The sequence below is a fragment of the Populus alba genome, chromosome 9 (genome assembly GCF_005239225.2).
Source record: "Populus alba chromosome 9, ASM523922v2, whole genome shotgun sequence".
Lineage (NCBI taxonomy): Eukaryota > Viridiplantae > Streptophyta > Magnoliopsida > Malpighiales > Salicaceae > Populus > Populus alba.
Window position 1 is genome coordinate 1,485,041 of NC_133292.1, and position 72,089 is coordinate 1,557,129.

General features: G+C 31.6%; 4 protein-coding genes and 1 long non-coding RNA gene across 7 annotated transcripts; 1 reads left to right on the plus strand and 4 right to left on the minus strand.

Annotated features, from left to right (window-relative positions):
- Positions 1 to 6,995: 6,995 nt before the first annotated feature.
- LOC118034787 (uncharacterized) lies at positions 6,996 to 10,105 on the plus strand. The gene is made up of 4 exons (XM_035040193.2): positions 6,996 to 7,132; positions 8,581 to 8,789; positions 9,403 to 9,551; positions 9,679 to 10,105. Exons 1-4 carry the CDS (start codon positions 7,087 to 7,089, stop codon positions 9,764 to 9,766), a joined length of 492 nt encoding a protein of 163 aa, XP_034896084.1. The 5' UTR covers positions 6,996 to 7,086; the 3' UTR covers positions 9,767 to 10,105.
- A 1,520-nt stretch (positions 10,106 to 11,625) lies between these two features.
- LOC118034786 (high-affinity nitrate transporter 2.1-like) lies at positions 11,626 to 13,767 on the minus strand. The gene is made up of 3 exons (XM_035040191.2): positions 12,846 to 13,767; positions 12,621 to 12,736; positions 11,626 to 12,528 (listed from the first exon to the last, which is right to left on the minus strand). Exons 1-3 carry the CDS (start codon positions 13,653 to 13,655, stop codon positions 11,862 to 11,864), a joined length of 1,593 nt encoding a protein of 530 aa, XP_034896082.1. The 5' UTR covers positions 13,656 to 13,767; the 3' UTR covers positions 11,626 to 11,861.
- Positions 13,768 to 20,368: 6,601 nt separating this feature from the next.
- Positions 20,369 to 22,486, minus strand: LOC118034785 (high-affinity nitrate transporter 2.1-like). Its single transcript, XM_035040190.2, has 3 exons — positions 21,560 to 22,486; positions 21,338 to 21,453; positions 20,369 to 21,245 (listed from the first exon to the last, which is right to left on the minus strand). Exons 1-3 carry the CDS (start codon positions 22,367 to 22,369, stop codon positions 20,579 to 20,581), a joined length of 1,593 nt encoding a protein of 530 aa, XP_034896081.1. The 5' UTR covers positions 22,370 to 22,486; the 3' UTR covers positions 20,369 to 20,578.
- A 4,649-nt stretch (positions 22,487 to 27,135) lies between these two features.
- Positions 27,136 to 28,993, minus strand: LOC118034783 (SNF1-related protein kinase regulatory subunit beta-3). Of its 2 annotated transcripts, none has more exons than XM_035040188.2 (3): positions 28,782 to 28,993; positions 27,846 to 27,938; positions 27,136 to 27,774 (listed from the first exon to the last, which is right to left on the minus strand). In XM_035040188.2, the coding sequence occupies exons 2-3, from the start codon at positions 27,870 to 27,872 to the stop codon at positions 27,448 to 27,450; spliced, it is 354 nt and encodes a 117-aa protein (XP_034896079.1). In that variant the 5' UTR covers positions 27,873 to 27,938; positions 28,782 to 28,993; the 3' UTR covers positions 27,136 to 27,447. The 2 variants fall into 2 exon arrangements, with proteins under 2 accessions (XP_034896079.1, XP_073267381.1); XM_073411280.1 differs by lacking the exon at positions 28,782 to 28,993 and adding an exon at positions 28,014 to 28,196.
- Positions 28,994 to 55,298: 26,305 nt separating this feature from the next.
- On the minus strand, positions 55,299 to 58,836 carry LOC118034782 (uncharacterized). Of its 2 annotated transcripts, XR_004685077.2 has the most exons (3): positions 58,328 to 58,836; positions 57,889 to 58,193; positions 55,299 to 57,776 (listed from the first exon to the last, which is right to left on the minus strand). It is a non-coding gene; the product is annotated as an uncharacterized lncRNA (long non-coding RNA). The 2 variants fall into 2 exon arrangements; XR_004685076.2 differs by having other exon boundaries at positions 57,889 to 58,836.
- Between the last annotated feature and the right edge of the window lie 13,253 nt (positions 58,837 to 72,089).

Below are 72,089 nucleotides of genomic sequence, written 5' to 3' on the forward strand. Positions count from 1 at the left end.
TGGACTTCAGTAGCATGACTGCATCGGCATCTTCGCTTTATCTTCTTTCTTTTTGGGTTTCTGTTTTGTCCTTTTGTTGTTCTCTATTAACTTACTTTTTTGTTTTTCTAAGATTTGATGGTAATGATGTTTGATATTGCCAATGCAATTCAGCACTCGTAAAGGCAGAAGTTTTGCTTGAAATAAAGGGTGTCCCACTCATCCGTCGTTCACGCCTTGAATGATTGTTAGATTATTAATGAGTTAAAAGATACATATAGTAAAAATCATCTTTATTTGATAAAAGGTGATCTGCTCATCTAAGATATCATGAATTTAAATTTTATTATTTTTATTTATTTAATAAAAATTAAGTACAAAATAATATATATATTTAAGGGAGTGTTTTAGAGAATAATATAGATCATATCTTGAAACCTCACTTAACAACTTAAACTTTTAGATTGAATTGGTATTTTGACATGGTATCAGAGTATGGTTGACAAGTGGTCACGATTTTGAATCTTACTCTCTCTATTTATTTGATAAAAAAATTAAGCACAAGGTAATGTGGGTATCTGTAAGTTTTAAACCCAAAGGACTTTCATTTAAGGAGGTATATTAGAGTATAAATCATAATTTGAAACCTCACTTAATAATTTAAATTTTTGGATTGAATTGGTTCTTTAACACAATGGATCATTCTAACCATATAAAAGGAATATGTGAAGCAATTAGGGGTAATCATTTTCGGTTCGATTCGATTTTTATATATAAAAAAGTAATTAAACAGAATTAAAAAAAAAAACCAAAACCGAACCGAAACCGGTTCAAACCGACTAGTTTTGGTTCCGGTTTGGTTTTTTAGGACAAAAACTGGTTCAAATTAGTTTGGCTCGGTTTTTTTGGTTCGGCTCGATTTTGACTCGATTTTGCTCGGTGTTTTTCTTGTTTTTTTATCGGTTTAGGTTCGATTTGGTTTTTTTGGTTTTGGGCTTATAAAACCAAAACCGAACTGAATTGATCATTTTTTTCAAAATTTTAATCAGTTTTTTTCACGATTTAATTTTTTTTCGATTTAATAGGCTTTTCAATTTTTTTTGCTTACCCCTATAAGCAATTAATAATTCAATAAACAAAAGAGTTACTGACAAAACAAAGGTCCAAAGCCTTTTCTATTTGCTTTTGGACTTAAAAAAAAAAATCCTCATAAACTTAAAAATTTATCTTACCATTTGAACATTAACCAAAGAACTTGATTTGTTATACGATAAATCTTCTTCTTCAAAAACTGAATTAGCCTTGGTGTTGTCAGATATCTCCTCATCATTCCACAGTGCAAAAGGTTCCTCTCCATGAATTGCATAATCACCAATTTGCAATTCATCTTCAGACAACTTCAGTGGAACAATTAGCCCAACCAAACATCATGCATAAAAGGCAGACATAATTTAGGCACCGTGAAAAATCCCGCGAAGCCTCCTAGGCTTGCATTCGCAATGGTGTGCTAGTGAAGTATGCCCATGGGTTTGTCAACTAAGGGTTTTTCAAAGAAACAAGTGTCAAGAAGTAGCCACGTAAGCAAATTAGTGGCTGTGTACACGTAGGTGCGTACAGTACGGACATGAAAACAAGGGCTAATGTGGCTTTTTATAGTTATACTTTAGCCAATTAAAAGAAAAAAAATTCCTATTTCAATTAATTACCCACATTGGTTTATTTTTCTTTTTCAATGTTGTAATACAACAAGGAAGGTAAGGAAATTAACAAAGGATGGAGGCACGCAAAATGAGATAAGCCATGAGAAAAAGAAACCAATATCTTTCATCAGGTGTAACTCATTAAAAAAATTTCAACATGATATCTTCTATTAAAAAAAAAAAAAATGTACTGGCTCAAAACATAATAATTATTTATAGTTTTGACATGCAATTCACGTTTGTATAGGCAGGATAGAAAAACAATGCCTATGATACACATATTTTTCTTGAGACTATTGACAATAAAAATATAAAATTTCCTAAACCACCAGAAGATAGTTGTACAGTAGAACTTATTATATAATTATAAGTATAATAGTTTGTGAAATTCTTATTAATCATTTGACAAATTTGAATGTTGTTTGTAATTACAAGTAAGCACTATATGGTTGATTCGGGATATCCCAATAAGTATGGGTTTTTATGTCTATATAAAGATGAGAGATATCACTTATAAGAATTTAGACGTCTTGGACAACTAAGAAATTAGCAAGAAATTTTTAATCATGCACATTCATCACTACATAATATGATAGAACGTTCTTTTGAAGTATGGAAACAAAAGTAAAGGATTTTACAAAACATTTCTACTTATCAATACAAAATGCAAGTTGAAATTGAAGTGGCATCAATAACATTATATAATTACATTAGAAGGAGATCACATAATGGTGTTGCATTTATGAAATTTGATCACAATTCCAATTTTATTCCTGATGAGATTTTACCTGATGTTATTGCTCACTCAGGAAGCCATGGAAACTATAATTAAGGTATGATGAATTTTCGTATGTGATGGAATTGTAGATAGTTTAATGGAACATTAAAAAATATTTTATATAAAGTATTGTTTATTTCATGATGAATAACAATAGTTAAATCTATAATATTTCAATTAAAAACCATTAATATTAACATATGTTTATTTTAATTATTTTATAACTTCAATTTGAAAAGCTTGTTTGTTGAGATTATGGTAACGGTAACGATTTGAAGTACTGCTTTTTACTAAAAAAATACATCAAAATGAGATTTTTTTTATTTTTTAAAATTATTTTTGATATCAGTATACGAAAACAATCTAAAAACATATAAAAAAAAATTATTTTTAGGAAAAAAAGAAAAAAAATTCAAAATTCTTAGAAATTACCAAACATATGAAACTGTTTTTTGTTTAATTTCAATTTCAACCACAGTTTTAACTAAACAATTAAAAAACCAAATTCAACCTTAATTAAAAATACCTTTTATAAAATAATATTTTTCAAATTATAACTATAAAAGTTACCATAATTTGCAGCCATGCTCTTGGGTCATTTCAATCCTCGAATAAGGTCTTATACTATCTCTAAAGCGGAGGAGATAAGGGACATAAAAGTGGGGTATTTCTAGAATTATTTTCACAGCTTGAGATGAGATTGGCAGTGCTCCTATAGCTGGTTAATTTATGATTATCGGATCCATTGAATTATTTAAAAGATAGAGAAGAGGAAGAGAAGAGAAGGAGTATGGTAGCGATGGAAATAAACAAGGGTAATTTTTCGATAGAATAATGAATTACTGGGCTCTCCCTCTTATTGGTCTGTTGATATGTTATGTGAGAAAGAGAGGGAGGGTTTGGAGTTGTTTAGTTAGGTTAAAGAATGGTGGTTATCTAAACCTTGTCCAAACAAGGGTTTTTTTTGGAGCTTTCAAGTTTTATTAATTTCTTCTTAATATAAAATAATAAAACGATTAATAAAAAATCAATAATATGTTTTGGATACAGCTAACACCTCTCCTCCTGCCGTGGTCTCCGAAAAACTATGATGAGCAGTTTCCTAAGGTTGGAAAATGTTTGAGTTGATAAAAACCGAGTCCCTACAGTTTAATAAAAATAACATGTCAGTGATTATGGTTTCAAACTTTATATATTTAATCCCTGTAACTGTGAATCTATTTATAATTGAATCCCTCCATCAATTACATGTTTTTCTATTTTTATTTTAATAAACAAAACAAAAGAGATATGCGTGATTAAGATGGAAAAATCTGACAAAAAAGCTGTTATTTTCGAGGGAAAAAACCCATCAAATTGAGAATGGCGCCCAATGGTAATCAACGGAGTAATTAGTTGTTTTAGACTAGTAAATTATATTGGATAAAACACAAGAACAAAGTTATAATTAACTCAAGAACATTTTATTACAGGCCTGATCAAGTGTGATTATTCTATCATATTTGGCAGCACACACTACTAGCACAAACTAGTATGCATCCGAAATTTAGCTAGGTGTAGCTAGGAGATGTGAAATAAAGTATTGGAATATCATCTCTTTCTTCCAATAAATTCATCACTGGAACATACACGCAAGTAACAAACGTACAACATATCTCTCCAAGATTCATCATGGGCATATATTTATGCCTGTCCTTCCTGATCCATAGCTTAATTATCAATAATAAGCATACAGCCATGTTTAAACTTACTTACATGCATATATATAGCTGCAATTAACTATATCTTAAAACATCTTCTTCATCAGTTGCACCGCGTACGCAATCAAAGCTTCCCGTTCACCTTAGAGCATGAGATAAGAGGCAGATTGTTGACAAATCTGCTTGGAGCCGATGAATGCCTATAACCTTTCGGCAAGCAACCTTTGACATCAGGCTCAGTACCGAAGAAGGGTCGCCTGTGATTGAAAAGAGGCTTCCTTTCTACATATTCTTCACCCTGCGAATCCAAAGGAGGCATCATGGTGCTCGGAACACTAGAGGGGATGGCACGGCCAGCCACAGTGATGCCTAGAGAATTAGATGACAACAGGAAATAGGTGAACAAAAGGTAAAACATGGTAGTGCTCATGATTTTTAAGGTTTTATTTGTGGACTTGGTGGAGAGGTTTCCAAGGGGTTTTATGGGAGACAGAAGTGAAGAGTGGGAACTGGGAAGGGCCCTAAATAGGCTCGTGAGTTGCTGAAGAAAGCAGATACGACACAGCTCATCGCTAGCAAGTATATGACATTACTTTGAGGGTGTGGAGGAGGTGGATTACCGAGGTTGACGCAGCTCCTTTCTTTCACTGTCGAAGAGGTGGGGATGCCCGTGAGTCTTTATTTTATTTTATTGCATGGGTATGCTTCGTAATCTCCTATATCTAACTTCCAAATATTTTTGTCGATCATATTCATCTGGGAAATTAACTGTTGATCATGCGAGCAATAAATCTTACAACTTAATTAAATAGGTGAGTTGTCTATACATACAAGAAACATCTATAAAAAAAACTATTTCTAAGCCAAATATTCTTGTGTAAATTTATTTTTTTCCCGCTAATTCAAACCAGATTGGTGAAACTCCCTTATGGCAATCATTTATGATCTGGTGGGTTCTTCTCACCGGTGAAATCTCAGGGGCCAGTAGTCATTAAGGAGAATAGTTAATGACCGTCGACCTTGGGTCTTAAATGTGGCTTAATGTATGCACGTGTGGATACATCTTAAGTACACAATGTTGGATTCTAGGGCTTCCAAAATGGATTATTGCCCACCTATGCACAAAGCTTTCCTTAGATATAAGCCACCAACTTCTTTGGTGTGATATTTACAAGAGTTGAATTCAAACCACGTGATTCTCATAATTGCTTCTCCAAACTCATCTAATTTCATGAATTTGTAAAATCACCATTTTATTAAGCATGCCCTAATTAGAGCAGTAATTAATAAATTAACTCCAAGTAATCAAGTTCCTGATTTGGGGTAATAACATGATTATAGACATAAAGATAGCCTCCATTTAATAGATGGCTCCTTTTTGTTGACTATACAATCCTGAATGATATTGACAAGCACTTTATTAGGAAAAATTGCAATTAAATTTAATTTTGAAACATTAATCTCAAGGAAAACCGAGGATAATATGGATATCCCATTAAAATGCCAAGACAAGAGATAGATTTCATTTTACCTTTCGGATATATTATCAATAATTGAAAGAAAAAAAGCTCAATTTCTTGACATTCAGATTTCGGACAAAATAAATACTGCTGGAGTCTATACTGTCGAGTAATGAATCATCACAAGTCAACCTTCAATCCCATTTTGCCTTGTGCTCCAGGCGGCGTCTTCTGATTGGCCACATGGCCTATACCAGGAATAAAATGGGTTTCTGCCACGTTGCATGGCCTCCAAAAAAAAAAAAAAAAAAGAAAACCCTCCCTGAAACAAACCTTTTATTAATGCAGGTATTAATCTGTTTAAAGGCGGCCTGGTGAGGGGTTTCAACGACCAATTCTAGCTGAGTTGTGTAATATTGAATTAACATTGCAGACATGAACAAGTTGAAGGAGTCTTGATTTGATGTGCTCGTTGCTCTTTTTAATTAAGATATCTTAACTACTAACATTAATTATCACATTCAAAAAGAGATAGAAAATTAAGAACCTTAACTAATAATTAAGTACTGTATTTTGTTTGGTAAAAGTAGTAGCCTGTTTTAAGCTTTCTTATTAATTATGGGACTTGTGAGATCATTTATTACTCAATGCCTGTATTAATAGTTAGATTGATATGCTTTACCACACATTAAATAAGAGTTTATTGCATGTTGGTTAAATATGAATGTTTTTTTTTGTTTCAAAAATATTTTTTAAAAATAATTCATTATTATATTCCCGATAATACACGAGAGCTCATATATAATTGACAAGGTTTGGATAAATACAGTTCATCAAGTGTTTATTAATTCCATTGCATCAGTAATTCTCTAAGCTATTGATATATAACAGCACAACTCTTTTAAGGACATTTAATGTATTCTACTATATATATATATATATTATCATATGAATATACTCGGATCAATTTGCATATTAATCAAGATCCTATGAATTTATTAAACAAGATTTAAATAGAAGAAGTGAATCTTGAAAGTCTATAAAATAATTTAAAGTGGAATGGGATCAAGTCCTTTCTTTTTATTAAAAAAAATGATCAAATCCTTTCACAATTTGTCCTTTCACAATTTGTGACAGTTTTTTTATAGTTGTAGATGTAATTCAATACCATTGACTATATAAACTGGATCTGATAATGATGACTTGGGATCTAGATTTTTTTTAATATATATATATATATATATATATATATATATATATATATATATATATATATATATATAATCAATTGTCTTTGAAAAAAGAAAAAAGAAAAAAGATTAAGATAGTTTTGGTTAAAAAAAAATGGCAATAGTGAAATTAGTTACAACACCAAGGGCCGATATGAAAAATTGGATTGACATGTAGCTAAGATAAGAGAACTTTCAGTTGTTTCTGTTACTTTGAGGAACCCTTTCCTTAATTTGGAGATGGAGTTAGCAGTGCACGCTTTGTCATTCACCTCCTTCTCCAAGAGTAAGTACTTCAAATAAGCTCTGTCCTGATATTAATATACAACTCTAGTTGCTCCACCTGTAGCTGTTTTTGTAGTTACAAGTTGCTGTAACTTTTGAAGGTAGTTGACAAGTAGTGTCTTACAATTATGAGAAGCTCATTAATGAAATAAACCCATTAAAGATATGGCCATGGAGGCTTTTATGAGGTGGTTGTTTCTTCTCTTACTTGTATTTTCAGCATCTTTTTGATGAGGGTTACGTTATTTACGTTGAACTTTATGAAGGAAGGTCCTTGTTGTAATGGCTTCTATTACTTGTCTTTGGTTTTTAAAGCTAATTAGAGTTGTTGTGGCTGTTATAGAAAACCCCAGAAAGGGGGACACCGGATTTAATGTTGAGTGCTTGAAGAGGTTTCTATAATTTGATGAGTAGAATGAATGGCATCTTTTTTCTTGGTTCTGTTTGGAAATACGCAACATGAATTCTTGGTTAAGTATTAGGTGTGCTAAAATGCAGAACAAGAAATGTTTGCTTTGATTGCTGAAAGTTGTTGTGGGTTTTGAGGGTTTGCATTTATGTTGCTTCGAGATAAGTGCTTCAATGGAGGGTTTTAGTCCCACTTTCTGGAGTCTAATGGCTACATGAATAATTTGTTGATTCTTTTAGGATTGTGCATCTGGGTTGTTGCTAGTGGAGGTTTGGACTTTGATGAGGGTTGTGGTTTATTATCACGGTCATCTAGGGGTTGGAAGGGAAAGTGCTTTTAATTGGTTGGCCACTGGCCAGAATTTATACTTCAATAATTCAAACAAATAAATACAGACAAGTTGGAATAAAGATTTTTCTCATTTGGGTTAATTCTAGCTTTGGTTTTAATACCTGTTGTTGTTCAGACACCAGCATTGTAATTTTATACCTTTTGTAGTTCAGTATGTCTTATACCAACATTGTAATAAACCCTTTTATCTTTTTGAGCTAAGAAACTGTCTTTAAGGCTTTACCCTTTTGAGCCTCTTATAGAATGAACTCCCCGAATCTAATTGATTCCATGTATTAACAGTACCCTATCAGCATTAATTAGTTCTATAAAGTAAATAGGATTGAATATGGTTTCCCTGGATTTTTGTTGTAGTGAAAGCTTTGTGAAGCGATTTGCTGTTTCTTTATTCTGAACGACAAATATCTCTTAGATATTAATGATGATGGAAATCAGTTGCAAGTATTGTTCTTGGATATCAATGTTGATATTGAGTCTGTAATGGTAAAGGCTCTCCTGGTGATAGTGATAGCATTAAAACACCAAGTACAATAAAACTAATTTGTAAGAAACCTCCATTAAAAGAGAAGAAGCTATGTCCAGTCATTTGATATTATCATTCTGAATTTCCATTTGTATTTTTAGATTAAATAGTAAATAATATTTGGGGATTGGGGTGCTTGTTGATTATCTTTTATCTTGTGAAACAGACAGGGAGTCGAAGCCTCAAGGTCGTACTATACCGGATCCTGCTACTTGTTCTTCAATTGATGTGAAATTACAAGAACAAGGGAGAAAAACATCCACAGTATGCTATTCTCTACCAGAGACAGCTGCCTCTGTGGCAATTGCTGCTACAGCTGTGGGTGCTGCAATTACCCTTCTAGTGAGAAGAAACAAACCATCCGAGGCAGATGAGGTACATGTTTAATATAGAATGGCAAATGGTTGTATTTGGGAAAGAGCATCGAAAATAGGATGTCACCATAGATTACTGAGGAAAGTAGTCAAGTTTTTGTATAAAGATGAATTATCAGCAAAACTATCCGAGTAAAAACACACCATACTGTGCATGATTAATTGCAAAAAGCATGATATTTAACCATGCTTTATTTTCACGTTCAGTGAGTCAATTTCATGCCTATGAGAATTGTATTCAAATGGATCTCTTCAGTCAAAATAAGATAGATATATCCAATTAGAGATGTTACTTTAGCTGGGCAGCTGGGGGAAGAATTCTGATACAATGCATTATGTAACCATCAGGGTAATATTTGATTGCTTTATCACGTATTAAATTTGTTTAGAACCTTCTTCATTTTTCCTAGTACCTTTCTTTCAATATTTGTTTCATCAGATTCGCAAACTAACCACAGTATGCTATGCTTCTTTAGCAGTTTTAAATTTTTAACAAGCAATGCTCATTTGATTGCTGCTGCACCCACTGTTTTAGTGCCCCTACCAGCTACTGCCTTCTGCTTTTTTTTATCTATATATGCCTGAGTTATCTCATATACCTTTTTATAATGCAGATTCCACTCAAAACATGTGAAGATTGTGGTGGTTCTGGTATATGTTCTGAATGCAATGGTGAAGGGTTTGTTCTTAAGAAACTGTCAGAAGAGAGTGCTGAGAGAGCAAGACTGAGTGCAAAGAACATGGCCACTCGATATACAGCAGGGTACATTTGAAGTCTCTCTCTCAATCTCTATCTTTGGCACACACACGCACTTGCGCGCCGACACACGCACACACACAGAAACATCACAATCTTCATAGGATTGATACAACGAGGTACACCTTTTCAGGCTTCCAAAGAAGTGGAGCTACTGTACAAAGTGCTCCTCTGCCCGATCTTGTAGCGCTTGTGGTGGCAGTGGAAAGTTGAACTATTAATTTTATGTTACATCTCTTTATTTATAATTAATATTGGTAAATCCAAGCTGCTTCAATGCCTAATTCTGAAAGAATACAAGGAACTCACGGTCAACGAAATTGGAAGTGAGTTCATTTTTTCCCCCTGTACAATCCACCTTATGAGTAATGTGTGTATCTTGGTGTCAATTCCACCTTTCTCATTGGGATTTTGCGCAAGTATGATCTGTTATGTGTTCAACCAATCGGTGATCGATATTTTTGATGTAGTAGTATTTTTCCTTGCTAATATCACACAAGTTCGCTTCTGAACTATCACATTATGAATTTTGAGGTAATGAATTTGTTCCTTTTGTTGTATGCTTGAGCTATAACTGATCACAGTACGCACCAAGTTAAGCTAGCAATGCATACACTTTATGGTTACTATACAATGTGAACTTTGCTAGTTAGGATTAAAGGTTATGAGAGGGAAGAGAATGAAGCTTGTTGCATTAGTTCTATGAGAGAGTTCCAAAGTCCTTGTTTCAGAACCACTTTGTATTTGGTGAACCTTTAGGAGAAAAAAAAATAGTTTTAGGAGAAATAGATGCAACCTTCAGTTGAGTCGCAACCATTGGAAAATGTTGTCGCTACACATGCCACCCTCAATAGCCATGGATGTCGCTTTTCTAACAAGAGCAAAGCAAGAGATATTTTTATGGAATTTCGGAGGTTATAACACTTTGATTGTGGATTTGTATGTAGATCTCTTTCATCAATAAATGAATTTCCGACAACAAGATGATTAGAGAGGAGCATCATTAGTCCTTGGAGTCTAAAAACCATCATTAAGATTTTAGAGCACATAATTTCTCACCAAAGAAATATTCTAGAAATCAAGAGATTCATTTCTGTCAAGCATGTTGGTCCTGCCTCTATGTTTATATTTTATTTCCAACAGTGCCTCTATCCTTCTATACTAAAAGTTTCAAATTCAATATCGGATTAACTTGAATTTATCTGTAAGCTATTACTTGTTTTCTCTCCTAATAGAATTTTCTTGATCCATTCATGTATACAGCTCTTATGGCTCTATACTTAGAAGAGAAATTCAATAGCAATTTCCATTGAGCTAACAATTTTACAACAGTCCTAATCTGTTATTTTGGATGTGAATAGAATTTGATCACTAATCTTTTGAAACAATGCCAAGTGATATTTTATCAATTGAAGCAGCTAGCATGCACTATGAGCATTTTTATGTTTTTTTCCTTGTTTCGGAATCGATGGTTGGACACTGCAACGAAGAGTGTGTTTCTTCTGTGGTGCACCTGCTGCACAATTCCTGTCCATGTCTGGGAATGGAATAACCTAGATAGCTCCACTTTGAATCTTTTCTTTTTGATTTTGTCCTGAATGGCAAGTCGAATATTCAAGATTCTGCTTGATACCCTAAATCTCACATCATGCAATGCACTTCTTCGAGATAGTAAAATGTATTTGAATTGCCTTTTGCTATATATTTACTTACCAAATCCAAGAAAATTCATTTGAAGTTCATTTGGCATATGATTTTGTCATATGTTTAGTGATCATTTATCATCTGCACAGTGGTTCTACTTTATTATATATTTTCTTCTATTATTTTAAAAAATCAATGACATCATGATGGTTTAGCCTTTTTTTTATTTGCGGTACAACTTCAGTAACTATAGCCAAGTCAACTCCTCCACAAATACAGGAAATGATTGAACATCTCCACAATATGATATTAGCTTAAATTCCTCACTTCATAATGCCATTTTCCATCATTCTTGGTTTAGTCTAGGGGTTGTGAGTTCGTTTAATTCCATAGCTTCAGAAGTCAAACAAATAATTTTGTAGGTAAGAAATGAAGGTGCTTGAAGATACCAGGCTTAAACGTAAATATCAGGATCCTTGGCATGGCGTGGATACCTTTAACTTGGATTCCAGCTGATAACTGAAATCTAGTCTACAAAGGGTCGAAAAAACAAGAAGAATACCGTAATTAACAAACATAATGATCGATTTATTTCAAAGCCTTTTCACTCCAAAAACAGCATCGTTCTTGATATTGCCTATTGCACTATAGAAGCATGGCCAGCGCTTTGATCTACACACGGTTTGGTGTGGTACTTGGTGGTGTTGGTGCAGAGGCAATGCGATTGCCGCGTTCGGACCGGCTATTCTCAGCGAACTTGAGGCTTTGCTGGTGCATGCCCTTTTGCCTCTCGTCCTCATCCCACTCTGATGCATAATAGGACTCTTCTGTTGACTTCACTACGTCTTTAGAAGGCGGGAAGAACATGCCGCCCCATTGTGGGAAGTAGACCAACGCCACAGGGAGAGTGCAGCCGCAAATCATGACACCCATCCAGGATAGACCTGCAGCTGTGGACAAACTTGTGCTCGAAAAGAATACTAGTTGTGTCAATCCGGACCCAAAATTTCCACCTGCGCCAGTGAGGCCGGATATGATGCCCAATGATCGTCGAGAAATAAAGGGAATGATACCAAAAGTTGCTCCACAGGCAGCTTGAGCTCCAATGGAGAAGAGAATCATAGCGGTGACAGCAAGGGGAAGTGAATTAGCTCGACCGAGCCAAATACAGAAAACTCCTCCAAGTGTCTGTAAAATCCAGAGCACCCATAACCTGCCTCTCATCCCGAAGTACCTTGCTGCTACATCAGAAGAATATCCACCAAAGGGACGAGCTACAAGGTTAGCCATACCAAAGGTAGCAGCAATGACACCTGCTGTGTGAAGCTTTAGATCGAACCTGTTAAATATGTCAACGTAAATTTTGATTAGTCAACATATCATATGAGACGACAGGGTGAAGATGCATACCATGATTAGTTCAAGAATCACCTGTCATAGAAGTACTCGGCGATAACATTGTCGGTGGATAATTCAACTCCCATGGAGTAGCCATAGAGAAGGACAAAGATCCAGGTCCTATAGTTTGTAACAGCATACCAGAGTACCTGAACAAGAGATAAAACACATTGAATAATTAAGATTGAATGTTTTTTTTTTTTTAACTTTGAGGTATGAGCTTTAAATGGAGAGGGTGTAGAACTTAAAGAAACTGACCTTGGAGAACTTATCTTTAGCAACATCACCCTTCTTCTTTAGGGCACCGAGATTCCCATCAGGCAAGTCTTGGCCTAGATTCAAGACCAAGATTCCCATGATAACATGAAGCCATCCTGGGACAAAAAATGCTATCCTCCAAGCACTGAATGAAGTTGAACCAGCTCTCTTAATGAGCTCGTAGACCAAGGGCATTACGAGCTGAGTTGCACCTCCACCCATATTGCCCCAACCGGCTGCGGTTCCATTGACGAGTCCGATAATCTTGCTGTTAAACATTGTGCTCATCCAGTACTGGCATGACACAAACGTTGCAAGAGAGAATCCAATCATGAAACGGACTGCTAGGTATCCTCCAGCTGAGTCCACAAACGACATGCAAAACACAGTTGGGGCTGAGAGCATGATCAGAAACGCACACCCATATCGCGGCCCCAAGAGGTCACAAACTGCACCCATTACAAGCCTTGAGAAGATGCTTCCAGAGACAGAAGCAACCCCAGCATTACCGATGTCACGTTTGGTTAAATTGAGGTTGTCCCGAATGATAGGAACAAGGGGTGCTGCAGCGAAAGTGGAGACAAAACAAGTGAAGAAGGATATCCAAGAAAGGTGAAATGTTCTCATATGAGGGTTAGCAAAAGAGAAAATCTTGAACACTTTGGCCTTGTGCTCGGAATCAACTGGCAAGGCAAATTTTGCTGTTGTATCTGTGGGGACTGTAGGAGAGGCAACTGAAAAGGCAAAGCTTTGTTCTCTGCCTGTCACTCCATGCATGGAACTACCCGGGGAACCCTCAACGTCAGCCATTCCCTTCCTCTATTCTCTTCCAAACCGGATTGTGATAGGAGTTTCAGACTAGGGAAGTTTAAAAGGCTAAGACTTAGAAGGTAGTATATTTGCTTTTGTTGTGAGAAGTGAAGTTGGGTTCTGTAGTATTTATATTAAAGTTTCTGTTGACATTGTAAAACCCTGAATAAGCTAGTGGAGATTCCTTGACTGTTGTGATATTCTTGGGCCATTCCTATTTGAATAAACAAAAAGAAAAAACTCTTCCTCGCGTCTCAACTTGCTGTGCCTTCAGACTTGGAGGGCCTCGTCGTGTAGCTCAAAGATCACCATGTCCTTTCAGAATTAGCCGTAATTTTCAGAACCATTAAGACGGCCTCCGCGATTCTGATTATTTGTACAGCTATCTTGCTCAAGGCAAGATAGTTGGTGTAATCACGTTGACTAGCATTCCGCAGTTCATAGAGCCATCTGTTTGTTTCAGAGTGGTTAGTTTGAAAACGAAGGTGATTTAAGTTTTTGAATGAGTTGACAAAACATAACATTAATCTTTGTGAAGTTAATCGGGATACTTGATGTAGTTGTGCTTATGTTATCAAGTCTCATCATTTTCAAAGATTAGCCCTTGCAGAGTGATGAGGAATAGGGCCACCGCCTTAATTAAAATGACTCTGATTATCATTGCTGTGAACGCAACTAGTAAGCCAAGGCGTCTCATTTGGCAACGGCAACGCCATGGAAGCTTGGAGATTTTGCGTTGCTTCTTGAAAGTTAAAGAGATGATCATATATGCACACCATTTACTGAGATATATATAAATATTACATTCGCCTATGTTGACGCAAGGTATACGAAAAAACATAAAAAACGTTTCATCAAGATCTAGGTTACTGCCATAAAAATTAGTAGAGAAAACTTTGTTTTAATATATTCTAAAATTATTCTTAAAAAAATATACAAATTATTTAAATAGTAGCTAAATTGACATATTCTATAAAGAAAAACTAAACTGAAAATAACAAAGAAAAAAAATACTCCAACAAATAACAGAGAAATTTTGAAATAATATTTTTTAAATCTAATTTGGACATGTTTTCAACATTAGCTAATGCTAGCAAGCCCGACATTAGCTAATGTTAACGAGCTAATCTCATAAAAAATAGAGCTTGTAGAATGTGTTGATTAAAATATTTTAGCCTAATCCAACAATTAAATTAAAAATTATAATTTTTGTCAGAAAGCCTCATTTAACACATGACTTCTTCTTTGATTTGGTCTTGTTCATCTAGGTTATAAATGTGTTTACAAAACATTCAACATCACATATATCCCTAGATATACTCTTTTGGTTTTGGATTGTGATTTCTATTTTATCATGACCTAGTGTATCCATATATACCTTATATATGATTATGTTATCAGAAAAAGACTCACCAATAAAACTTTTCATTGGATTATAAAATTTGAATTAGATAACCATTTTTTATTGTAGAAAAAGTTTGGTTCTGTATCTATATATGCCTTATGTTATACTATAAAATTTTATGGAAAATAGATAAAGAGAGTTATATGATAGCTATCTGATAATTAGATTAATTGAAAGAAACTTAGAAGATAAGAGTTATTAACACATATAAATGAAGGAACATGAACACAAGATTAACTCTACAAGCAAGTATAACAAGCCACATACTATGGACTTGAGATCATGAAAATAACTTTGAAAGATGGAAGGTTATCAACAGTTAAAAAGAAGTTAGTGGAGAACCCTGAAATGTGAGAAATAATTGGTAGTTGGCATATCACTATATAAGGTGGATTGCAGGGAAGATCATCTTCAATATTTCAACAAAAAACCTCAAATCACTACATCGTAGTTTTATCAAGTTCTCATAACCTTTCAAACCTGAAACCAGTAGATAATAGCTTTTAGACGATAACTTTATAGGTGATATAATAGTAAGCAATAACTTTGTAGGCGATAACCAAGTAAGCTTGCAATTTTCTTTGCAATCATTATCTAGATTTAAAGATAACAAAAAGATAACTTTATATGTGATATAATAGTAAGCAATAACTTTATATGCTTATAGTTTTAATTTCATATACAAAAAATAACAAAAAGATATTTCATTATCTAGAAGTTTCAATTTGTGGATGTGCTCAAAGTATGAATTACTCTATGAAGGAGAAGAAAGATTTTAGCAAGACAGAGCGTGGTGGTCTAGTAGTTACTTTACATTTAAGTTGTTTCAATTACTTGATTACTTTTTTAGTTAAACTATTGTTTATTGACACGACTAAAAGATTGATGTCTTCTCCCAAATGCAGGAGTGTCGAAGTAATAAATAACCTGGAAAAATCGGGATCGAACCACAAAGAGATTAACTATATAATAATAATAATAATAACAACAACAATTTAAAGAGGACTTTAAGATGTAAGATTAATGTGAGGATTTAACAATGATAAAAACAAATATCAAGGTTAGAGAATCCACTAATAGTATTAGAAATAAGTATAGTATAAACTCTTTTTATTAATCAACTAGAAACCACACACAAAGAAGGTTCCAATAGGATGATTTATCCTTAATAGTTCATTATAAATTTTTAACATGATCATATTAATTATCTTATTTAAGTAACAACATACTTTTAAATATTGTCAGGAATTTATGATGCTAACTTATGTTAACAACAAATCAAGTTCTTTTCATAGCACATGTGTAGGTTATACCATACGGTTGGCTATAAAAGTGCCAAGCATTTGTTGTACCAAGTGTTATACAACACAAATCTAGATTAACCATTTAACAAGCAAGGTATTAAGAATTAGTAAGATAAAAAGATAAGACATGTTAATAACAAACTTTCTTAGATATAAACATTGAAGTCCATGTTGAGTTTATATTATAACTATTCTAACACCATTAGTGAAACCTTTTCACCTTGACATAATAAATTTAGCTAAATATAATGAAGAAGATAAACATAAATAAATAACATAAGAACATAAGTATAGTAAAGAAAATGAAAAGCATAAACAAGAGATTAAGGAAAATATAACATGAAATAAAACTTAAACATTATAAAAATATAAAGAAAGAAATAAAGAGCATGATCTTGATCTGAACAACCAAGATGCCTAAATGCATGGCAAATGCCTCCTTTTATAGTCCAAAATTTAAAACTATTGATTTAATGACTAATTGTTAAATGGGTGGTCAACTATTGACTTGGTGAAAATCCTTATTTTTTTGTCTGAATAAAATGTCATTGCTAACATCAGAATTGGAACCAACTGTACCATGAAAGTTCTAGGAAATTTTCTTATCTTTCTAGAAAAAAAAAATTGAGGTCATTTGGACTTCTAGAACTCGAGGTATGGGTTGAACACTAAATAGTGTTTGGGCTGCAGGACAAATTCAAACTTCTCTGTTGTTGCTATAATTTGAACTTGAAAACGGCTTTTTTAAATCTTGGACTTCTCATGAAAGTTCTACGCCTATGCCTTACCTTTCCATCCATATAAAGTAGACCTAAATTCGAGATCTACAGCTCCATATATGACCCAATTACTGAATAGTGTTCCAGTTTGGATTGCACCAATATCTCTTTTCTAAGTTTGGTCATTTCTTTGTCCTTTCAATTTCAGTATTTAAACTCATCAATTAATCCTTTTATTTATGTGATAGGCCTATATTTAAGATGAACATTTACTATAAATTAAAGGTATCTTATATTATTAGATATGTTATTATAAAACATGCTTTAGTTAAGGAGTTATTGATACTTCAAGTGCAAAATGATGATATAAAACCTTGATAAAAATACACTTTTAAGTACTAATCATCTGTGGAAGCGGATCTACTCATATTGATACTCATGTAAATCTGTAATATAAGTTTAAAATTATGTAAGTAGATAATCAAGGGTTCAAATTGGTTAACTTAAAACTTTAATCTTAAGTTTCATATTAAGTCTTCTTAATTAAAAAAGACATAAAAGAACTTACTTTATACAATGTCTTACATTTACGATTTGATTTCTGAAAATGGGATTATATGGGAGTGAAATACGCTCTAGCATACTCAAGTTTATTGTGTGTAGTTTCCAGCTGATTAATAAAAAGAGTTTATACCATATTTATTTCCAATACTATTCGTAGATCCTCTAACATTGACAATTGCTTTTATCTTTGATTAATACTCACATCAATATCACATCAATATCACATCCCAAAAGTTCTCTTCAACTCCTTTTCATTTGTTGTTTATAATTTTTTATAGTTCACCTCCCTATGGTTCGACTCCGATCTTGTCGGGTTATTTATTACTTCGACACTCCTGCACTTAGGATAAGACATTAATCTTTTGATCTTGTCATGGGGCTTAACTTAAAACACAAAATCAGATAGCAAATTGTCTAGTAAGGTTAAATGGATCTTGGCTTAAAGGACATAGTCATATTTGGTGGTCCTCAACCGAAATAACAAATCGGGAAACAAAGTTTTCCTATCAAGTATGGTAACTCTAATGTGTAGCGAAACACACCTACTTATTCATTGCAGAGCTATGCTTTATTAGTGTAGTGCCATAACCTCCTAATACATAGCAATGTGCACCTACTTCTATATTGCAAAGCTATTAATATGGTGCTTATACATGAATTATTAGCGTAGTGCCTACTTGTCTTGTCAATGGCTATCATATGCTTACTTGTCTCGCTAATAACTATCAACAACAATAAGTACTAAGGGGTGTTAAAAAAAAAACTGACCAATCATTTAAACCTAAAAGAATCATGAAACAATTAACCAAAAAAGCTGAATAGATAAAAAAAAATTGAATAAAAAAAAAATCACTCAGTCTAGTTTGATTTTGGTTTCAAAAAGCTTAAGTCGATTAAATCGAATCAAACCAGACCGGTTCAATTGAATCTATATGAATTAAAAAAACAAGGTATAAAAAAAACATCTTTAACCCTAAATCATTTTATCCCTTTCCAAATGCCTTTTCTCCCCTCTGCTTTTCTCTCTCATTTTCCCTCATGTTAACCTAACATTAAATCCTTTTAAATTATTTTTTTAACACCACACCTTTCCACCTCCTCCTACCATCACTCTCTGGTCTCCCATATGACAATGCCATCCATAACCTTCATTTCACTCCTATCATCAACCACCACCAACAACCCATATACTAAGAACTAGTTTTAGTTTTCCAAGTTCGACCTAGATCCTTTCATTTAAATGGAGTCCTTTTCTATTGATTGAAAATTTAAAAAAATTTTGAGAATGAAGTCGCTCTTTAATTGAGTGGAAAGCAAACTAAAGAGAAGAGCAAGGCTTAAAATAGAAAAAGGAAAAATCAAAAGAGTGTAGAGAAAATTTTTAAAAAAGGTCTAATTTGTTGTGTTCAACAGTTTATGGACCTCATTCGGTGTAGAGAGCAAGGATTGCTCCTTTTTTTGTGGTTGTAATGGCTCCACATGTATTTGCAAATCTAAGTATTTCTCTCAACTTTGGTTCATCCTGAAAATAAAAGTATCATAAAATGTTAGAGATAATAAATCAAGATCTTAGTTTATTTCATCAGTCCCACTTATTAATATGCACAAGCTATGTGAGAAATGAAGGAATTAGAGGGGTTTGGTACAATGGCAACAGTAAAAACAAGCTCATTTAATTGGTTTCTGGTTTTTAATGCTTAAAAACCAACCCAAACCACACAAAACTGGTTCGGTTTGAGTTGGTTCTTGGTTCGGTCTGAGTTATATTAACAAGGAATACTATTTTCTAATTCGGTTGAATTTTAGGGTTAAAGCCAAACTAAGCCAAACCGTGAACACCCCTAGTAAGTATGGTGCCTACCTTATCCAGTGTGAAGCCTACAATCCTTATCTAGGAAAGTGAATTATTTTTCTATATTTGGTAATGTAATGGAAAATAAGTTGGAAAACACTTTCTAGTGTTTGGTTATGTCATGGAAAATAACTTATTAATATTTTATTTTTTTCAAGTTAATTAAAATAATGAGGTACAAATCTTATAAATTAAAAAGTTGAATGAGAATGAAATTGAAAAAAATATAATTTCATAAATTATCTCAAATAAAACAAATAATAATCAAAATAATAGAGATCAATTTAAAAAATAAAAAATTAAAAGATGAAGAAACTAAAATAATAATAATTAGCATTTCATAAATTATTTCAAATAAAATAAGTAACAATCAAAAGAATGAAGATCAAATTTAATATATAAAAAATTTCAATTAAAAAATGATAAGAAAAAAACAAATAACAATTATAAAAATAGAGACCAAAGTTAATATAAAAATTAAATTCTAAGGGATGAAATTGAAAAATAAATATTCAAAACAAAATATATATAGTAATGAAAATTTTAAGGATGAAATTTGATATAATTAGCAAATAATAAGACATTTCTAATATTTTCACAATTTTCGAAAAGTGTTTTCCGCTCAAAATAAAAGGAAAACATTTTTCTAGAAATTAAGACAAATTTTTCGTTGACTGAAAAGTATTTTCCGTTGATCAATTTTTTTTAATAACAAAAAAACATACAAAAATTTAAAAATTAATTTCTTAAAAATCACTTTTCAAAAAACAAGCCACCTTTAATTTATTTCTCATATTCCATTTGATTATAGAATGACAGGTGTAGATAATCACGGGCCATATAGAACTTTCATGCATGTTTGGACAATGAGATCTGCATTTGTGGTATTCTTAATATATTGATTCCAGCACAACTATCACTCATGGATTTTGATTCAACTTTTGTATTTGAAAGAAAGGCTTTTAACAAAAAAATTACAGACAAAGAACACACAAGCATCAGTATACAACACCCTTATTGGCATTACTGTGTTCCGAATTTAAACTTGCACCCCATGATCTTGATGTAGACATCATCCACTACACACGGTTTGGTGTGGTACTTGGTGGTGTTGGTGCAGAGGCAATGCGATTGCCGCGTTCGGACCGGCTATTCTCCGCGAACTTGAGGCTTTGCTGGTGCATGCCCCTTTGCCTCTCGTCCTCATCCCACTCTGATGCATAATAGGACTCTTCTGTTGACTTCACTACGTCTTTAGAAGGCGGGAAGAACATGCCGCCCCATTGTGGGAAGTAGACCAACGCCACAGGGAGAGTGCAGCCGCAAATCATGACACCCATCCAGGATAGACCTGCAGCTGTGGACAAACTTGAGCTCGAAAAGAATACTAGTTGTGTCAATCCGGACCCAAAATTTCCACCTGCACCAGTGAGGCCGGATATGATGCCCAATGATCGTCGAGAAATAAAGGGAATGATACCAAAAGTTGCTCCACAGGCAGCTTGAGCTCCAATAGAGAAGAGAATCATAGCGGTGACAGCAAGGGGAAGTGAATTAGCTCGACCGAGCCAAATACAGAAAACTCCTCCAAGTGTCTGTAAAATCCAGAGCACCCATAACCTGCCTCTCATCCCGAAGTACCTTGCTGCTACATCAGAAGAATATCCACCAAAGGGACGAGCTACAAGGTTAGCCATACCAAAGGTAGCAGCAATGACACCTGCTGTGTGAAGCTTTAGATCGAACCTGTTAAATATGTCAACATAAATTTTGATTAGTCAACATATCATATGAGACGACAGGGTGAAGATGCATACCATGATTAGTTCAAGAATCACCTGTCATAGAAGTACTCGGCGATAACATTGTCGGTGGATAATTCAACTCCCATGGAGTAGCCATAGAGAAGGACAAAGATCCAGGTCCTATAGTTTGTAACAGCGTACCAGAGTACCTGAACAAGAGATAAAACACATTGAATAATTAAGATTTAATGTTTGTTTTTTACTTTGAGGTATGAGCTTTAATGGAGAGTGGGTGTAGAACTTCAAGAAACTGACCTTGGAGAACTTATCTTTAGCAACATCACCCTTCTTCTTTAGGGCACCGAGATTCCCATCAGGCAAGTCTTGGCCTAGATTCAAGACCAAGATTCCCATGATAACATGAAGCCATCCTGGGACAAAAAATGCTATCCTCCAAGCACTGAATGAAGTTGAACCAGCTCGCTTAATGAGCTCGTAGACCAAGGGCATTACGAGCTGAGTTGCACCTCCACCCATATTGCCCCAACCGGCTGCGGTTCCATTGACGAGTCCGATAATCTTGCTGTTAAACATTGTGCTCATCCAGTACTGGCATGACACAAACGTTGCAAGGGAGAATCCAATCATGAAACGGACTGCTAGGTATCCTCCAGCTGAGTCCACAAACGACATGCAAAACACAGTTGGGGCTGAGAGCATGATCAGAAACGCACACCCATATCGCGGCCCCAAGAGGTCACAAACTGCACCCATTACAAGCCTAGAGAAGATGCTTCCAGAGACAGAAGCAACCCCAGCATTACCGATGTCACTTTTGGTTAAATTGAGGTTGTCCCGAATGATAGGAACAAGGGGTGCTGCAGCGAAAGTGGAGACAAAACAAGTGAAGAAGGATATCCAAGAAAGGTGAAATGTTCTCATATGAGGGTTAGCAAAAGAGAAAATCTTAAACACTTTGGCCTTGTGCTCAGAATCAACTGGCAAGGCAAATTTTGCTGTTGTATCTGTGGGGACTGTAGGAGAGGCAACCGAAAAGGCAAAGCTTTGTTCTCTGCCTGTCACTCCATGCATGGAACTACCCGGGGAACCTTCAATGTCGCCCATTTTGTATTTTTCTCAATCTCTATCTGGAATATGAGAAAGGGAAGGGGAGACACAGAAGAAGTGATCAGATCAAACGCGACTTAAAGCTGTTTTGATGCTGTGTATGGGAGGAAAAGTGTAGAGTATTTGTACTGTGGCAAGGGTTAGCATTTGGGAGTGTGCGCTGAAATTTGTACTTTAAGGATCTGTAAGGGCCAAATGAGATTCTATTGGTTGAGAAATATTAAAGAAACAGAGTTCTATAGAATCCACTTCGCCACATAAGGTTCTGAACAGAAAAAGTCTCATGGAGTATCCCAAAGGATACATGGGCCCACTAGCTCTTAATTTGAAAACTCTTCAAGAGGTAATTAACCTGGTACTGATTACTAATTACTAGTAATGATGTTCATACGTGCTCATCTCCCCTCCAAAAGTCAACTTCATTCCTAAATATGAATCCTATAGCACAGTTGAGTGAGAGACGGGAATCCTGAAGGCAACCATGTTATTTTATTTATTTATTTATATTTTGTCTTTTTATATCCCATCCAGGTTTAGCGAGGTGAATAAACTTATAAATTAATTGATATATTTGGTCACTCGGGTTTTGTTTAATAAATTTCTAAACTGGTTTCAGATTATACTCCTGTTTTAACTTTAATTTCTTCGTTAACAAAAACAGGCTCACCGCTTAACTTTTGCTAATTAAAGTGTTTTTGTATACATTTTCACAATCTCCCCATTGAATAATAATAATAATTACTGTTATTATATAGACAAGGAAGTGTAGATCATCAGCCATATTTAGAATTTAATGCCGGGTGCTTAATTATTATGAATATATTGCATATATAGTATCATCTTGAACCAAGGTCATAATTGGCGTGTACCGCATCCATCTTGATTCAACAGCATCCCCAACTGGCCTGTTAAAAGCCACCATCAACAGTTTGATTCACAGTGACTAGCGTAAGCTTTCTTTGATTATGGGAGTGCTCACCTCATTGCACGTGAATATTATATATCGATTTAAATATTTCCTCTTAATTATTATGGTATCTTTATCTCTTTCAAATTTGCTATGTGACATCGATCCTTGATGGATCCATGGCAATAACTTATTACATAGAATTTGAGAAAATGTCAAGAAGACTTTGCATAAAACTGAACCTGGATACTTTACTAGTGTTATTGCCAGTACAGTAACCGACCTGAGGGATTTATTTAATAGACTTGGATATTTCTTGTACATTGCAAGTCAACCAAGCCCCATATCAAATTGAAAGCCCTCCTATCATCCTCTTCAATTCCAGATCAGTTGTTGACACTAAGACCTTAGATGAAGCTTTTAAAATGCACTTTATTTGGCTTGCCATGGCCTACAATCCCCTCCAACTGGCGCATGGTCAAAGGAAACATATTTTCTTATTCTAAAAGTGCAATTTTCTCCCCTCCTTGGTGTCCACTTGCCAGTTTCATGGACATAGAAAACATATCATCCAAGCTTCCCTTGCATTGCCCTTTCAAAAGCTCTTAGAGTTTTTTTGGTATATTATTTTCAGGGTACTTGGGACAAGACGACTTTCTTTTATGGTTGGAATTCGCTGGAAATGAAGGGGGAGTACCTTGAAAACCTGTTGTGTGCAATATTTTAAAGCTTGGAAATCATGAAACGATAGTCTTTGTTCACATGTTATAAGAGCTCTTGTATTTTTATGTATATCTACATAAGAGCTCCATTATAAGACCTTGTATTGATGATCAAAATGCTTAGTAGAAATCATATATATAAAGAGAGAGAGAAGAATGTGGGCATGCTTATTTGTCGAATAGCACAAATGGGTTCAAGAATGGTGTCACACACACGTTATTATGCGTAGGAGGATAAATGTGATTATTGATAAATATATTTGAGTAAATTCCACGTTCCATTAAAGCTGGCAGCTATAGAATCAAATTTATGAAACAAATTATTCTAGAAAAACCAATAAATATATTTTATTCGGTGCCGAAAAAGCAAATTTATTATTATTTTTAATGTAGAAAGTCATGTTATGATAATTCTAGATTGCTTGAACACCAATTTTGTCATCAGATAGATCATCCATGTAAAATTGATATGTTAAAAGACTCCTTTTTAGTCTCTTTCCATCAATTTATTTTGAAAAAAATCATTCCAAAGTTCCAAATAATTATAAAATAACATCAAACATCTAACTCAAATGATATAATTAACCCATATCATAAACATGAAATTTATTTAACAATCAACCCAGGAAAAAAATGAAGGTTGAAGTAATAGAGCAATGGTTTTATGGATTATTAATTTTAAGTTATGTAATTCATAAAACTATTGGTTATCAAAAAATCAAATTTACAGTTTTTACAAGACAAATTATAAAAAAGAAGAAGAAGACAAAAAACCCAAACCAAAGTCTTTTGGTTTAAACCCGAACAACACTAACCTTATTAGCCAGTTTTGCACTTTCATCCCAGTTAAAATGAGCCAATAGCAAATACATTCAATTTATGTTTGTTTTCTTTATTGTTATAAACACAAATCAAGAACTGCTAAAAAATAAACGTGCTTTAAAGGTATCCTGAATTTATCATTTTCTGGTCAGAAACTAACAATTACTTTATATCCAAATGTTTAGAGGTTAATTAATAAGCTAAATTTTAAGTTGTTTTTGTGTGGTATTTTATGTTTTATTTTAATCACATATTTAAATATGTTTAGTTAATTAATATTTATTACAATTTTCCATGAATTTTTCTGAAAATTAAAAAAAAATGACAATCTCCATTAGTTTAAGTTTTGTAACCACTCATAATGCATCCTACACGATGATGAGAAGACATTGATCCATACAAACCCAACTCCAAAACAGTAGAAACAATTTAGGAATGCTGATGATGCGATCACATCTAATTATGGCCTTATCAATCCACCATAGAAGAGCTCATAATATAACTCAACCTTATCAAAAGAGATAGCCTATGAATACAACGCAATGCATAGACCTTGACATATATCTATATTAATACGTTGACTAATGCATTATTTCAATGGATGTAGATATAATGCTACAATAAATAAACTTTTGTAGCATCTTTCAACTCCATATTCTATTTGCGATAACTGGTAGCTGAAGGAGCAACACTTGGTCGCCAGATAACCTTCAAGAAATACAATGAAGCTGGACACCGTGAGTACGAAACAGAGCCTTCCCGACAACATGGAGCATTTCCATGGGATAAAGCAAGACTTTCAAGTTTCATAGTACAAAGAAGCTCCATTCATGGAAACTTCACAAAGTATAGCAATCCACCCTCATGGCATTCAAGTGAAGAGAACTTGTGGATTCATTAGAACAAACCTAATCCCATCAGCAGCTATATGATGCTAGGTAATAAATATTCTTGTTTTTGCTAATCTCGTATTCGAGTCTATCGCAGCCAATTCCATCACAACACGGGCAAAGAAAGAAAACCTAATGAGGATTTTATTATATACGCATACCAGATGCCGGTACTACCCCCCCTTTTTTTAGCATATTTGTATAGCACAAGTACATACGAAATTTGGAAGGCTAATCCTTACATCCCACAATTATAAGAATTGAAACACTCACTTAAAATTACATTAGAAAACCCAACCAATGATTTCTTAAAGCTGAAGTTATGAGGTTAGATTGAACTCTACAAGGATGGTATTAAAAAGAAAAAAAGTTAAATGAAGAAAAGCAGCATTGTTCAATGAACAATACCATCCATACTAAATAAAATTAGAGGACACACACAGTATCGAACAATAAAATACCATTCTCTTTTACATGTATTGTAGAAATTTTTATTTTGATAAATTCAATTGGGTTGATAAATCTAATTTGGTTTAATACTAGTGAACTCCATAATAACCATAACCAAATTTGAATAGAAATATTATTCAATTTCTGGTTTTTTATTTGGTACTAAAACACCGAATTTATTATTATTTATTAATATAGAAAATCATGTTATAATTCTTGATTGTTTGAACACCAATCTTATCATTTATTAGATAATATCTTCCATGTAAAGTCGATAGACTCATTTTTAGTCTCTTTTCATCAATTTATTTTGAAAAAACCATAATAAGATTCCAATCAATTATAAAATAATATTAAAAATCCAAGTCAAATAATATAATTCATAAATCATAAACATACAATTAAGTAGTTTATATTTTATAACTAATCATAATGCATCCTACTCTATACTGAGAGGACATCGATCCCTACAAACCCAGCTGCAAAACAGTAGAAACAATTTAGGAATGCAGATGATTTTATGGCCTTATCAATCCACCATAGAACTCTGCATAGTATAACTCAGCCTTATCAAAAGAGGATACAACGCATTGCATTGACCAAGACATGGATATGCTAATACGTTGACTAATGCATTTCATGTCATATGATGTATAAACATTGCACGGATGACTTAAGAGACAATGTGGAGATAAGGTACATTACGGACGGACTGCTAGATCAGATTATCTACAAGTATTCTTTCAAATTGTGGGCATGCTATTTCTATGGATGTAGATAATGCTATCAATTAAAGAAACTTATCATGAAGATAGTCATGTGGGGTTTTCAACTTTCAACTCCTTGTTCTATTCATGATATACCTAACTGGTAGCCGAAGGAGCAGCACTTGGTAGCCAGCTAAACTTCTAGAAATACGATAAAGCTAGACACCATGAGTACGAAACAGAGCCTTCCTATCAATATGGAGTATTTCAGAACAACAAGTGCACATGTCCATGGGATAAAGCAAATTTTCAAGTTTCATAGTACAAACAGAGTGTTGGCAGGAAGATGAATGGAAACTTTACAAGTCTAGCAATCTACCCTCATGGCAGAGGTGACAATTTAAGTGAAGAGAACTTCAGGGTTCAATAGAACGAACCTAATTCCAACAGTTGCTGTGATGCGAGGCTATAAATATTTCTCATTTTGGCTAATCTCATATTGGAGTCCATCGCAGCCAATTCCATCACAACATAGGCAAAGAAAGAAAACCTAATGAAGGTTTATTATATACGCATACTAAGTGCTGGCACTACCCCTCCTTTGAACAGGTTTGTATAGCACAACAGTGACAAATTTTGAATGGAAGCGATGAGTGAACCCGAGTGCCACCACAGAACGTGGGGTCTCCCGGTTCTCAATGTAAAGATGGTTGAGAATCACATTCTGTGGCAGTGGAAGCGTTTCAGAAGAGTCTGCACTTGCAGGGTAGCTAAGCAACGAGTGTTGCAGGTGTGGAGGCACTGAAGGTGGGTCCCGTACCTCATCTTCATTCCCTGGGTATGCATTGTTGTAACTTGAATCAGGTGATCTAGGAACTTCAAATCCCGCAACAGTCGCATCTTCCTGCACCATGATCAAATTATCAGATCCCAATATAATGTCAAAAGCCCCAAAGTGGCAAGTTTTCTACTTACATTATCTTCACTGAATTGGTTGCTCATGTTGAAAATGACAACGCAGATGGTTAACAGCACAAAGACATCAAGTCTTCTGCAATGCTCTTAAACCTGAAAACATAAAAATCCCCACATAAGCATCTTAAAACTGTAATTGCAGCACCCAAATATTTAACTATTTCTCACCAGTAAGATTCAACGAAGCAGAGCTTTATTTTATTTTAACAATCTCAAATTTGTTAAGCACGAAATCATTGCCATTCTTTCTTAGCATTCATGCTCATGAAGTTCGATTGGGGATCTCAGTAATGACCTTTCAGCTAACCTCCCAACCCATCCACTTCAAAACTTTCCCACAAAGGAGAGGCTCTAAGCATTCCACAGAGACACCGAATCCAATTCTTTAACACAGGTGCCAATTCATACAGCTACAAAACCACCTTCTATTTGCATTGAGCACCAAAATATGACCCAAAAACAAAAACATAGCTTGACACAACACAAAACCCAATTTCTCCAATGGCACGCAAATTCATCTTGTGAACCAAAACCATAGCCGACAATTCAATTAATAAAGAGTCTACCTAATAACCATTGTGAATGGCCATAAATTTCATTACCATAACGTTCATCATCCTGACCCATGTCATAAGGAAATGTTACTCTTTTCTTCACAAAAGTAACACAAAATAAACCAAAAACAAAATAACATAACATTAAGCAAATAAAGCATTGATTCCCTAAAAACCCATCAAAGAACTACAGTAAAAAAATCTCAAACGGGCACAATCTTTCAGCTCAAAAAATCTTGACTTTGATCAAGAATCAGAATATCCAACTATAATTCCATTCTGGGCCAAGAAAAAATACTCAAAAATTGAATAAGCAAAATTTGAAGCCAGAAAGAACGAGGGAAATTTGTAGCCGAAAAGAAAGAAGAAGATGGCTGGCTACCTTGAAAAAGCTGATGATGAGAATCAATCTCCGATCTGAAACTTAAAAGGGTGATAGAGGAAATAAAAAAATTGAGTGAAACAAGTAGTAGTAGTCGTTTGAGAAGATGAGTGGTCGCCGGAGTTGCCTTTAGCCTTTAATTTTGGAGCAACATATTTAGAAAGTAGAACCCTAAGGTGGTTGAGGTGACACGGTAACGTTCCTGTTACTGTTGCTGCTTCTGCTTGCGTGTGCGTGTGCGTGTGCGTGTGCGTGTACGCAGACTGAAAAGGAAAAGACAGAATGCCCCTAACTTGATATTACAATTATTACAAATCACCATTTACAACTTAGATTTGGCCAGCGCTATCTACTGGTCGGAGTAAAAATATTTTGAAAGAAAATTTAATTTTAGGTTTGGTTTCTAAAGTTATTAATTTGAGGGTTTTTAATTGAGATATAAATTTTAGGGTTATTGAAGATTTATATAATTATTAATTTTAAAATTTATAAAAATTAATTAAAATAGTATAATTAAAATATCTTGAATACCTACCATTAATAAAAAAATATATAAATTTTGAATATATAAAAAATATATTTATAATATAAGAAACTTTCAAAAGATATTTAATGTCTCTAGTTAAATCTTTTTAACTCAATTATTTCAAAAAAAATTATTTTAAATTTGTCATGATGTTATTTAGTATAAACAAACAAAAATAATTCTGATAATTAATAAAAATATAATTTAATTTTAAAAAAATTAAAATAATATATATTTTTTAAAAAAAGCATTAAGTCAGTATATATTATATTGGTACAGATCAAATCAAATTAATTTTAAAAAATTTACTAAGTGATGAACTGCATCAAGTTGTACATATATTTTTTTTAAAAAAAACTATTTTGTACATTAAAATTGGTTTTAAATAGGTTGTTTATATTTGAATCAGTATAGATGGATTCAATAACGGGTCATCCTTCCTTGCTTTCTCTCTCTTTACATGAAAGGTTTCCCTCTCTGTTCCTTGCGGGTCTAACTCCATTTCCTTCCACATTTTTTTATAACTTTAATCCTTTGAAATTCCAATATTTCTTGAGTGTTAATTTACATTTTCTGTCATTGACTTTTCCTTTCTATACTGTTTTTCTTTCGCACAATTCATTGGAAAAAAGAAAAAGTAGAAAAGCGAGAATCAAGAACACAGAGACATTCTTTATCATGAAAAACAAAATGAATGTAATAGTGGTTTTTTATACAGCAAAATGCAACTGTAGTGAAGGCATGTGTTGTTGACTTGTCAAAGTTCAAATACTACTAAGATTGCTAGAAATATCAATGAATGGTAGTGAAAAAATAACATCTTATAAGACTGATGACCCGTGAGTTGAAAGTTAGATTTGTGAATACCATGTAAAACTCAAATACCGTGGGTGTGATAATAATAATAATTTTTAATTTTATTATTGAAATCAAATCTATGATTTTTTTTTCAATAGTAATAATGTTTTTCAATTTTTTTAATAATTATATTAATAATAATGAAAATAATAATATTAATAATATTATTAAACATGCCTAACCTAAGTTCTTATAGTTTTTAATTTTACCATTCAAATCAAATATATGGTTTTTCTTTAATAGTAATAATTTTTTTTTTTCAAATTTAACAACAACAATAATAAGACTCACGATTCTTTGGTCTTGCGCCCTTGCCAGACCCAAGTTACTCAAGTCTGTTAGTGCCAAACCCAACTTCCTTTGTTATGGCATCCCCTACCTGACCAAATTAACATGAGTCTGGCACCCTTGCCAAACTCATAGCATTCCAAACTCAAGGTGCTAGTGTCTGGCAGTCATTCCTAACCCGAGCACTTGATGCATCGTTGTTTTGCCGAACTTGAGCGTCTAGGGTTTCACGGACATGCCTAACCCTAGTGTTTGGGGTTTGGCAATCATATAATTTTTTTTTTTTGAAAAGACAAAAGAAGCCTTTAATCTAAATGTTAAAATTTTATGCCATGAAGGGCAAATCATTATCTATACTGCACCCAAAAAAACCCGAACATACCATTTTTCCCCAATCATTCTTCTTATGTCGAATATATCTCATGAAAAAAAACAACTCTACCCTCAACTGCATGCTTAGCAAGTTTCTTTGGCAAATACAATTACATCATTACACTACATCAATTCACAGTGATTTGTGTCTTGGTGAACAACAAAACATTGATCTCCTTTAATATATTGTATAATACTTGGTAGGATTGCACCTTTCTTGTAGCCCCGTTTGCGAGCTATGTATATCCTCTTAATGACATATACACCTACATACATAAAGACAAGTAACAAATAAAGTAGCTAACCTAATTAATGAGACATTGTTAGAATTAAGTTTCAATTATTTACATGTACTTGTAATATTTTTGAAAGGAAAAAAAAATATAGACAATAGAATTGTAGAACTTATTTAGCTATGAAATTAACTAGATCATCACAATCTTTCCATTGCAACATCATCAAACTATACATATAATAGTGCAGGACTAGATTTAATTTTTGTGTACATGACAATTAGTGACATATCACCATTTGATAATGACCATAACATTATACAATGTAACAATAAAAAATAAATAATCTGATAAAAGAACTTTCTTCATCAAGATCAACATTATAGGGAGATGATATGAGAACAATAGCTCTTTTATTTATTAGCATTTTTGTTTGGAGTGTTAAAAAATATATTTATTTTATTTTATTCATTAAGGGTAGAATAATATTTTTAGTTTAGCCTATATATAATTTATTTGTATTTAGGTTAAAATAATAACTTGAGAATAAAGTGATCAATGAAACCCTAACCTCTTTCTCTTTTATGTTTGCATTTCTCTTTGTTAAATTTGGATTCTTTCACATGGTATCATAGCATGGTTTCATGGTTCAATTATTCGGAGTGATATTTGTTCAATTTTTGTAAATCTGGTATTTCTTCTTCCCTTCAGTTTCAACAAATTGGTATTTGCATTCTATTTTTGCAAATCTGGTATTTCATCTTCCCTTTAATTTTTTCAATTTGGTATTTCCATTTTGTTTCTGTAAAAAATTTTTGGAGTGATCATATAACTTTGAGAAGATATTTATTTAGTTTTTGGAATATGATATTTTGTTTTTTGTTTCTTTTGTGTTATGGTTTTCTTTGTTTGTTGATTGTAGCTATTGAAAGAGATGATTTGTTTTAGTTTGTAAATGTGAGGTTGGATGGAAAGAACTATTCATATTGGAGTTATGTAATGAGAAATTTTCTTAAGGGTAAAAAGACGTGGGGATATGTTAGGGGAACTTATGTGACACCTAGAAATACTAATGAGAGGCATACTGCTTTGATAGATGTATGAGAAGCAAACAATGTAAAGATTATTACATGGATTAACAATTTTGTTGAGCATTCCATAGGTACGCTATTGGTGAAGTATAAGACAACAAAAGAGGTTTAAGATCATCTGTAAAGGTTATTCACGCAATTAAATTTTACGAAGTAGTATCAATTACAGAATGATATACGAGCTTTTCACTAGAAGAATATGAGTATTCAAAAGTTTTATTATGCTATGACAGATCTTTGGGATCAATTGGCTCTTACAGAAACAGTAGAATTAAAGACATGTGGTGCCTATATTGATCGTAGAAAGCAGTAATGATTGATACAGTTTTTAATAGCACTTTGAATTGATTTTGAAGTACTTAGAGGGTCAATTTTACATCGTTCTCCACTGCCTTTTATTGACTCTATTGTCATTAAGTTATTGGCTGAAGAAATATGTCTTTAATTTTATTTTAAAAAGGAAATTCTTTATGCTTTGAATCCTTTTGTAATAGTAGTACTCTCTAAGCCATTATTTAATCATCAGAATAAGCCTTACATAAGGGTTGCCTTTGATTAGTGTAATTTTTGTACACATAAAGGTCATTGAAAAGCTTAATGTCCCCAAGTTAAGACAATATAATCAATCTTGGAAGCCTGGTAGCCAGTCATAATCTGATGCTTATAGACCACTTCAAGGTTATAAACAATCACACCACAATACTACAATAGTAGATTTCATCATGCTCTATGACTAAGCAATTTCAGAAATTTCTCTCTTTACAGCCACGACAATGTTTATTTCTTCTTCTATAGATCAGTTACCTCATAGTTCCATATGTATGTCACATTCTGAATGAGTTTTGGATTTTGGTGCTTCACATCAAATGTCTCTAGATTCTTCATCTTTTACTTATGTCCCTTTCGCCCTCTATTACTATTATGACTATTGATGGCACTCTCATGCCCTTAGTAGGTATTGATTTTGTTATCACACCTCACTTGTCACTCCCTAATGTTTATCTTATTCTAAAACTTAGATTAAATCTTGCCTTTGTTGGTCAGTTATATGATTCTGATGATTATTGTATACATGATATACAATCTTAGAAGTTGATTGGGACATGTCATAGAGAGAATGAATTATATATTTTGGATGAGTTAAAAGGGTCGGTTATTGTTGTTGCTACTACTGGTGTTGATTTGTCTTTTTTCCATTTGAGTCCTTCCTCTTTTAGTTTTTATTTATGGCATTCTTGTCTAGGTCATGTTTTGTCTTCTTATTTAAGATTTTTGGCATCCACATAAGCTTTAGAAAATTTACAAACTTGTGATATTCTGATGTATGGATGTAAACTGACAAATTTTTCTATTTTACCTTTTAATCAAAAGTATTTTTTTTTTCTTCTTTCCCATTTTACTTGATTAATTCTGATGTATGAGGACCTTCTCCTATTGTCATAAAAGGAGGGTCTTAATATTGTGTTTCTTTTATTGATGATCATACTCATTATTTCTGGGTTTATTTAATGAAGCATTGTTCTGAATTCTTTGAGATATATACAACCTTTTAAGCTCTTATCAAAACTCAATATTTTATTTTTATCAAATGTTTTTGGTGTGATTTGGGTGGGATATAGACTTCTAATAAATTTTGTGAGTTGTTTGCTTTAGATAAAACCATTAATCAAATTTCATGTACAAATACTATTGAGTAAAATGAAGTTGCTGAAAGAAAACATAAACACATTGTCGAAACTGCTTGTTTTTTCTTATTGTTTGCTTTTGTTCCTAGTGAGTTTTAAGGATAAGTTGTTCTTACTACTATAAGTTTGATTAATAAAATTTCATCTTCTCATATTTCAGTTTTTTCTTCTTTTGAAAAGTTATATGGGTATACCCCTGAATATTCCTCCTTTAGAGCTTTCGGTTCTACTTGATTTGTTCTTCAACCTCATGTAGAACACAATAAGTTGTCCTCTTGATCTGCTATATATGTCTTTCTTGGTTATGGAAGGTAAAACGAGATATTGTTATTTTGATCCAATAACTCAGAAACTTTATATGTCGTCATGTTATCTTTCTCGAGCATATACCTTTCTTTTCTATTCCATCCTCTGCTTATAGCTTGAATAGATTTGATTTTATTCATATAGATCCTTTTTTATGAGGATTCTGATAGTTTATCATCTCAAGTTTCTGATGCCTCAAATACCCCTTCTCATGTCTGATCAATTTGTAATAATCATTTTGTGGGTACTAACACTTTACTCTCTAGCACACATAAAGCCCCATTCTTCTATACAATCCCTCAAGCTCCATCTAAGATTGTGAATCCACCTCTACATCAATCCATACATATTTGTAAGTCAACAAAATTACTAGATTTTGTTTATTCTTGTTGTTTTTAATCATATACTTTCTTTTTAGCTTCTACTCATTGTCTCTTTAATCCCTCTTTCTATAGAGAGATAATTCTTGATCCTCTTTGACAATAAGCTATAAATGAAAAACTTTCTACTTTACATAAGACAAATATTTGGGATTTAGTTCCTCTACCTTCTAGTAATAGTGTTGCTAGTTGTCATTAAGTGTATAAGATCAAGACTAATTATGATGGGTCTATTGAGTGATACAAAGTTAGGTTGGTTGCAAAAGGATACTCTTAATAGTATGGTATGGATTATAAGGAGACATTTGCCCCTGTTACAAAAATAACTAATATTCGTACTTTTATTATCATAACTTCGATTTGTTAATGACATTTCTCTCAACTTGATGTTAAAAATACCTTCTTGAATAAAGATCTTCAAGAAGAAGTTTTTATAAAGTCCCTTCCAAGCGTTTCACATGACTCTGGGTATGTTTGTAAGCTCAGGAAAGCATTATATGATCTCAAACAAGCACCTCATGCTTGGTTTAAGAAATTTTATGTTGTGATCTCTTCTCTTGGATTCATTTCTAGTAGTCATGATTTTGCTTTTTTTTTTTTTATTAAGTGCACTAATGCAAGTCATAACATTTTGTCTTTAAATGTTGATGACACGATTATTAATGCAAGTCATAACATTGATTGTATTTTATTTTTAAAGACAATGTTAGCTAAACAATTTGAAATGAAGGATTTAGGTTATCTTCGATATTTCCTGAGTATTGAGGTAGCTTACTCACCCAAAGGTTACCTTCTTTCTCAGTCAAAATATGTTGCAGATATTCTTGAGTGGGCTAAACTTACTGATAATAAGATTGTAAATACTCTTATTGAGGTTAACATAAGATATTCTTCTTATAATGATTTATCTTTGTTATATCCAACTTATACCGTACTCTTGTTGGGAGCTTGATATCTCCCATTATTACTCGTCTAGATATTGCATATGTTATACATATTATTAGTCAGTTTGTTGCTTATCTTACTATTGTTCATTGGGTAGTTGTTCTTCGTATTTTGCAATATATTCATGGTATAGTCTTTTAGAGTCTTTTACTTTCATCCACCTCTTATTTGTAGCTATGTCCATACTTTGATGTTGGCAAAAATAACTATTATTTGTACTCTTATTATCATAACTTCGGTTTGTTGGTGGCATAACTCTTAACTTGTTGTTACAAATTTCTTCTAGAATAAAGATCTTCAAGAAGAAGTTTATATGACACCCCTTCCAGGTGTTTCACATGATTCTAGGTATGTTTGTAAGCTCAAGAAAACATTATATAATCCCAAACAAGCACCTTATGCTTGGTTTGAGAAATTTTATGTTGTGATCTCTTCTCTTGGATTCGTTTCTAGTAGTCATGATTCTACTTTTTTATTAAGCGCATTGATGCAAATCGTATTATTTTATCTTTATATATTGATGATTTGATTATTACTGGTGATGACATTGATGGTATTTTATTTTTAAAGACAAAGTTGCCCAGGCAATTTAAAGTGAAGGATTTAGGTTATCTTTGATATTTTCTAGGTATTGAGGTAGCTTACTCACCCAGAGGTTACCTTCTTTCTCAATTGAAATATGTTGTAGATATTCTTGAGCAAACTAGACTTACTGATAATAAGACTGTAGATACTCTCATTGAGGTTAACATAAGATATTCTTCTTATGACAATTTACCTTCGTCAAATCCTACTTTATAACGTACTCTTGTTGGGAACTTGGTATATCTTACTATTACTCATCCATATATTGCATATGCTATTCATGTTGTTAGTTAGTTTGTTGCTTCTCCTACTATCGTTCATTGGATAGCTGTCCTTCATATTTTACAATACCTTTAAGGTACAGTCTTTCATAGTCTTTTACCTTTATCCACCTCTTCCTTGGAGTTGTGTCCTTGCTCTAATGTTGATCATGACAATGGTAATATAAATCGCAAGTCTATTATTAATTTATGTATTTTTTTGTGATTCTTTTATTTCTTGAAAAAGCAAGAAACAGTTTATTATTTCTCAATCTTCAACTAAAACAGAATATAGTGTTATGACATCTACTACCAAAGAAATTGTTTGGTTATGTTGATTACTTGCAGATATGAGAGCCTCCCTTCCTCATCCTACTCCTATGTATTGTGAAACCAGAGTTCTATTCAGATGGCTTATAACTCGGTTTTGCATGAATGAACTAAGCACATTGAGATCAATTTTCATCTTACTTATTATCATCTCAAGCATGACACTATTACTTTGCCTTTTATTTCTTCTTCTTTGCAGATTACAAATTTCTTTACCAAATCGCATTCCATTTCCTGTTTTTGTTTTCTAGTTGGCAAACTCTCGATGTTTGTAACTATTACATTATGAGTTTGAAGGGAGATGTTAAGAAATATATTTATTTTGTTTTATTTATTAAAGGTAGAATAGTATTTTTAGTTTAGCTTCTATATAATCTCTTTGTATTTAAATTAAAATAATAATTTGAGAATAAAGTGATCAATGAAACCCTAGCCTCCTCCTCTCTTATGGTCGTATTTCTATTTATTTAATTTGGATTGTTTCACAGGAGGCATATCTAGATACAAGTATATGGTTGAATTGTTTATGGTGGACCTATAAAGATCACTTAATAAAACAAAAAGGTCAAGCATGTCATAGAGATCACCTAATGAAACTAAAAGGTCAAGCATGTCAAAGAACCATTTCAACCTAAAAGCTTAAGCTATTAGGTAAAATCTGAAGATATGATTTATATTATTTTTTAACACACTCCCTCAAGTGAAAGTCATTTGGGTTTAAAACTTGCACAAGCTTACATTACCTTGTGCTTAATGTTTATCAAATAAATAGGGATGGTGAGATTCAAACTTGTGATCGCTTGGTCATCAAGACTCTGATACTACATCAAAGAATTATCTCAATCTAATAGTTTAAGCTGTTATATGAATTCCTAAGATATGATTTATATTATTTTCTAACAAAGCACACATACATATATGCAATTCCTTGTCCTTAATATTAACTTTGATTGGATAATAATTGACATTAATAAAGTTAGATAACATACCAATATTGTTATGTAAGGGCCTTGACTTTGCTGAATCAAATCTTCATCGATCAATGAAACCTTGTGTGTTGCTTTAATATTTTGGCCACTACAGTAAAGATTATAATGGACAAGTAAAAAAAAAATAAGAAAATGATTAGCAATTTTTTGGATATAATGGAAAGGGAAAATTTATATTTGTTCTTAGCACTTTAATAATAATATCACTACAATCTCCAAATCTTTCATAATGTATCACTCAATAAGGTATAGGGTACTAGCAACCATTTGTTGAGTAATATACTAAAAACTTGTCGGCTGAACTACGCTAATAGATCAGCTTAAAAGTTTCATCAAGAACTATACCATCCTTTAATGTGTACAATGAAAAGGGAAAACTATAATTATGATGAGGGCAAAGTGTCTTATAAGAGTTGTCAGATATGCTAATAGAATTCATACATAAAATTCAGAGCTACATGGAACAAAATGATGCCAACAATTTATTGCAGCAATGTGAATCAGATAAGGTCTCGATGTTTTAATTGGAATTGTCTTTCTTTTTAACATATTATAGAAGCAACTTCTATCCATTCATGCTTTCCAAAACTACATTATCTCAATCTATTCAAAGACTTTTTAATTCCACTTCAATGAATCTTTAATGAAAGGCAATAAAGGGTTTAAGACTGTAAAGTTCATTTATGTTATGAGGAGATCTATATTTATAGATAATAGATTCATTGTATCCATACAATCATAAAAATAGAAACAAATATACAGAGAAAGTAGATAACTAAGACTCTGGAGAATCACTACTATCTTAGCAATAGTTTTGGAGAATATCTTGGCTATAATTATGGAGTAATATCTTGTTGACGACAAAAGGAATCAGAGTTTCCTCTAGCATCCCCTCTCTATATTGTCGTGGTAGAGAAAACCAAAACACACAACTTGCCATGATCCAAGAAAAAAAAAAGTAATCTGCCCACTCTTTTTAAAAAGACATCAGCTAATTGAAGGTGTAAGGGGACAAAACCAAGAGTAAAAACTTTTTAAGAAACAAGTTCGCGAATAAAATGATAGTCACTATCAATATATTTGGAATGAGATTTGGTGACTGGATTGGTAGCAATAAAAATAGCACTGTTGTTGTCACATAGGAGTCTTAAAAATAGTGCAACTCACCGAGGTCTTTCATGGAAAATTCCTTGGTCAGATGAATAATAAAAGAACTCAACATAAGAGAACTGCTTTCTATTACAATTATATCATCAATATATAGAAGTAAATAGATAACAATAAAAGAAGTAAGATATATAAATAGAGGGGAATCAACACTACTAGCAGCAAACCCAATAATAAGCAAGATTTGACTAAATCGTTGAAACCTTGCATGAGGGGCCTGTTTAAGGCCATAAAGAGCACCTTGTAAGCGACAAACTTTACTTGGGAATTATGGATCAATATAGAATGTCTTAGAAGAGGGACCTAATGCTGGCAAGGGAGAGGCATGTTTTGCACGTCTAGAAAAATAGCCACGCTGGTCACGCTGGACAACCATAGCCGACTGATAGGAAGAATCACAAGAGAGTGATTGAGAAAAAAAAACTCGTGGCTGAGAGCTTTGGGAACCAAATTAGCAAAGGAGGGTAGTGGCAACTAAGACAACATGGATGTGGAAAAAAATTTTAAATCCGAACCTAGTCCACAGAGAAACCAATGAACCTTATTGGTGTCATCAACTAATTTACTAATAGCACTAAGCTGATCACACAATGATCGAAAGGAACGTGCATATTCAGCAAACCTAAAAAATGTTTTTTTTTGTTTTTACATCTAAAAATGTGTAAAAAAAAAAAAAACATAAATGGCAAATTAATTCCTTTTCCTTTACGTATAATATATATATATTTTTTATGGTTACAAAGCAAAGGCTTTTAATCTTAGGCCTTTTGGGTGGGAAGACATGTGTGTTACTGAAGCTACCAGCTCATCTGCCTCCTTTTTTAGTTTTCAAAATCATTACAATTAGTTAGGTTTTGGTTTTTTTTTTTTTTTCAAAAAAAAAAAAAAAACTAGAGATTTTGCCTCAAACATCTACTAGTTTAATTACGATAACTATGGAGACAAATAAGCAAAGAACATCAGCTACAAAGGATTTCTTTCAGCAAAGGCCCACTTAGTGGCAAGACAACTACTTTGATTTTCAATGCCTTGAGGAGGAGGATCACAAAAGATGCGCAGACTTGAGATAATAAGCTCTATAACTAATAAAATACACTTAAAAGGGTTATTTTGCACTCCTTAAACATGTTTGGAATGAAAGGATTTAAGCTTACAAGGAAGAGAAGTGGTAACACCATCAAAACAAAAACCATTTCTATTCAGCTGAATCATCAATAAGTAATTACTATAAAGCTGACGGACCAATTAGGACAGTTATTGTTTTTCTTAGCATTAGAGTGAAACCAGACTTTGGGATCTTGGCATGAAGAAACTTTGCTTGAGATTAGGGAGTACCATTCTCTGTCACACTGTATGAGCATTAGGACAATCCTGAGAGCACAGACAAATATCCTCTAGGGTGGACTTGCTGAGGGATAAGGGGTTGAGTGAGAGGTTTCGATGCAAACAAAGTCTATTTGTCCTCATTATTTTTAAGTTGGTCGAAGGTAAATATACTTCTAGGATTCACCAAAACTAACTTAAGAACTAGAATACTCAAGAACAAGTTTAAGAACATAGAAGAAAGAAAGGAGAAGAATGAGGATTTTTAGTTTTATTTTGATGAAGTCCAATATATTAAAGAAGAAGAAACCAACAAAATACAGGGAAGGAAACAATACAATAACAGAAAACACAAGGAAAAAACACTGAAACTTATAAAAGGAATCAACTCCTTACCTATTAACCAAGAATACACTCATGATTTCTCAAGACCCATGAGAATGAAGGAGCTATAGAAGGATCAAATCCAACCACCATTACATTTAACAGTTTTACCAATTGAATATTATATCAGTATTTACTCTACCATTTCATTGGAGCCTATTTTACCAACGGATTCTAAATACGAGATTTGTATTTTTTACAATATAAAAATACAAAAAACCACAAAAAAATACACGAGAAAACCAACGATCCTACTTGTTTTTTTAAGGGCTAGGTCTAGCTCGACCCTTGTGGTTGGGCTGAACCCAACAGCCCTAGCCGGGGGCACTATTGCAAATTGCATGCGTGAATATTCACGCATACACTGTACAATGTGTAGAGGTAATTAAATTTACCTCTGCACAATGCTAATCTCTAAACATGCAGAATGCAAAAACTAGGAGAGAAGAGACACGGCTTACCTGGTCCGCTGGCAATCCTGGCTCTTTCAATCCTCCATTGTCTATGTTTGTCTAGGGTTCTCCTGTGTTTTTGTTTTTTGTTTTGCTTCCATTTCTCTCCTCTCCTTCTCCTCTGTTTTGTTTTCCCTTTTCTTTTCTTTTATAGTGACAAAAGGATGAAGAAAGAAACCCCTTTCGATCCCTTGTTATATGCATTGCTTTTTCTCTCACTGTCTTTTCTTCTTCTTTTTTCTGCCTAATGTTGCATGCCTCTCTCTTGTTTCTCCTCTAACTTTTCTTTGTTTTTTTTCTCTTTTTTATTTTTCACCTCTTTCTTTCATTTCTCTGTTTTTTTTTTTCCTCTCTTATTACTTGCCTTGTCTCACAGTAACGCAAGGATGAAGGAAAGAAACTTCATCTATTCTTTGTGTTTTTTTCTCTCATATTACCTGCCTTTCTCTTGTTACTCTTCCTCCATTTCTCCTAATTTTTTGTCCCCTCGCTAGGTCATTAAAGGAGGCTTATATATAGCCTAATATAGCTCTATTTAGGAAAGATTCAATGCATTAATTCTATGATATAAATCTAGGCTGATTTACAACTAAATAATGCAAATGAGGAAACTACAATATTCTCAATGATTATGTGTTGATTCCAATGATTTCTTTCCAACATTAACACATCATCCTAGCCATCTATGTTATGGATAAAATCTCAACCATTAGATGATGATGGTAAGGTTCCTCTCTTCATGATATTTTGCAGCTGTCAAAAGCTGATGTATCCTATGAATTAAAGCTGCACAAAAACATGATTTGTAGCTCCAAAATCAAATGAGAGAATCATGGAAACTAGTAGGAAGTTGCAGAGAAAAGGAAAGAAATCAGATAGGAAGGGTTGTGCAAAGAAAAAGGAAATAAATCAGACGGAACAGTTGTGCATAAAATGACTATGAACAGGTACCATGCTAATTAAATCCCATGGAGTTGTTTTATGCTGCCAAGTAACTGACATTATTATGACGTTTTCTGATCCAGTCCTTATTTTTTTTAATTCCTCGAACGAAATTGATTTACTTTCCAAAGTTTGAAATTTATCTTTAATTAATCCGATAAATCCTTAAAACATTAAATCGGTTCCCTCGAATCAAGACATGAAAAACTCAGGCTAGAAACCTTCTTACGACAGGATTCTTTACTTTCACGCTCAATCTTCAAAAGAGAATATCTTGATCTTTTGTTATTAAAATCAGGTGATTCAAAAACCCAAATTCATCTATATTTTTAAAGCTACAACTTTCATGAAGGATCCAAAGTGAGATAAATTTGTTTTGAAGAGTAGAATCTGGCCACAACCTGGTTGGTTAAAAGGATTTCCTTATCTGATTTGGAAACAAACAATGTCAAGCATCCTAAATTTGACTGGGGGTTTGACTTAAGGATAATGAACAACAAAATTATGACAAAAGCAGTCTTTAGTGCAAAATTGAGGTCAGAATCCTTCTCACTGTAAAATTCTCTACTTTCTCATTAGATATTCACAAGATAATATCTTGAGCTTATGATATCGAAATAAGGAGATTCAAAAACCTAAATTCATCTACGCGTACAAGTCTATAACTTTTATGACGGGTTCAAAGTGAGATAAATTTGTTTTGAAGAACATAATCTTTCCACAACCTGGTTGGTCAAAAGGATTTCTTGATTTGATTCAGGAAACTGACAATATCGAGCATTCCAATTTGACTGAGAGCCTACCATAAGAATAGTGAACCCCGGGACCTAAAAAATGTGTAGGTCAATTCTTTAACATGTCTTGAGTGATAAAATATAGTTGGGATGGTTAGATATTGTACGAAACCAAATTAGAATCAGAGCTTAAGTTGTAACAAAAAAAATTTGCGACAACAACAAAATCAGGTATTTTGAAGTACAAATTTTGAGGGATTTATCCAACCTTAAAGACCAGATAAATAATTAACAAAATTGGCATTATAAAGATCCTAATCAATCTAAGAAGCCTAATGATTTTGGTAGCAAAAGGGGAGGATAAAGAGGGTAGAAAACAACTTAAACAAGGTTCGAAAAACATTTCTCTCTTCTCTCCTTTTGTCAATCTTTCAGAAAATATGAGCTAAACTTCTGCACTCGGTTCAAAAGAGGTACACACCATCTGCAACACATGGGGCCTAAAAATGAGTAACAACAACCTTGCTCCTCAAGGCTAAGACCTATAGATTTAGCCTTATGCACAAGGTGATTAATTGAAGCAGGTCTTTCACAACTTATTCTTTATTACCAAATGATAACTTATTCCAACATTTCAATTTTACGTTTAATGTATTTAGCTTTTTGAGGATTTGATAATTACCTGGACAATCTCTCTTAATATCTTTCCAAAAATCACTAACAAGAATTTGAAAATTTAGGTGTTTTAGCCAACAATCAAGACTTTTAAAAGGCTTCCATCCTTAATTCACTAAGTCTTCTCCAAGGAGAAGTGGAGAAGGGGGCAATGATCTGACATATCTCTACTGAGTCTGATTAGTCTCAAACTAGGAAAGAAATCCATACATTATGGTTAGGCAAATAATTTCTCCAGTTTACTCATTGAGTTCCCTCTAAACCATGCGAGCTGATGGTTGGGGGGGGTACTCTATCAAGACATAAGACTAAGTGAAGTCTTGAAAATTAGAAGCACTTTTTCTGTTATAGAAGACATTATTCCTATCTTAAGCTTTTAAGGTTACACAATGTAAATCCAAGATTTAAAGAATTCAATAGATTTTTCCAAAAAAAAAATGCTCTTATCCCACATTAAAAATATACCTCCAAACTTACTCATATCATCAATTAAAACTTATCTAATACAACGCCTAGGCCATAAGAAGTTAATTAAAGCAAAGGAGCAATTGGTTACCTTTGCTTCAATAAAGAGACAAAAAGAAATACCATAATCTCTAATAGCCTCTTTAATAAATTTCATCTTAGATAAGGAACCCAGATCACATACATTCATGATATTGTCATGGGAAAAGATTAATACTTGATCAAATAATATCCAGCTTATTAGGTATACCTCTTTTTATTCTCCCTTTCTCCTTCGATATCACTATGGAATTCAACTGTTATTGCAACATCACTATCATGACATATGACTTCCAATTTGGATCCTATTAACATACCAGCCTAGCCTCATCAATAGATTTCCATGTTGAGCTTGTCTAGAGTCGTTGTTAAATCGTGCTTATGTGTTCATCAAAAAAGTCCATCGATTCTGAACTATTCTGGTTCTGAAATTCCATATCCTTTTAAGAGCAATCTTTTCCCACTTGTCAATTGCATAGAAGAAGTAAAATGTGTATCCTTGTCTATGACCTATGTTGTTACCCATTTTTAGGTCCTCACATAAAAAAGAAAAAATACAAAAAAATCAAAAAAATATTCATAAGAAAATAATGAGCAGTGAGAAGAGGATGCCATAGCGCCCAGGAAATGACCAAAAATTGGTTGAGGACGTTAAAAAATACGAAGATCAAAATTTGATAGTATATATTTGACTGATAAGAGCCTTGTGGACAAAGAAAATTCAATTTGATGATGAAAAGTCCAAAATTAGATGTTTATGGATTTAATTAAATTTTGTTAAAAGTTTAATTGAATTTATGAAGGGTTGATTGCAAGAAGAATTGATTTTTAAGCCAATTTAGGCTTTAATTGAAAGAAATTAAAGTTTTGGATAAAATTACAATTTTTAAGTGCTAATTTGGTCAAATCAGTAGCTTAATTGCATAAATATTAAAGTTTGATAGCCAATCAAGGACTTGATTGAATAAATCCAAAACCAATAACGAAACTGGAAAAGGCACGTAAATAGAGGGATTGAAATTGAGTGAATCAGGGGCTAAATTAAGGAAATTAGAAGTTTATTGATAAATTGAGGGTCAAATTGCACAAATTCAAAACCAAGGACTAAAGTGAAAAAGGTGACCAACATCAGGGTCGATGTTGGAATTTGGCAAGGATGCAATTGAACTGATTTTTAAATCAAAATTATAATTGAGGACTTGATTGAACACATAAAAAAATAAGGACTGATTTGGCCATTTCAGTACACTATTCATTTTAAAAAAAATGACAAGCTTGAAACGGTGTCGTTTTAAACAACATTGTTTTGCTTCTTCTTCCCATGGTCTTGTAATAGGGGAAGAGAATATTTCTTTTTAAAATCTTCTTCTCCCGCTCACCCCTTCTTTCTCTCTCCCCCAACTTTGTTAAACCCTGACACAATCTACACCCTTTCACCTACTGCCATGATGATGAAGAATGGGAACCTTGCAACCGCTTTCCCCTGTGCCAAAGCATGGGTAGGGTAGCCACCATGCCCTGTGTCATGGCAGGGGTAAGGTTCCCTTTATTCTCCTACGCTTATAATATCAAGGGGGTTTTAAATAAGAAAGGCGATTAGACAAAGGGGGGTATTTTTACATAAGAGATGGGACATTGATAGATAAGGAAAGATTTTGAAAAAAAAACAAAAACAGGAGACCAGGGGACAAAAAACAAAGGGAAATAGATTTTAGAGAGGGGACATTGATAGAGAAGGGACAACATTGTTTGAGAATTAGAGAGGAAGAGAAACATAGACTAGAAAAAGAGAGAACTAGTGAGAGGAAGAAAAACAAAGAAACAAGGAGAAAAGAATGGAAAAAAAAAAGGGGGAAGGAAACAGTGAAAACAAAAAGAAATAAGAAGGAGAGAAGAGAAAGACGAGTTCCTCAACTTCTCACCATCTTCTCCCCCTATTGGTTTCGCTGTAACTTCCATGAAGAAAAAAAAAAGAAATTTATGCCTCTACACATACGAGAAATATAGCATAGCAGCAATAATCTTTTTTTTTTTTATTACCACTCTATCACCAGTACCACCACTAGATCTTGGAGGTGAAAACAAATAAGGAAGGGAGGAGAGAAACATAAACAAAAATGGAAGGAAGAAGGAACAAAAGATAAGCCGAAGAGAAAAGAAGAAGAGCTACTGCAATGCCACCATCTTCGGCCGCATTTGCCACCACTACCACTAACAGCACTGTCACGAGATATTGCCTGGTTCATCTTCCCCCGCCCCGCCCCTCTCTTTGTCCTTCTTTTTTTTTTTTTTCTTATTCTTTTACTTTGTCATCTCCACTGTTCTGCAAAGTCAACAGTGGAGAGTGAAATAATTCTCTCTTCATTGTTCACGTTGCATATGAACAGTGGAGCGTTCTCCACTATTCACTGAGCCAGATAATGCCAGGACTGACCAAAAAATTGTTGGGCCGAGTCTGGCCCAGTCCAAAAACAACTTCTACATCGATGCAAATCTAATATTAAAATACCCGATTTTCATTTAAATGTTGAAAAAAATATACAGAAAAACAAAAAAATTTAATTTATATATTTTTTGCTTGCATGCATATGACCAAGTCTCTCAAATATAGAAATTTATATATCATGTTTTCCTAAAAAAAAAATATATATATGTTTTAGCACGCATTTTTGGCTTTAATAACTATTTTATTAAAGTCACGAGAACTTGGCTAATATTTCAAAAATTCCAAAAAAATATTTTGTTTAATTTTAATTTTAGGGGTTATGAACTTATATGTAAGACGTATTTCTAATATTAAAATATTAAATAAACATTAGTTATTCATTTGGTTGACATTAGAATAGTTAGGTTTTACCTGATAAAATAAAAATCTTCTTATTAAGGATAACTTTTCTTAAACCTTAGTTAGACCAACAATTAGAAAGCAATAAAACCTTGTTTACATCAGACAATCAACCAATGCAGCTTACCTTAAAAAGAGCGTGTTTGGGGTGTTAATACCTTTCTTTTACGAAACCAGTCTTCGTGCTTGCTCTCTAAGACCAATTAAGATTTCTAGTGATCAAAATACCAGGTGGCGACTTTCATTCCCTCTTTACACTTATAAAAGACAAGAAGTTCTTGTCTCCCTCATTTCCCGATACCCAAAACCTTATAAAGTGGACAATCATCGTAACGCCGCACACGTGTAACGGCCTATACATTTTGCCTGCTAATATCACAGCTCATCAAGCCTATGTTCTCTTTTTTTTTTTTTTTTTTTAGCCCAACCATCTTACTCATTTCTATCTTAGCCCAACATGCCCATGTTCTCTTTATAATCGATCATGTGTTTTGTAAATATATGATTAGTCATTCCCTAAAGGTGGTTGTTATCAATATTTTAAAACTCCAAGATTTTAGGAAACAAGTACCCATTGTACACTTACACAGTTGTTTTCAAACTTGGACCAGGACTACCTGCTACCTCCAATCTATCAAACCAAGGTTTAACAATAATGCTAATATCATCAACGTGGTGTTTTGTAAATACAGGAATTTTGGTTGAGGTGGGGCTAAATTTCTTGATGTTGTCATCTTCATCTGAGTCTGAGTTCGAGTCCGAGTCATGAGTGGCCTAGGCATGCAGGCACAAGTGGTCAACCAAGCCTAGGCCATTCTTTTTTCTAGTATTATTTCTTTTATGATAAATAGACTTTTTATAATAGGATGAGTGTGGCAAATGATGTGTCACCTATTGGTGTCTAGAATACGACCACGCTATGTAGTTAAAAAATCAAAGATTAGGGAATTTTGGTCTAAAAACTCATTTCTTAACCTGTTTTCACTCAAAAACACCAAAATATCTTTGGATGGTAATAAATCCCCACCTTTTTGGTATTTTCTGTAATTTGTTTCTCTTTTCTCTCTCAAAAAGAATTATTCTTTTCTTTTTTATTTGATCATGAATGAATTTTTTCTTAGAATTTTTCTTTCCTTCCTTGGAAAAGCTAAAAAGAAATATATCATCCATCTCATTGTATGATCTTTTAATAAAAAAAATGACAATGATGAAAATTAAAAAAAAAATCATTATTTTACTTCTAAATATGCATATTCTTTCTTTTAACTTTTTGGGATTTCATAATTAATTGTTAGTTGTATTTTTTAGGATTCCAAAATTATATTATTGCGATACCAAATCTATACTAACGGAAAATACGAAATACCATAGTGATGGAAAACATAATGAAGCAATGTTCTTCGTAACTTTTATGTACAAATAAAATATAACAACAACAACAACAATAATAATAAATAGAGAGAGAAGAGAGGGGGGTTGGGGGGGCTAGAGGGAGATGGAGTTTTCTTAAGCTGGATGAAGTTTGTAAAAAAAAAAAGTTTCAATTAATGAAGGGTTTAAACAAAGGCACTTGAAATTTATGAAAGATTCTTGGAGAAATTTGTAAAAGAACATTAAAAAATTGAGATTAAAAACTTTCATTCTTAAAGGGACATTTTAATAAGTAAAAAAGAAATTGAACTCATTTAGAAAAATAATTGAAGAGATGAACTCATGACCCGTAACACATTGAAGTAAAAATAATTGAAAAATAACCTTGTGGGGTAAAAAAAACATCGAAGTACATATTTTCCAAACTACTATTATACGTTTCCCTTAAGTTTTAAATACACATAATTTATTTTGACTTGGAATATTGTTTTTCTATATATTCCAAGCCATAATAATCCGAAAACCAAACCTAACAAAAGCTAATATCTGAAAGAACTCTAGAGCCCATCAAAATAAAGCCCTAAAAGAAAAAGATCCTGTCTAAATATCATATACCCAGCTAACTAAAAATATTCCAAGCACCCATGATGTCTTAAAATCACATGAGATTATTTAAATTATGGTTGTAATTATTTTTAAAATATTTTTATTTAAAATATATATAAAAATATTTTTAATATCAGTATATCAAAATAATTTAAAAATATAAAAAATATATTAAATTGAAGCAAAAAAAAATATTTAAATTAAAATATAAAAACAAACAATTTCGTAACATAAAAATCAAACATTTTCCAGATCTTAATAAAGAAATATTCAGAGGAGGGTCTATTTTGAACCCCAAACAAAAACCTGCAAGTCACGTGTCAAGGTGCCAGAGATGGAGAAGAGGAGCCACCCCCAGGATAAGAATCTTATCCTCCTGGGGAAGGCTTACCACCTCAGTGAAGAGAAGAGAAAATGAGTTGTTGAATTTCTTAGTTTTTGTTTTGGGGTTTCAAATGTTAAACCCCTATTTCATTTGTGAAACTAATTAAGTGAAATTAAATAAATTAACTTTTTTTTCTTGAAAAACATAATTCAATATTTTAAAAAATTGAAAATAAAGAGTGGATTTTTTTAAATAAGATAACTATGTTCACTAAAAATGCATGAATTAGTTTTGAAAGGTAAATATTTATTTATTTTAATTACAAGATTAAAAAATTAATAAATTTTTTTTGAACATAATAAAATAAACTATGTAAAATAATTAAATAAAATAAGCATTGTTATTTATGACTTGAAAATAATTAGTTATTTTATATATGGAAATAATGAAATAAAAAAGTAATTCTTTTTATAAAACAGATAATTAGTTTATTTATTTAACTAATAGAATGAAATATATAAGGCAATGCTAAAAAAGAAAATATTAGAATAAAATGAATTATTTCATAATATACGTTAAAAATATTTTTTATCAGTAGAAATTAAATAAAATTAATTATTTGCTTGAAGATATTCAATTAAACTTCTAGTAGCCTAAGAAAAAAAAAATCTTGATACACAAAACTGATCTTGATATGATGTATAAAAACCAAATTCATATATAATAAATTTGTACATAAGGTAAGAAAAAAAAGAGTGGAATTCTATATAAATTTGTGTGAGCTCAAATTTGTAAAAAGAATCCACTACAGGCCAATTTCAGACGGCGCCATTCCATGTGGCAGACAAACAAAACCCAAATAATAAATGTAATTTGACCCAACGTCTAGATATTAAGAAAATGCATACGTAGGGGTTCTCGATGTCATCTCATGACATCACGGGCTCGTGAATATTTTATTTCATACTTATTAAGGTGATCCAAAACTTGAATAAGGTGGAATTTTATTTTAAATTATTTTGGATATTAATGTGATAAAATCTAAGTAATTTGCTAAGTTTAACTTGTGATTTGATTAACCTAATAAAAATAGTTTTATAAATTTTTAAAATATAAAAAAAATAAAATAATATTATTTTAAATTAAATAATTAACCCTCGTTTTAATCTAATAAATCATAAATTAATCTAAATTTTAAATTAGGTTGGACTTTATATTTTCCTTACTCAAACATCATATAAATCATATATAGAAATTTTAAACAGCGTTAATGCGCCATGTATTAATGTTTTCTAAAAAAGATCATGAGAGTTGCAACCTCCGGTAACAATTTTGTTAAAGAATAATATATAAGAGTTGAATAACTCTTATTTTATAGTTTGATAAGATATCAAAACTTTAATAATTAAGTGGTCATGAGTTCGAATCTTATTATTTTTATTTATTTGGTGTAGATATATACAAGTTTGAAGCTCAAAAAGCTTTCACTTGAGGAGACGTATTAGAGAATAATATAAATTATATTTTGAAATCTCACATAGCAGTTTAAGCTATTGGGTTGAGATGATTTCTTTGATAAAATTATTAATGAAGATTTTTATAGCATTTAGAGAATAATTAGTAGTATTTTATTAGTTATTTTAATATATAAAATGATATATAGTTTAATATCTTACCAGCAAGGAATTTCCTAAAAAAAAAACCTTTAGATTAAATATGGGATATTTTGAGTGGTCAAATAACTCACTTTCTAGTTTCTTAAAAACCTGAGGGATTATGTTATGATTTAATCCTAGTAATATATAACGAGTTTCACATGCTACTCATCTATTTGTTTGTTTTGATTCCATTGATCAGATAATCCATTTGACATAAAGGTCCCAATCAACTGGAAAGGATCCTCAAGCCAACTTAGAAAATGATTACAAGTTTGGGCTGAGTTTAGTTAGGTTAATTAATAATATTATATTAATTATTTTTTTGATTTATTTTTGAAAAAAGAACTCATGACTCGTAGCACAATAATAATAAAAATATCTCATGAAATAACTAATAAAATATTATTAGTTATTCTTTTAGCATTATAAAATTTATCTTGAATTTGTTACCATAAAATTAATTTTATAAAGAAATTAATTTATAAATTTCAAAACTAGCGGATTAACTAGTCATTACTTCTCTTTCTTTTATGTTTTGTAAGACTTTTCTCTCAACTCCAGAATTGGGCTTCACTGGTTTAAAGAAGATGGCATTAGTTTACAATAGTAAAACACTTATCTGCATAAATGACTTGGAAGAAAAAACCCTAAATGTAGTTAGAGAGTTTAATTTTTCAGTCACTAAAAGGATTAACACCTAAAAGACCAATTTTCTGAAGCATTTTGTGGAATCTAATTTGAATCTTCATGGTTATTGTTATCATGTCAAGAGATGTGAAAATAGTAATCCAATGTTTATCAATTTGATATTTAATAAAATTACCCTTTCTTAGAAAAAGAATTAATTAGGAAATATATAATTTACTCTTTTATTTTTTTTTATGTCCCAACAAGGACAGAGAAAAGATCCATATATGCATGAGATCCCTAGTGGTCCTTTAAGTTGCATGCTTGCCACGAGAATACCGTTTGGTTCACGCTCAATATGGGTCCATTGTGTTCATGCTAGATCGCCATTAATCCCTTTCAAGAACTTTGTTTTTGAGGTAGTTTTCATGATTGGGGTTAGGTGTGATTAATTATATTTAGATATGTATTTGATAAAAATTACAATTGAGATTTATGTGTAATAAAAAATATTTATAAAATATTTAGCTGTGGTTACTTTTCAAAAGTGTTTTTTATTTAGAAATATATCAAAAATAATTTTTTTAAAAAATTATTTTTGATATCAGTGCATCAAAATGATATAAAAATACAAAAAAATAAATTAATTTGAAGTAAAGAAAAAAAAAAATTTTAATTTTGAAAAAAAATACTTTTAAAACGCAAAAAAAAGACAGAATTTTACGAAATTCAATTAAAAAAAATATAAAAACTGCTTTACAAAAACTATATTTCAAATTCAAATTTTTTAGTGGGCTTCACATTAAAAAAATACAATTTACCAAAACAACTAATTGAGTTTTTCACAGCACAAACGCAAAAGCTACAACTAAACAAATGGTCCCTATAATCGGTTGCTTTCAATTTTTATTTTTTAGGTGCTTTATAATTGTTTGAGCGTTTTAAAAGTATTTTTTGAAAAAAAAATTAACTTAATTTTTTTATATTTTTAAATTATTTTGATATACTAATATTAAAATAATTTTAAAAAATAAAAAATATTATTTTAATATATTTTAAACTAAAAAATATTTTTAAAAACAAAAAAACATCTAAAAACTCTTTTAGTTAGCTTGCCCACAGATGTAAGGAGAAGAAGAATACACGTAATGCTTTTGAGAGTATTTTCGCAAAATATCAATAATAATATCCCAGCTAGGAAAAGAAGATTTCTTTTGGTGAAATAGACAGGAAATAAGGCACCGATGGGACCTGCTGAGCCAGGTAAATTGAAACATTTCCCTGGCTCGTATGGCAGCTGCTAGTCTCGAGGTCCAATGGCGGATCCAACTGTCTTTCAATGCTACGAAAAAGAGATTTTGTATGGTTTTTATATAAGATTATTATTGGAAAAAGAGATTTTGTATTTACTTTATGAGAACACCTAAGTAGAAAAATATAAAACTTGCGCACTAAATTTATAATAAATACAGTTTGCCAACTAAACCTCTAAAAAAAATGTTTGGGAACATAGTTGAAATTATTTAAAATTTAATTTTTTTTTGTTAAAATTTAATACAGTTTTGTATGTTTTAGATCATTTTGATGTGCTGATATTAAAAATAATTTTTTTTAAAAAAATTATTAACATGTATTTTGACATAAAAAGTTATTTGAAAAGTAACCGCTAACACATTACTAAACATACCTAAAAGCTCAACATGATCAGGAAAGGACTCGTCCATACTCAAAATTACATGTTTTAACGAATGATAAGTGATCTTCCGCTGGTGAAATATTGAATTATTCATGAAGATTTAAGAGATTTTTCTGAAATATTTTTAAGACTTTGAGAGAAATATTTAGTATAAAAAAAATATATGATTCTCACTGCTATTTATTTTTATGGTTTTTGTATGGTTTTTATATAAGATTATTAATTATTGGAAATAGAGATTTTGTATTTACTTTATGAGAACACCTAAGTAGAAAAATATAGAACTTGCACACTAATTAAATTTATAATAAACACAGTTTGTGAACAACTCCAGTATAGTTTTCATAGATTTCTCCAAGATTACAGTCCTTCCTTGTTGTTTCTCACTTGGCTTTTAAAACACAATCAAATTTATATACATGATCGATGATGAAGAAATAAAAAACTTGAAGGAAGATGTTTCCTCAGGGTCCTAACTAGGGTAGCCGTATAATCGCGTGTGTATATATATATATATATATATATATATATATATATATATATATTTTTTTTTTTTTTTCCTTGAGGTTTTTAGGGGCTTTCTCACTGCCTACGAAAATAACATGGTGTATCAAAGTGCATGGTGTTATAATAAAAAAGCTTGAAATCTTTATAGTAGGTCTCGAGTTCGAGTTAAAACATATATTTTTTTATAGGAGTCTGGAATAACTAAAGTTTTACTCCCTCATCTGGGTCCATAAAATATATTTTTTCATGGAGTGGGGTTTCCTGAAATTCAAAAAAAAAAAAAGTATTGAAAAAACAAAGTAGATGCATACATATATTACACCAATTATTTGAACACATGATCATAATTTAAATATTATCCCAAAATCAAGCTCTAATTCTGATTTAGTGTGTTCAATAAAGCGCTTACAGGGCTTTGGACGAGAAAAGCATAGCGTTTTATGTTTCTTATAATTGTTTTTCCATGATTCAAAAGCTTTATTTTCAACACCTTTTTTTTATTTATTTTACACACACACGGCTTGTACAAAGAAAAGGTAGCACAACCTCATGAGCAGCATAAGATTTGTTTTAGATGGAAATGTGAACTTTCTTAGGGTGGTGGCTACTATACTTGGTGAATCATTGTGGTACTTTCTACTACTTTTTTTTTTTTTTTTTTGAATTGATAAGGAATTTAATCTAAAACACAATAAGTCATGAACAAAGGAAAGATAGTGTTGTGTCCTAATTATCATGCCTTGGATGCCAAAGTGAAAGATAAATACATATCGGAAGGTAAGATAAATACATCGGAGACGAAGGCATGTGCACATCGGAGGGCAAAGATATTTTGGAGGACAGGTGCATTCTAGAGAGTATATACGTGCACACCGGAGGGCGTACGTACTCATCCCATCAGCACCTTTGGAGCCGATCCGTGGGCAATGCTTGAATGTCGAGAACAATGACAAGACTTGAGCTTGGAGGACGACAGTAATACTGTGGAAGATATCATGCCATTGGGACATAAAAACTTCAGAAAGGGATCAGAGTACGAGTGGCGATGATAATTTTGAACAGATGGGTGTAATGTAATGGGAGTAAAGGGCATATTCCTCGATGATTGATAAATTTGTGGACCGCCCAGAAGGAATATGCCATAAAATATATTATATTAGAGAGGTAAGTGTGGGTATTAGTGAGATAAGTATGATAATTTATCACACAATTGGATAACATTCAGCCATTAGGATGTTGTATTGATGGATGACGGTTGTATTGATATCACTCGTTCAGACAAGAAGAGTACTTACAACAGCCAGTTGTTTGGATATTGTCAAAGTGCCCTAGTGAATGATGGTTGGATTCGCATTATATGTCTATGAAGACACATTTATAGTTATACAATTTCACTTGCTACAAACGGTCGTTAATGCATAGATCATCTTGACAATTCTGACTTGAACTCACCTTGCCAAATATTCAACCTGTTTCTTAAATATCTTTTAAATTGTTTTTTATATGATTTTGATAAAAATTATTTCGATGTGTTTTCAATTAATATATATATATATATATATATTAACAAACATAAACATTCACTTAGTCAAGAGTCCATAAACCAACCCAAGACGAGCTTGGTACGATCCACGATGCCTTAATTGCCACCAGATATTCTGATCTTATATTGATCCATTGTGAAGAAAGCAAAATATTTACGTTTGGGTCATCTGAAGCAATTGTAACGACAAAGAAGAAAAAACAGATATAACCAAATTGACATTGTAGATAAGAAATAAAAAGCTTCATGTGGAGTGATTGGCCATGTCATGGATGCAAGAGACTTGAGTATGAGCCAATGGCAATGTTGAAAAAAAAAACCTCATAAGACAACATGGTCTGATTATAATGAAACGAATTGTTGTGAACAATTACAATATGGGTGGTGTGATAAAGATCCCTTTAGCAAACATCAAATCCAACGTCTATATTCAGCTAATGCAGAAGTCCTACAGTGAAATAAACCGAATTCTCCATACATATTCCACAGCATTGCCTTAGTTTTCTACTTTTACGAAATAAAAATGAGGTCACATTGACGTAGTCTGAGAGAGATGAAGCATGATCAATAGTCATTTTCATGGAACTCAAAGGATCTTCTGCAAGATTGCTCTAAGTTCTGACTTCCGAGCATGTATTATAAGCAAGAAAATGCAAGTGCTTTCAAGGTTGCAATGGTACTCAACAAGAAAAAGAAAAGGTAAAACTAGAAAACACATTGGAGCATGTGGAAATCGCGAGGAAAGCCAAAAGTACTACCAACAGAAAGGACATGTAATTCAAAATCTCTGATTTTTTGGACATGAAATATTAAAACAATGATCATGTAGCCTAAAGAGGGGGAGTAGAGTTTGTGTGAGTATTTACTTTTTTAAACTGTTAACTTGGTCGAAGAACAGGAGCTGCTTCAATTATTTGCAGATTATTGCAGTTAAACAGTAACTTACAGTATCTTAGTTACAAGACTTGTAAAATGTAGTCTCAAAATAGTTCATGAACGTGGTTTCAATAACTAATGATGGAAAATTGGGATATAAGCTAAAGAAGTTCAAATGTAATGGAATTTAGTAGGGAACAAGAAATAAGAACTTCATGACAAAAAACAAAGCAATCTTATCGGTGTCAAACATTAAATTTGTGTTTGGTTAGTGTCTCGAGATAAATCTTAAAATAATATATAAATATATATAAACCTATCTATAAAATAATTCTAAAATAAATTTATATACTTTCAAAAGAAATATTACAAAGATACATATCTTTTTTATCCCCACTATCTCTGTTGCTTCTAATCACATAAGAGTAACCAAACACATAAAACATCGTAACTTCAATTGAGAAAACTACGTGATAAAGACTACGATTATATGAGCTTACATTCTGCTATACTAATTCTCTCTTTCTGATCTGCGAGAACTAGCTAGAGGGACAACTCTACTTGAACAACTTGATCATATGTTTCCACAAGGAGATGAGAGTAGTCTACAAAGGGAAACATGTTAAAACGTAATCTTGAAAAATTAATTGCGAACTTAACATCTAAAGACCAATGATAGATTGTTTAGATTAATTTGTTAAAAGAAACATGTTGAATCAAAAAACGGGAAACAAAACTCATACATAACAAAACAACAGTTCGTAAATCAGTATACCTAAATTTTCGCTTCCTGTACTGCCTCGTTTCAGATTCATAAAGAAGAAGAGTAGATGAGAGGATTCAAACCTTGGGCATTGAATATGTGAACCAATGATTAAGACAGCGATGGAGGCACACAGATCTCTAAAATCTTGAAATGGCTGAGTTATCACTGTCATGGATTGTGAGGAGAAAAGGAGAATAAATTGCCAAATCTCTTAGGTTGCTATTATTGAAAGAGGTGAAAAAATAGGTGGACTGAGTAAGTCTGCAAAAAAGTAGGACTACAAGGCGAGGGTCCAAGTTAATTGCAAGATAGATGGTCCACCAACAAGAATGGTGAGTACAGAGATCTAACGCCAAAGCCTACACAACCATGGCAGTGAGAATATGACCTGTTCCCACCATGATTTGGCATGCCAAAGTTCTCAAAACTGTTAATAATTTTCAAGGATCTACTGATTCCACAGAAAAAACCATTTGGAAGAATGTCCATAAAATAATCAAAGAGTATTTTGAACCATTTCCAGTGAAGACAAAGATTGGGGGATGGAGAACACTCTGAACTCAAGTAAAGGTATTTTAGCTGATATAATCAAAAACCCCATAAACAACAAAATCTGATAAAAACTACTCACTTTAGTTTTTCTTCTTCTCCTTACCAATGTGATCAGCTTCTGCTTCAATGCTCTACTTCCTGTCTTATCAGACTCCAATGAACAATGCCTATCCTCCAAGGAAAGAAAGAACCTCCACATACATAATCGTTGCTTTGCCTTTGTGTAAAGAAGAGAATCGAAAACCACCCAAAACAATCATTCTTTGAAACAAATCAAAGATCTGCAACGGATCTCAAATCAAACACCCAGAAATGGAAACAGTAAGGGGTCTAGTAAATTCACCTATTTAATCCCATTATTTTATAAGCTCGTATCGTATCATCAACACAATCAAGGGTATCAACACACTCTCTCTCTCTCTCTCTCCCCCTCCCTCCTTCACCTTTCTTGCTTATTGACAAAGTTACCTATCACATCTGCAACACAGAAAAGATACCATTTGCATCCCCTGAATATTTTCCTCGGAGGGAATAATCACAGATCTGCTAAAGTCAGCAAAACGAAGGGTGTCCTTCCTTTTCCTTCTCTGCAAGCTGCAAAGAAAATCCAAACTCAGGGAATCCACCATAAAATAGAAATATAAACACTACTAAATGTACTCACCTGACAGTAACAGAAAGCAAAGTAGAAAGAAAAAAGAATCACCTTTAATTTGCTGTTGGTCAGCAGGAGCAAAGTGTCACTCACAAACTGTTTTTTGTTTGTTTTTTTTCCAAGTCCTTTTGTGTTGTATAGTCGTTTATTGCCGATGCAGCATCATCAAGATTCTCACTTCCAAAGAACTTTGGCGGATGAACAGAAACAAAGAGAGATTTAACTCTAACATCACCGGCCGTGCATTTGCATGTGAATCTTGATGATGCTCCACCCGCAAACAACGATTGTCAATATTTCCATGCACAAGAACCCCTTTAGCCTTCAATTCCATGCCCCATCTTTTTACCTCCTCTCTACAAGGTTTCAAGATTGAAATCAAGCAAACATATAATATATATCTAGCAAATTCTTGTAAGGAAAAAAATTGAGAAAAACAAAGAAATATTGGACAGCACATATGCAAACCAACAAACCCACGAGCAAGGACCTGATGTGGCATGTTGCCATTGGTCAAGGCCAAAAGGGAATACGTGAAGGGGATGCCCGAGAAAGAATCCTACAACCTTGTTTAACTCAGAACTTTATAACAAGACAAAACCCTTTTTTCAACATTAAAAATATAATAATATTTTTTTTATATCGGATGAGAAGAAAGAAAGAAAAAAACTCTAATAAATGGAATCAAGAACTAACGAGTTTTAGTACTTTGGGAAATCTAGATTTTTAGTTAAGTGGATCAGATTTATTTATCCGGCGAGATTCTGACAAAAACACACTCCCTCTGGTTGTGTGTGGTGAGACTAACATATAGCAAGTACCACCTCGTGTCAGATTCCGGCGAAGATCACATAGAAAGAAAGAGAACCCATTTGGTTTTTTCACTTCTCTTAGCTACATCAGCTCATCAAACCTTTATAAGAATATTATTTAAGAAAAAAAAAAACTAGAATGGAAGGAAGAGTGTAAGCTTGGTTGAGAGAGAGAGAGAAGAGGACTCAGGACGATAGCGACAGTGGAGGGACTGATTGAGACGTATATATATACAGATGAGGGCTGGAACTTTATTATTTTGTTATTATTAATGGTATTTTCTTTTTCTTTTTCATTTTTATTACTTTTTGTGTTTTTACTTTTTACTATATTTATGGGTTTTGATTGGTAGATGCTGAGCTGTATAGTACTGTACCAGTATTGCTGCAGTTACCCATCGCCATCTTCCCCAAACCCTAGTTCTTTTTGGAGTGCTGTTACAATGAAGTCGACCCCGTGCCTTTACCGTGCGCTCCCCCATTGCTGCTGCTCCTTTTGCAAACTTTTGAAAGTAATTTTATGAGTTTATTTTGAAAAACAAAAGTATAAAGATAAAAGAGAAAATTACATTTGAATTTATAAAAATGATAAGAAGATATTTTATTTTTTGATAAAAAAATATTTTTACAATTATCCCTTGATCTCTTTATATTTAGCTCTTTAAAATATTCTAAATTTTAGAGTTATTGTACTTAAAATGTTTGAATTTAGTGTTCTTTTAATACATGTTTTGCATTATCGTGTATTTAAAGTAAAACTGCATGCTTTTATTGATTTTTAGTTTAAATTAAACAGTGTTTTATTAAGATTTATTTTTCAACTAGAAACACATGTTCCTTTTAAAATACAACGTTTTACTTTTGGAGGAATATGAGCTTTTAACCTAAAGCAAACAATTTATTATAAAATTCACTATTTTATTTAGTAAAAAATTTAATTTTTAAAAGCTATAATACATTACTTTTAGTAGTGCTATTTTCAATTTATAGCGCAGCTTAGCACAAAGAAATACAACTTTGGATTAAAAAGTTAATTTAACGGTGTTTGGATTAAGAGAGTATCAATTTTTTAGACCTTTTTAGATGATTTTATTAATATATTAAGGTCTAAACCAAAAACAAAACATATAGAATAATATTTAATGGAATTATTTTCAGTGCCAAGGTTTTTTATAAAAATATTGATACAGCAACACCACAAAATTTTATAGAATAAAATCACCACCACAAAACTCTAAATCTACTCATTTATAAGTTACATAGTTTTATTTCTACTAATCTAGTTTAGCTTAAAAAGAAAAAAAATATTGTAATAAATAATTATTACTATTGCACTAGGAAAAAAAAATAAAAATATCATAAAAGAAAATATTTTTATAGATAATTAATGGAAAAAATTAATTTTTAAAAAATCCTCATGCATCACACACACACACACATATATATAGTGGAGGAAGAAGAGAAGCAGACTTTCATTATTGATCAAGAAATGTTTGACAATAGAGGTGTTTTTATATCAATATGTATAAAAAATCTTAATAAAGTCGCATTTCTTACATTTGTCTACTATATTTCAAAAAATTTATTAAATTATCTTATATTTTAGTTTCAAGATTCAAATCTACAAAATAAAAAACGGAAGTATACTTATTCAATTATAAGTTCAATTCCTTAAAGTTACGATAATTAATCATTGATTGAAGAAACTCATCATGCTGAGTTGGCATACTTGGACATAGTATAATTTCTCCTGTTTTTATAGGTAAAGGAGTTGTAGGCATTATTAGTATTATTATTATTATTATTATTATTATTTTGTGAGAGAGATTAGCTGTAATATTTATTTACATCTTAAGAAGAAAGGATAAGCCTATACCCAAACGTTTTATATAGAAAAGAAATTTAACTTTTTATGGCATCCAACTTTAGACCTGCATGCATCTGTCCTTTCATTCCAATAATTACAATCATGGTTCACAATATATGGTTCAAAATCTATTATGATAAAAAGCAAAAAAAAAAATAATAATAATAAAGCAAGAAAAGAAGCTTCTTTTATTGACTACCAGTGATTGGTTCACACTTTGTTGTGGGTAAAAAAACTATTTTAAAAAATATAAAGAAAAATGTAAAAGCATTGTTAATGTATTTTGTATTTATAAGTAAAATTTTAATTGTGGATTCAAAATTTAATTTATACACAATAATCTTTTTTAACTATCAATATGATTATATATTCGATTATCTCATGCCAGCCCGAGTTATTTTGTAAAACCTGTAACTCAAATAAAAAAGGAACAAAAACACAAAAATCATTAAAACTATTATTTGATTATGATTAAAAATGTATTATTTAGATACTACTTGTTGTTACCTATTGTTGAGCCCCATATAAACAAAAAATCAGAAAATACAAAAAATTTGAAAAAAAAATGTTGGAAGAAAATAAAAAATATATCAGTGAGAAGAATTTATCAGAACACCCAGGAAATTGTCGAAGACTGATTGAGGAATAACAAAATATAAAAGATTAGAAAGTTTGACAATATATTTTTTTACTGATGAAAGCCTTATTAGCAAAGGAAAATTCAATTTGATGAAGGAAATTCAAAATTATATGTTTAAGGACTCAATTGGAATTTTTCAAGGTCTAATTGAATTTATTGAGGACTTAAATGGAAGAAAATTTATTTTTTGAAGTCAATTTAGGCTTTAATTAAATGAAATTAAAGTTTGGGAGTCGAATTGCAATTTTTAAGATTTAATTTGATTAAATTTGTGACTTAATTGGATAAATATTGAAGTTTGATGGGCAATCATAGAATTGATTGAAAAAATCCAAAACCAATGACCAAACCGAAAAAGGCGTGTGAATGTAAGGATTGAAATTCACTAAAATAGAGGTTAAATTGAAGAAATTGAAAGTTTATTGGTTAATTAAGGGTCAAAATGCATAAATTCAAAACTAATGACTAAAATGAAAATAGCGATCAACTTTGGAGCTGGCAATTGAGTTTGACAATGGTGAAATTGTATGAAATTAAATGTCTGGAGACAATTATGGATACAATTAAAAACAATTAGAAGAACATGAACTTAATTGAAATTTGTCAAATCCCAAATTAAGAACCCTAAACAACATGTTGTTCAGACTTAATGAAGAGAAGGTGAATGACACGTCACTCGTCAACTTGCACCTATGTTATGAAAGTTTTGGTTGATCGAGTTGGCAACTTCAAATGCATGAATATAGAATTACAGACCTCAGGTGGCGATGATGTAAGAATTGCTTCAATGAGTCCTCAAAAGTGGGCAACTCAATTAGCCCTGACAATACAACTATCATGCAAAAACCAATTTGGTTTTCATTTGTTCGTGTATAAAGGCTTCTCAATGTGTTCTTATCAAGGGTTTACAACACTTCCCTCAAGACTAAGAAGTTAGAAATTGATTCAAAGACTTCTCAAAACCTCTCAATATCAAGAAAAAAAGGGTTGAAAAAAAGAAAAGATAGAGAGAAACGGAAACAAAATTCATAGAGAAGCTAAGTATGAAGGTTTGAGAGGCGAATGCAAAGTTTTCTCAAGTTTCTTAAGCTTAGTAAGTTTGTGTGAGGCAAAACTTTTCAAAGGAAATAAAAGAGAGAGAGTAGTTGTTCTAGATATATCTTCTGATCCAAAAGCAGGCTTTTATATCAGGCTTAAGGTGTTTTTTTTTTTTTTTAATTTTATATTTATGTTTACAGACATAGAAAATAGATTTGGAATGCTTACCAAATGATGTTGCATTCACCTCTTTGTTGCTGTGATTTTTATTTAATTAAGTTATTTCGATGTTTTTTTATATATATCAAAGTTGTTGTTTAACATTGTTTTTTTATATATAATATTATTTTAGTTTTTTATTTAACTTAAGCTATACATGTTAAAGTAAAGGTGTGTATCCATGGGTTTGTTAGGCTTGTTCATTCATAAAATGGGTTTAAAAAATCAATTTTGAATCCATATTGCATGAACATATAAGTTGTTTTAAGTTAATATTTTTTTGATTTGGTACCTCATGCTTGAATTTGATGCTTTGATATTTTTTTTGTTAGTTTTTTTATTCAAACATGTTTGTGTATGATATTGTGACTTGTTAAGATAAAATAGCATGTTTTAAAAGCAAAAATTGCCTATTTTTTGGTTTGGCAAAGGCTACCTTGGCTAAAGATTTTTTTGGGAAGAACATTGTCTTAGCCCCTAAATTTGGACCATATTTGGTTCATTTCTTCGCATGGAAACCTTTGTTATGCATGATTAATAGATAATTTGGTGTTTATTTGCATCAATAACATGTTTTTGATCAATTTTAATCCTAAGGTTTCGGTTTTAAACCAAAATCTATTTTGACAAAAATCATGATGTTTTAGTGATAATCGAAGTGAATGCATGCTAAATTATTAATCTTTGCATGATTTCTAATATGTATGTGCCTTTTTTTAAAACCAAATCTGTTATGTTTTGGAACCTATGTTGCTGGGTTCATATTCAATGTTCTTTTTGGGTGTTTAATCTGTTTTGTTCAAGAATTTTTGAGTTTTTATGTTTTTTTAGGTGTTTAATCTGTTTTTTTTGCTTTAGTTTTGTTTTGGATTGTTTCCAGGTTAAATCAAATTTTTTGTTTGGTTTATGGTTAAACCAAAAATTTCAAGTTGACCCTTTCCAAAAAAAAATTGGATCAAAGGGTTTAATACCCTTTTTTGGTTTGCTATATATATATATATTTTTTTTGGTTTAATGGTGTGTTTAGCAAACACCTCTTAAACCTATTTTTGGTCATTTTATTACAAAGAAAAATAAGTTTTCGCTAAACAAAGCCTGAAAAATAAAACAAAAATAATTTTTTTTTTCTTTTTTCTTACATATGGCTAAAAATCCTAAATTTATTTAAGAACTTTTTTTTAAAAAAAAATCTAAAATAATTTGACATGTTTTTTTTAATCTAAAAGATATTGCATGGATTTTACAAGTTTGTAAAATTCAAAAGGATTCTAGCCTATATTTTAAAAAAAAAAAAATTCATTTTGTTTCTATTAATATGTAAGATTATAAACTCACACGTAAGACATATTCTTGATATTAAATAAAAAGATAATTATTTTATTTTTTATGTTGGCATCACAACAATTAGGTTTTTAACCTAATAAAATAAAGACGTCCTTACTAAGGAGAATTTTCCTTAAACCTTAAATAGACTAATGATTAGAAAACACAATATTTTCATAGTTTATATTAGATAAATAAACAATGCAGCTTACCTCAAGTATGAAATATTAGGGGTGTTAATACTTTCACTTTACACAATTAGTTCCTTTACTCAGACTCTAATTGCTTATAGTGACTAAAATACTAGATGACAACTCTCGTTCTTTCTTTTTTTCTTACTGATAAAAGACAAGAGTTGTCTTTTAACCTATATCATTCCCAACGATCCTGATTCAATAGAATGATCAGTGCAACACTACTTAGAGAATAAATTACTCCATTTGAATCAAATAGAATTTGAAAATAAAGATATTTTGAATTCAATTTTTGAATTCTAAACTATATTTTAAGTAATAACTAAAATACATTCTTAATGAAGTTAAAAAAATAGGTTAGGCTAGATGTGCAGGCCTAACTTGAATTAAAAAACCTATGCCTCGCGCCTTAACTTTATTTATTTTGGCTCCAGAAGCAGATGATGCCATTTTTTTATTAAGTGGACGACAGGTCGCCTATTGGGTCACCACCCAAAAACAAGCCACCACTATGGTACCTAATAAATAGGGGGTTCCCTAAAAATGTATATTTCAATCACTTTTTTTTTTTTTAACTACCTAAAAAACATAGTCAAAACCTCAATAAATCAATCCTTCAACTAAAACACCCTTTTATTAGTTCAAGAATATAAATTCAAAACAAAAACAAAATCTTCTCTTGAGTTCGATCTATTTTTCAAAAACTACCAGGCTTGGCAATATCTATTATCAGAATTTTGACAATTAATAACTTTCTCTCTCTTTTACCATTTTCTAGCAAACGTTTCTCTCCTCTCTCTAACACTGGAATAAAAAAATAAAAAAATAAACTTGAGGACCAAAATGAAAATTTTCTTTAATTTGAAATTGAATATGATTTTTCTCCATATGTTATATTTTAGTCCTTTATCTTTCAATTTGGTATGTTTATTATAATTTCAAAGTTAAGTTCATTTAATTATGCTATAAATGATTCAATTAAAAGAACAAAAAAAGTTAGAATAAAAAGGCTAGATGATTTACTGTTTATATGAACATTGAAGCAGTGTAAAGAAACCTAGTTATTTTTGTATATTGTATAATTACATATTAAAATTAGAATTAAAAAACTAAAACTAAAACATAAACCAATTTTATATTGGTTTTGTCTTGATTCATTATAGATGACAGCTTTCATCTTACAATAGTTTTTTTTTTAATCCTCAAATTTACTTCTTTTCTACTTTATATTTGCACTTTATGTTTACATTGATTCATGTTTTATAATTCACTTTTATTTGCATTTTATTGCATGTGCAAAGTCTTTTAGAGCGCATTGTATAAGAATTAAACATCAATTTTATGAAAAGAATTATCACACAGTGATGTCAACCAAGACTCTCTAAAATTAAAGGGAAAAATATATATCAAGAAAAATTGGGAGTCGCCACCTAGTATTATATGAAAACTAGGAATCCTTTGAATTAGCATTGGTATTAGAGATTTAGTTAAGGGGTTAGTTATGCCTAAGAAAAGAATGATATCACCCTTACCATATCCCTTCTTATGAAAGATTATATTTACAATCTGTTTTCCTCAAAAATATTTCTTATGATTGTCGTTAATTATCCTAATTGTTTTTAGCTTATTTTAAATTTGAATTTCTAATCTTTTTGTGGAAAATGTCATGTCATCTCTAAAAATAGGAAACTAGTTGATTTTATTATTTGCTATTTGCAAGGAATCAAATCTTGACATCAATCCTTTTTAAAAAAAGAAACTTGTTATTTTGGTTATATATATATATATATAAATTATCATTAGGCCCCTAGAAGAAAAAAAAAAGACTTGTCGTTTGCAAGATTTTGACATCAATCCCAATAAAAAGAAAACTTGTCAAACCATAATCAAGTGGTGTTTTTTTAAAAGGAAAAAATAAAAATATTTGACAAGGAAAAATGTTTTTATTTTCTATTATCATACAAACCACATCATCATAACTTATCACCAAAATATCCAAAATCTTATACACAACTAATGTTTAGTCCAAAAACCTAACAATTCATATAAAAATAATTTAGGATTAGAGATTGACCTTCAAAGGTGGTTGTGGTTGAGGAACTACCAAGGCATGCAGAGGTAGTCAAAATAGTAGTGGCATGTTGATGTTGTAGTGGAATGCTGCTGTTGTTTTTTTCGCAACTCCCAACTTGATTCTGAGTGTCAAAACGATATATTTTAGAGTTGGACCCTTCAAAAAAAGTTTTAGACCTCCTTCTAAAATCTCTAATGCATATATGTTTGTATTTTTATGAATTTTGTAACTCCAGATAGAGGCTAAAAACCAAAACAGGTCTAGGTGCAATAAACTTTTAGACAGATTCTGACTTTTATATTTTGTATATTTTTTGGGCTTCCAAACAATAGAATTGGGATTTAAACTTTTCATAAAAGTTGTAAGCGTATATCTTAGCTTTCTATCAACTTAAAAAAAAACATCTGAAACCAAGATGCATGGCTTCTATAATGAATTAAAAATCAAAAGGGGTTCTAGTTCGCACTAGAACTTTCTGAGGGACTTAGTCCGTCAGTAATTCTATTAGTATTTTACATTCTATTTGTAATTCCATTGGTACAAAAGAGTTTCTTTTTTTCCCAGATTTTTTTTTTATTCCTTATCTATCTAACCTGCAAATACATTTAAAAACATATCTATTGACAAAATACTCATTATAGCACTTGATCTTTTTTTCAGGACCCAAATATAGTAAATTCAAACTACTACTAGCATTCTCTCTCATTTGATAAACTTGGTACATGATTACAATCATTAATAGTTAAAGAAAAAGGTGTAATGAAATTAAGTATTACAAGAGTTAAGAATTATTAAGTACTACTTACATGTGTTCTGAACATGTGACAAATTATTTATCTTATAATTGAAAATTTTAAGATTGTAAGAATTGATGAAGTTGGCTACAAGGAATTATTCAATCTATTAATTTATGAGAGTATAAGAGAAAAGCTGTTTAAAAATAACATGTTAATATTGTACTTACTAAATAAAAGGTCTCAACTCATCGCAGTTAAATAACATATACTTATATGCATATTTGCATTCGATTTCTGTCAAGTATCTTCCCTCTATTATATTTTTTTTATAAAGATCGTCTAGGATGGAGAAATAATGACAAATTCTCATTCGAAGGTATTTCTCCATAATCATCATGTCTTGGAATGTGGTTGATTTTTATTCTCAAGTGAGGCTCAAAATAATATGAATTAAAATTAAGATCTCTTTAACAATATAAGCCTCACATTTCGAAGCCTTAATATGTGTCTCGTTTTTATTTTATTTTTTTCTTGAGGTTGAACAAATATTTGCATATAATTAAATAAATGTTTTAAATTAAAAAGTAAAGATAATAGAAATTTAATTAGGATGCATGTATAATTCTTAACCTGTCGAATGGATACATCTATCTGTATTAGATAAAACCTTTAACTTTTGCCTCAAATTGTAAATGTATGAGTAGATGCTTCATTGAGTCGAATGAGAATGAAGAGATTATTATCTCAAGTTTACAAATTGTTTGCATGATATTCATTTCAAGCTTCTTCATGTGTTGGGTTTGCAACTTATTAGACCATATATCTTTAAAAAGTGACTTATCTCTATCAGTGCATCCATATCCATTTTGGCAATAAATCTCGATAAGCAAGCGGAATGGGTGTTTGCATAAACACGTAACAATCATGATACAGACTGGATAAGTTCAAAGCATACTCATTAGGAAAACACATACTCTTAAGCTATTTGTAGCAAGTAATTGACATTCTTGTCTAAGGCAAAACTGGTTTTGGTCTGATGACTTGTGATCCATCATAAACCAACTCTATATTTTTATGGTGACAAAATAAAGGTATATCCATTCTAGTCTTTATATTGTCTTTTTTCTTCCATTTCATATCTATCATTGTGTTAAAAATCTTTTTTAAAACATTAGTCTTCCAATATGAAAATTCCTAAAAAATACTTCACTTTACCTAATTATATGTCACACCAAAACCAGAAAACTTATGCTTAACGAATTTAAAACCAAACACAATGACCTCGTACTACGAGACCATATTATATAATTCTTCACTTGACAATATTTGTGGTGTAACATCCTTTTCAACTCTACCTATAAAAAAGTCATTTTTGTTCTTTCTATACTTGTGATCGGCTAACAAGAATCTCCGATAGCAATCAAAAAAAGATGTTTTGCCACATTTGTTAAGGTGAAGACCTTGTTATTTTCCATATATTATGGACATGCTAATTTTTCATGTGTGCTCAAACCAGAAATCATCTCATAGTCCACATCAAAGTTATCTTCATTTGAAAATTATGTTTTCTCAAGACATCATACATAAAAGAATGTTGAATGACCACAATTGATTTAACTCATCAATCAATAGTAGAAAACAAACATCTATATTCATACCCAGATTATTAGGATTAAGTGTGACCATAAATAAAAACATGAACTTTGACCCCATGTTCATCCCTGATGGCAAATTCTAAATTGTGAGTATCTCCAGCCAATAATAGTATGGTGCAACAAATGACTTGAATAAATTAAAAACATTTGTACATAACCCAACATGTATATTTGATGGTACCATTAAAACTAAGGATGTACTCTTTTAAATTGGATCTAGGATTCACAATCCGAAGGATGTAACATGACTTCATCCACCATATCGTGTGAATGATGCCATGTCATATACTCTACAATCTTTGAAGATATGAATAACCTTTGCAGTATATGAGTAATGTGAAGTATCTCAGTTTTCCATATATGACAAGAGTCCTTTCTTTTCTAGTTCTGGGTTTATACCAAGCATACCTACAAGTTCTGCACTCGGTCAGATCTATATTTTCAAGGTAGTACAACATCTAAAGGTTTGGACACATGTCGATTTTCTAGTATCCTAGGCCAAAAGGATTTCATCATGGATTTAGTAGCATATAAGTTCTCTTTAAGGTAAAATGTTTTTTGCCTATTCAACGATTCTATTGTAATCGACCTCACTCAGCCCATTATTTGACTTGATGGTAAATAGTTGTGCAACAACTAATAATTTACTGTGATTTTTACACTAATCTCATATTGGTTCGTCAAAATCTTGTAGAAGTTCAAAAAACCTGACTGCTTCTACATTTGGTTTTTCATGCATGATTGAACATTCACCTATGTAACCATAATTCATTCTCATTGCATTCATAACCATACTCTTATAACAATAATTATTATCATCTACAACTCCATTGACGTTGCTAAAACTAAAAGTTGACCCAACCATCTTTTCTATCATAGTCTCATAAGAAACATATGGTTCTCCGTGTGCAAACTAAAACATATATTTTTTCATGAACTCTTTTTATAAAAGATGCATTGTAACAATATCTGGATTGAGAAACTTTTTTTTTACACCTCTTACATGGACATTTAATACCACCTCCACTAATTTTTTTTTTCAAATTAGATAGTACATAATTAATAAAACCCTCAACCGCATTACAATAACTCATGTTGCATAACCCTTCAGGAAAAACTCAATACATCCAAGAATGATCATCCATTACTTATATAAAACCTATATAGAATATTGATGGAAAAAATGTATTAATTAATAATATGAACTAAATAAATTATTAGCACCAACTAATTAGCTATTTAGTTTAACTCAAACTTATTCAATGAATTTTAACAGTAACCTTAAATCGTTATCAATTTTCTCCAAAAAAATCAAATTCCTTCAAATTTACCAAAATGTTTAACTTAACAATAAAATTGACAAAATGTAAAACGTAACCATTAAATAACTCATTATTTATTTCATTATAAAACATCTAAGTTACAAAATCAAACTCAGTTTCATTCAATGACAAACAAATATAATTTTTCAAATTCTCAAATGAACCCTAACATGTACAAATCATATATATTTATACAATAATTTTTTATATATAAAAAAAAGCTATTAAACAAGTAAACACACAAACAAATTACATATACTACATAAAAAATGAAAAAAATAAAAATAAAATTGGGTTAAAAAAAAAGGTTGTTTCACTTAATTATTTAATGTGATGAATCTTTAAAAACAAATTGAATTAGAATAGAGATATTAATAGACTAAGTGATTTACTAATGATATTTTTTCCGTTAATATTTTCGTTCATAATTTATAATTTTTTGTAGTCTCAACATGCTGAGCTGGCATGCTTGGAGTGCAGTATAATTTCCTCTGTTTTTATATGTAAACGAGTTATAAACATTTTCTTTTATGAGAGAGAGATAAGCTGTAATATTTATTTACATCTTGAGAAGAAAGGATAAGCCTTGGCCTTCAGAGGTGGAAGTTTTGTTTGTTCTTCCTTATGAACTTTATATATATGGAAAAGAAAATTTACCCTATGGACTTTCAACTTTCGGACCTGCATGCATAGGGTAATGCATCGAGAAGGTCAAACTCGTTCGTTCACTTTCTTATTAAAAATTGTATTCCCATGATGATTATGAAAAAAGTATTTAACTAACGAATTATGTAAGAGAACATGTGCTCCGTAAATTACTGATTTTCTATTTTAACTACCACATGACATAATTTCACCATCAAGACCAATTGTACATGTTCTCACCGAACCTTAATTAGTCCGAAAGATTCTATCCTTTGAAAATCCAAAATGGTTGAAGTTGTAGAGGAAACCGCAACTTGCCTAACAAATCAATCATAGGTTTGTACCAAAACAAATCCTAGGTAAGGATTTTTAAAAGCATTTTTTAGCCTTTGTTGTAAATAATAAAGATAGAGATTGTCTCCCTAATGTACCACATGTCTATTTGTTATTGTGGTTGCGGATAATCATAATTTTTCTTGTTTAGTTATGTAAGAAATACAATTTTTTTTTAGTAGGACCCATCATTTTGTTAAGGTTGCACCACAGGTTGATCAAAAGCAATATTTTATTGCTTCTCTAGGCAGTGGAGAGTGAAACTCTCCACTGTTCACTTGAGTGAACAGTGGAATCAATCTCCATTGTTCTTGTTACTATTCCGGACCAACCGGGTCCGGTCCAAAGTTAAATGTATTGAACCGAGTCGGATCCAGTTAAAAAAATTTTATTTTTAATTTTTAAATTATGTTTTATTCAAAAAAAAATTAGAAAGAGATCGCTTGATAATGTAGCATTTATAGAATTTAATCGTAATCCCAATTTTTATTCTTGCCAGGTCCGACCCAAATAAAAAAAATTTAGTTTTTATTTTTATTTTTATTTTTAATTGTGTTTTATTTGAAAAATTAGAAGGAGATTGTTTTGATGACGTAATATTTACAGAATTTAATTGCAATCCAAATTTTTGTTCTTGATAATATTTTTACCTGATGTTATTGCGCGCTTAATAAACCATGGAAAATTATAGTCCTTATTGGATAGATTTCATATGTGATGAAATTGCACGTAGTTTAATGGAATAATAAAAAATATTTCATATCAATATTATTTATTTTCATGATATAATAACAGTAATGAAATCTACAATATTTAAATTTAAAACCATCAATATATATATATATATATATATATATATATATATATATATATAATCTTATAACCTCAATTTGAAAAAACATTTTTTTAACCAAACACATTAAACTACTTTTTGTTTAACCTTAATTTCAACCACAATTTTAACCAAACATATATTTTTCCAAACTAACCCAAACTAAAAGTACTTTTTATAAAACAACTTTTTTCAAACCACAACCACAACAGCTACCACAATACCAAACACACATATATTGACAGGGGATTGGTGCCTTGAATCCAAAAGCACCCCAGATGAGTGGAATGCCTTGAAATAGTAGGGTACGACAACCCACTAACCTAAAATTATATCAGTTATCTCTGCAAGTATTTATGTTCTGACAAGTTCCAACCTTTATAAATCTACTATTGATTTTACCACAGCAAGGTGCTGGCTCCATTCAATTCAGATTTGGGTTTTCATCATCGTGAATTTTTTTCACATATTAGTTTAGGTTAAAGATATTACTTATAAATTAGACAGGTTAAAGTATTTAATTTTAAATTTTGATTTGACAAAGAGTTAGATAATAAAAAA

Bases quoted from the DNA above. Each gene is read 5' to 3' on its own strand.
- LOC118034787 (XM_035040193.2), top strand. From the start codon at position 7,087: ATGGAGTTAGCAGTGCACGCTTTGTCATTCACCTCCTTCTCCAAGA. The intron at 7,133-8,580 runs GTAAGTACTTCA...CTTGTGAAACAG, and splicing joins ATTCACCTCCTTCTCCAAGA to ACAGGGAGTCGAAGCCTCAA. The intron at 8,790-9,402 runs GTACATGTTTAA...TTTATAATGCAG, and splicing joins AACCATCCGAGGCAGATGAG to ATTCCACTCAAAACATGTGA.
- LOC118034786 (XM_035040191.2), bottom strand. From the start codon at position 13,655: ATGGCTGACGTTGAGGGTTCCCCGGGTAGTTCCATGCATGGAGTGACA. The intron at 12,737-12,845 runs GTCAGTTTCTTT...TCTCTTGTTCAG, and splicing joins CTAAAGATAAGTTCTCCAAG to GTACTCTGGTATGCTGTTAC. The intron at 12,529-12,620 runs GTGATTCTTGAA...CATATTTAACAG, and splicing joins GCCGAGTACTTCTATGACAG to GTTCGATCTAAAGCTTCACA.
- LOC118034785 (XM_035040190.2), bottom strand. From the start codon at position 22,369: ATGGGCGACATTGAAGGTTCCCCGGGTAGTTCCATGCATGGAGTGACA. The intron at 21,454-21,559 runs GTCAGTTTCTTG...TCTCTTGTTCAG, and splicing joins CTAAAGATAAGTTCTCCAAG to GTACTCTGGTACGCTGTTAC. The intron at 21,246-21,337 runs GTGATTCTTGAA...CATATTTAACAG, and splicing joins GCCGAGTACTTCTATGACAG to GTTCGATCTAAAGCTTCACA.
- LOC118034783 (XM_035040188.2), bottom strand. From the start codon at position 27,872: ATGAGCAACCAATTCAGTGAAGATAAT. The intron at 27,775-27,845 runs GTAAGTAGAAAA...ATCATGGTGCAG, and splicing joins ACCAATTCAGTGAAGATAAT to GAAGATGCGACTGTTGCGGG.